This window comes from Paramormyrops kingsleyae, chromosome 25 (genome assembly GCF_048594095.1).
Source record: "Paramormyrops kingsleyae isolate MSU_618 chromosome 25, PKINGS_0.4, whole genome shotgun sequence".
NCBI classification, from domain to species: Eukaryota; Metazoa; Chordata; class Actinopteri; order Osteoglossiformes; family Mormyridae; genus Paramormyrops; species Paramormyrops kingsleyae.
Genome location: NC_132821.1, coordinates 7,866,807 through 7,938,895, shown reverse-complemented (window position 1 = coordinate 7,938,895; position 72,089 = coordinate 7,866,807). Strand labels below are relative to the sequence as shown.

Here is a 72,089-nt window from a genome sequence, read left to right as displayed (position 1 = left end):
ATCAAATTCTGGCTTCTAAAACAAGATTCTGCTGTGTCCGCCTCCGCCATTTTTAAACTTTTTTTTCAATTCTCCCAGAATTCATCACGTAAGCTTCTCAAGGCACGCCATTGGTTCTCGTCACCTTTTTCCTTTTATGGCGATCGGCATCCAGCTTAATGGTACTTTACTGCCACCGCGGCTTTGGTTAGCTTACTGCTCCCAAATTAGGAGGTAACCACTGTACTTGTGTGTGTAATAACGTAGACCCAACTAATCGATTATTAAATTGGTTGGCAACTATTTTAATAATCGATTTTAATCGATTAGTTGTTGCAGCCCTAGTTTTGTACAAACAGCATGATATCATCTGCACAGATTATTTTGTGTTGAGGTATCGGTATGAATTCCATTTATTTCACTTTTCTGTCGTATTGCTGCCGCATGTGGTTCTATGAAGATGCCAAACAATGAAGGAGAGAGTGGGCAGTGATCCCATCTGTGACCACTGTAGCTTTGGATGAGGTGTACGGTCAGTGATGGGCGGTAGCCATGTAGCGAAGCTATTTGTTTACTTACATTTTCTAGTAGCTTGCCTGTAGCGTCGCTGATTTCTGAATCAAATGATTTTCCAGTAGTTACGTTATTTTTTTGATAAAGTATAGCGACCTAGCATCCATAAAAGCTACAATTCCCAGGACATGTCTGAGAAAAGCATCTTTGGGATGTGGTGGAACGGGAGCTTAATGCCCTGGATGTGCATCCCACAAATCTCCATCAACTGCAAGATGCTATCCTATCAATATGGGCCAACATTTCTAAAGAATGCTTTGAGCACCTTGTTGAATCAATGCCACGTAGAATTAAGGCAGTTCTGAAGGCCAAAGGGGGTCAAACACCGTATTAGTATGGTGTTCCTAATAATCCTTTAGGTGAGTGTATATGATGTTATTTATCAAAGACATTGAGCACTAAACAATGGAGATGACAATTGGAAATTCAACTAAAAGTAAGTGATAAGCAGAAGAAAACAGGGAACAGGCCACACAGGCAAGTTAGCTGTAGTTGTGAGCAAATTACAATGATGCAAATATTTTTAATCCAACTATTTAGTTACAAATTCCTCAGCCTGGGAGTCATCAGCATTTGAATCAAGCAGGTCAGTTACTCAAGCTGTTAACATCAGTTTCTGAGATTAGGGGACAAATACCTGGATTGGGCTTGCCAGCCTACGGCTATTGTTTCCTTGATTGCTGTTTTGCACTTCTCTGCGATGCACATGCAGGGCTACCCATCCCCCAACAATCTGCCAATGTAACAATTAGGCTGAGATCACGTAAACATCAGGTCACGTAAACAAACAGGGTGACTCAAATAAATGTATTAAAAAACCAGTAATGCCGAGCAATATACCAAAATATTCGGAACATTATACATTGAGCCTATCCTGCTAATATTGGTAGACACTGTATGTCATGTCTGTGTCACAACAGTACGGATTAGAACAATATGTGATACCATCAATAATGCGATCTTTGAGCGAACGTATGCGAACGTATGGGCCAACATTTCTAAAGAATGCTTTGAGCACCTTGTTGAATCAATGCCACGTAGAATTAAGGCAGTTCTGAAGGCCAAAGGGGGTCAAACACCGTATTAGTATGGTGTTCCTAATAATCCTTTAGGTGAGTGTATATGATGTTATTTATCAAAGACATTGAGCACTAAACAATGGAGATGACAATTGGAAATTCAACTAAAAGTAAGTGATAAGCAGAAGAAAACAGGGAACAGGCCACACAGGCAAGTTAGCTGTAGTTGTGAGCAAATTACAATGATGCAAATATTTTTAATCCAACTATTTAGTTACAAATTCCTCAGCCTGGGAGTCATCAGCATTTGAATCAAGCAGGTCAGTTACTCAAGCTGTTAACATCAGTTTCTGAGATTAGGGGACAAATACCTGGATTGGGCTTGCCAGCCTACGGCTATTGTTTCCTTGATTGCTGTTTTGCACTTCTCTGCGATGCACATGCAGGGCTACCCATCCCCCAACAATCTGCCAATGTAACAATTAGGCTGAGATCACGTAAACATCAGGTCACGTAAACAAACAGGGTGACTCAAATAAATGTATTAAAAAACCAGTAATGCCGAGCAATATACCAAAATATTCGGAACATTATACATTGAGCCTATCCTGCTAATATTGGTAGACACTGTATGTCATGTCTGTGTCACAACAGTACGGATTAGAACAATATGTGATACCATCAATAATGCGATCTGGGCCCTTTAAGGCTGGCTCGCTCCAATTAGTGAGCGAGTGCTTTCAGGCAGAAATTTCAGGGTAAAAACGGCGAAATCGAAATTGGATCATACTGCCAATATTGCTCAGAATCGCTGTAGCTGTCCGATGGTATGCGGGGCGTTGCGGTTGCTTAGCGTGACCGACGCATAAGAAAGCAAACATTCTTTATCATCGTCCTATGTATGTTAAATTACGATCTTCCACATTAATCAAGATATTGTAAAACGGAAATTATTACAGCTCCAATAGCTTATATTAAAGTCAGCCAAGAGTCACAACAAGGTTTTGAAATGGCAAACGCAGACACAAATCAAATGTATATGAGCAAGCAACATAAGGGATCTGTTTGGGTAAATTATATTATAGTATACACTATATATTTGTGGTGTGGTGGCGAATTGGTGCAGAAGTTTTAGAACTGCACTATCGATTTATCACTTTATTTAGAAATATAAATTCAGTTCTTATCCTTTTTAAAAGTTACATTTTTTGAAATTGTCTTTCAAAGTGTCCCTCAGAATGACACTGGGGCTGGGGTGGGCGGGGCTACGAGGGGGGAGGGGACGCGGTCAGAATGGTATATTAAGAGACGACCTCCGCATGTACACTTACTCTACCTCTGCTTCCAGCGAGACAAGAGCTCCAGATTCTGCTCAAGATTTCATCTTTTGTCGAACAACTCGTCAAGAATGGCTTCCAAGGCGTAAGTTATGATCAATTTATGATTGGTCATAATCATCTTCTGCACCAATTCGCCACCACACCACAAATATATAGTGTATACTATAATATAATTTACCCAAACAACAGATCCCTTATGTTGCTTGCTCATATACATTTGATTTGTGTCTGTGTTTGCCATGACTGGTACAAAAAGACCAGACGGGAAAACACAGCAGGAGATAGAACATGGGGACCAAAAACCAACTGACTCGGGAACAGACGCGGGGATGGAGGAACAAATCCTGGGGCATGAGGCGGAAAACAAGATGTAGGGGAACCAGAAGGGAAAGGACCAGGGACATGGGACGGGGCCTGAAGCGGGGCCGAGGGACTGGAAGGAAAGGGCAGAAATAGAACTTGTTGGGGCAGCTGACCGGGAAACGGAGAAGGGAACTGTTGGGTAGGATGTGGGGTAGGTGGTTGGTAGGAGGGCGACAAGGAAGGGACTGCAGAGTGAGGATGGGAACTGGGACCGGAGGGTGACAAGGAAGGGACTGCGGGACGTGGACAAGGATGGGTACTGGAGGGCGATGAGGCAATGACGGCAGGATGGGAAAAGGGACCGGAGGGTGACAAGGAAGGGAGCGAAGGACCAGAGGATGAGGAAGGGACCCTAGGACAAGGGCGGGAACTAGGAACGGAGGGCAACAATGAGGAGGGGACTACAAGACTGGGGAACGACAAGGAGGGCACAAGACCGGAATGGGGACTGGAGGACGATAACGAAGGGACTGTAGGATGGGGACCAGAGGGTGACAATGAGGAAGGGACTGCAGGATTGGGACAGGAACTGGGACTGGAGGGCGATGAGAAGAGCACGGGACCGGAATGGGAACTGAAGGGCGAAAGAGAAGGGAATGATGAATGAGGGCCAAAGGGTGACACTGAGGAAGGGGCTAGGTCAGGGCGGTTGGACCACCTGGCATGTCCCCGTCTCCCCTTTCGGGAGACAGAGAACCGGGCTGGTCCTTTGCTGGGCCCCCACCAGTGCCAAGAAAGGTCCACTTGTGTGGGGGTAGAAGTCCGGGCCTTGGGGCATGGGGTCAGGACAGCCTTAGATGGAGAAGCAGAGGCGGCGGCCCCCTGTGGGCCGGGCACGGGCGGCTCGGGCAGAGCGGCGGAGGCGGCCGCGGCTGCCCCTGGGCAGGGCTCGGGCAGAGCGGCGGAGGCGGCCGCGGCTGCCCCTGGGCAGGGCTCGGGCAGAGCGGCGGAGGCGGCCGCGGCTGCCCCTGGGCAGGGCTCGGGCAGAGCGGCGGAGGCGGCCGCGGCTGCCCCTGGGCAGGGCTCGGGCAGAGCGGCGGAGGCGGCCGCGGCTGCCCCTGGGCAGGGCTCGGGCAGAGCGGCGGAGGCGGCCGCGGCTGCCCCTGGGCAGGGCTCGGGCAGAGCGGCGGAGGCGGCCGCGGCTGCCCCTGGGCAGGGCTCGGGCAGAGCGGCGGAGGCGGCCGCGGCTTCCCCTGGGCAGGGCTCGGGCAGAGCGGCGGAGGCGGCCGCGGCTTCCCCTGGGCAGGGCTCGGGCAGAGCGGCGGAGGCGGCCGTGGCTTCCCCTGGGCAGGGCTCGGGCAGAGCCGCGGAGGCGGCCGCGGCTTCCCCTGGGCAACCTGGTTAAGGTTCCTTAGGCGACCCGGTGAAGTCCACCAGGTGCCAGAAGGCCCTCTCCAGCCTTCGCACCTTCTCCGGAGATGCTGGAGAGAGCTGGAGCAGCTGGTTGCCGGCCTCGGTCAGGGCACGGCATAACCAGGATGACTGGAGGACAGCTGGAGTCAGGGATAGCCGTCTCCAGACAGCCTGAAGAGTGCAGAGCTCCTCAACACAAGCCTGGACATCATCCAGAACAGCAGGTGTCCCGGAGCCTGGGGATTGTCCTTTTGGCTGGTTCATACTGTCAAGGTTGCGGGCGGCTCGGGCACGGGAACGGGAACGGGGCATGGTGCACGAAAAAGGGCGGACGACCCACTTGCGGCTCAGGGAACAGAAAGGGTTTTTTTAAAATAAACCGAAGACACTACAAACACAATGAAACCAAAAGGACCACGAGGGGTCAAAACTAAAGGGGATTAATTAACAAAAACTAAATAACAAAAACTAGGATGGTAAACAGAATACAGATCTAATCAAGACAAGCAACAACCCTCACATAGACGATCATAGACACCAGAACACAGTATAGACACCAGAACACAGTATAGACACCAGAACACAGTATAGACACCAGAACACAGTATAGACACCAGAACACAGTATAGACACCAGAACACAGTATAGACACCAGAACACAGTATAGACACCAGAACACAGTATAGACACCAGAACACAGTATAGACACCAGAACACAGTATAGACACGAGACACACCGCGATGAACCAGCGGGGAACAGAACAAAGGCAGGAACTAATATACTACGGGGGTAATGACTAACACAGGGCAGGTGAGGCTGATTAACAAAGACTAGGGAAACAGGACACAGGTGAAACCAATTAACTCAAAGACACTAACAATCAGGGAAACTAAACACTAACCAAGGAAGCATATATCAACACACGGAAGGTACATAGGCAATAACATAAGCAGGGGAACAAGAAACAAAACCAAAACCAATTACAAAGCAAACACCAGGAATAATTAAGCATAAAGGAAAACACCAGGGAGCTAAATACAAAAACAGAGGAGGCGGGATTCGAACTCACAACAAGAGGGAACTCAGGACCGAGGGGCAACCAGACAGCACATACTTAATACATTGAGCCACGAGACCAGACAAGTGACCGGAGAGAAAAAAGGACTGATGTATGGATGGGATGACCAGCACCACCTGTTGGTCAAACGGGGAGGGGGCACGGAAGGACCACAGCGGGAGGCCGACCCTGACAATGAGCAGGTTGGTGGGAAAACTCTTCAGTCTTTTTTACACATCTCGCGTCGTTTCTTCAGTATGACATTTACTAAGAGTTTTTTATTTACTTATTTATCTGAAAGGATGATCCAGGAGCTGGAGCGTCGCCACATGGTGGTGCCTGACACCCCCTCCCCAGCAGTAGCGGCGCAGACCAGCAGTGTTCCTGTGATGGCTGGTACAACCGTGCAGCGACCGGAGAGCTCGGCGACTGAGCAGTCGGAGGACGCAGTCAGTGTCAGCAACGGCGAGATCTTTCAAGTGTGAGTATGAGTGTCTCGGATTTGCAGCTTCATTGATACCTTTTGCTTTTGCTTGTGAGCCAATTGAAGGTGCAATTTTAAGACGAAATATGTTTTCCACATGGCAGTACCCGGGAGGTGCAGTGGCCACAGACCTCCAGGCACATGATGCAGGAGAAGGGACTGCACCGGAAACATTCTCTGGACCATCCCCTCCTGAAGGGCTTCGCCGCATACTTGGAGAAGGATCTCCTGAATGAGAATTTCAAGCAGACGGTGAGGTCTCCCATAAAAGTTCACTCTATTATTTTTTGGAGCTTTATATCTACGCAATATATTCATTAAGTAATGCCGATTTTATTTTCCAGGTGGAAAACGTCAGCAGGTTCATGTTTTTTGTGAACCCTGAAGAGCCATCCCTTGAATTTCTGAGGGAGAGGGAGAAGACGAAGCTCTTCTTTCGGGAGCTGACTGAGGCTGGTCTCTCCAGGCAGACTCAGGTCAACTACATGAAGAGCCTGAAGAGGTTGGTAGCATGTAGATTTTTAACAGTATATTGTAGGTTTGTGTTGTATTGTCGTATCTGTTTTCTTCAAGGAAGTTCAGTCCTCCCACTATTGTCATGGTGGCATGTACAAGTTTATGTACATATGGATACTTACATACATGTCCTTCCTCTGACAGATTCCTCAAGTACCACACCGTGGCCACCGACCTCCGGCGTGACAACATTGCCTTGTGGAATGAGGCAATGTTCTTCGTGGAGTACCTGGGCTCACTCCAGCAGAGCTCTGCAAAGTTGGTGAGTAAGGAGATGACGCAAAGGAGGTAAGTTCAACTGTCAACACCCGTTAAATTCCATATTATGATTTGATTATACATCTCCTCTACTGTGTTTAACACACTCATGATGTTTTTTTTTTTATCTCCCTCACTGCTCCTGGAGTGCACTGCATGGAGAAGCAGAGCCATTTTACATTGTGAGCACATTTTATTAAAATGTGTACTGTATTGATTAGGATTGACAGTAATTGAATTTTCTTCTCCCACCCACATAGTCATGTCATTCTCACGGAGATGAGCCCAGAGAAGAGTCCAGAGGACTGCTGGGCCGTGCTGAGGGCTGCCAAGAACGACTTCTTGGCAGTCCTTGGCAAGGTGTATCCAGAGGAGATGCCCCTGGAGTGTGCAGAAGGAGGATGTTTTGCATAAGAAAAACACGAAAAGCAAAAAAAATACTGTTATTAAAGATATTAGCAAGGTTTTGCATACAATCTTATGATGTAACTAAAATTGTAATCATGAATATTTCCATAAGTAACTGTAATTTAATTACACTTGTTTCTCTAATAACTGTAATGGATTACAATTACATTTTTTTGTAATTAAATTACGTAACGCCGTTACATGTAACTCGTTACTCCCCAGCACTGATTATCAAAACTTTTTAGTCTTTTTCAGCTTTCACCAACTAAACTGGTTTTTGTAGGTATTTTTAAGGCACTTCTGCTGAGTGTGAAAGTTTTGTCTTTATTGACTGAAGGTCTGTCTGCTCTGAGATGTGACGAGACGTTACATGAGAGAAAGATTTGAAGTAATTCTGAGGTATGTCTACATCAAGTGAGGGGAAGTTGTCTTATCCAACCACAACCTTTCACCCTGATACTTCCCTTATTAACCTGGACTCTGCGGACTCTGGTGCTGGCTACAGCATCTCCTTGGACTCCTCAACATTTCCCTCACTGCTTCATTCGTCCCCTGACCTTTGTTTACTCTTAGTGACCCGTGCATCTTACTCTACATCAGCATCTGATTAGTTTCCTGCTGGTATTGCAGTGAATGATGGATTGGCTTTCTTGTACAATATGCTTGTAGGATACAGTTAGGGCCAAACATGCTGTTAGATGAATTAGGTGTCAGCGTTTGTGCCTTGTGATGGATTGGCATCCCAAACAGTACGTCTTCTGACTTGTGCTCTGTGCTTCCCCAAGATTTAAAACTTGAAAATCTGTACGGGATTTTTGATTATTGAGAATGCCTTAGTCCAAGCAACTAAGATGCTCATCTACAAAGTCAAATTCTGTTTTTTTTAAGGCAGTTATTAACACATATAAATGTATTGCTTGTTACATGATGTATTGCAGCATCTTTTCAGAGAGTCTGCTGCAATGGCACTCAACCAATGGCCGTCAACAGCAGGCCAAGGGCCCTTACTATGGCTCCTGAGGTTGTTAGTCTGCCCTCCCAGGGTGATCCCGATGCTCCCTGCCAGTTTCTCACTTTTCTGGATCTCCACTGTGGACTTTTCAGTCGCCACGCAAGTTCTTGACTCTTCTGTCTCATTGTGTTACTACTTCTTCTAATAACACCAGTAGTAACTAAGCATCATAGCTTCCTTCCTAATGAAAAGTTCCAGTTTAAAACTTGGACCAGAATGCTACTGCTAGCATGTTGTAGGACGGTAGCTCTGCATCTCTCCCTAATCTTCCCCTCATCAGGGATAAGCCTTCCTGGCAGCCAAAAGGGGGTAAGCTGTCCCTGGCAGTGAATATGCCCATCTATACCCCTTCCAGCTCCAGTGGTAAGATCCCCCAATGTGAAATGCTTCTAACAAATTTTATCATACTGAATTTTTTCATGGGATGAAACTGAATGCTTAATAGTGACTGAATGTTTTATCTACCCCAATCAAGGTAAATCCTCAGACTTATTTAGTCTTACAAAAAAATGCTTGCTTGTTCTGGTGTGTTTTCTGTACAGAAAGCCACTGTGTTGTCACTGTGTTCTCTTCCTGTGTGGTGTTTAGAAACGTTTCTCTATCTACTGTTTTAACGACACATTGATTTAAAAAGAAATGCACTATTCTGCCCCTTTAAGTTTTCTGGAAATTTTACTTTTTCTATAGCTTTTCTATAGCGCCCTAGACGGCCTTTCCAGTTTTATCAGCTTTGTATTGTTCAAGAGGATGTTTAAGGTGAAACAAGTACCTTTCCCAGTGGTGTGTGCACTGGATGGTGAAACCCAGCACTGCTTTTTCAGAATGGATCGGCGTAATGTTAGCCATCCTCTCATTCATCCTGTCGGGCCTGTCATTCACACTGGCAACCCAGGCCAGTCGCTTTTCCCATTGAAATACCGCGCCTTCGCCTTTCCCCAAAGTACTGTGCTTCGGCTCAGTTGCCCGTTCGGCCTGGAACCGTTTGACAAATGGGTTTCGACTATTACGCAGCTTGACAGCTTGCTGTTTCCCTAGCCTGACCTTTGTCATGAATGTCCAGCTTATTAGTGTGGGGGGGGCACATTTCACAATCCAAGCTGACACGTCGCCAGCAGCGATGTCTACCGTGTGTGAACCAGCCTTGCAAAGTGCTCTTTTTGTGTTGTCTCAATTCACGTTTCACTTTTAGCACTGCACAAGTCCTGAAGGAAACAGGACACAAAGAAGGTCTCACTGTTACCCCTCGCTGGAATTAAAAGGCACATACAGTAAACCCCCAAAGAGTCAGTCCTATAATATATAGTACATAGTATAGTACTATACTGCTTCATCTCGCACCATGGCACAAATAAGATCCAAATGAGATGTCAGACACTGAAACATATATTTTTTACAAAGGGACAACTCTGCTGTACCTTTGGTTAGTGGTTTAAAATGCCTTTGACATCGTTAATGCAGCCTTCAGTCTGCCACCCTACACAGGCCGGCACGGAGAACTGACTCAGTGGACTTTGGCTTTGACCTTGACCACAGCTTACACTGTGCTTTTAGCAAGCAAGCCACTCTTTCTTTCTTCAACAATGTTAGCCCGGGAGGGTGGGGTTGGGCATGGATCCCCAGAGGTTTCCCTTTACTTGGGTCTTTTTTTTTCCCTCTCCTCCATTGTAATCTGGCTTCCTTACTTTAATTTTGTTACATAAGAACATAAGAAATTTACAAACGAGAGGAGGCCATTCGGCCCATCAAGTTCGTTTGGGGAGAACTTAACTAATAGCTCAGAGTTGTTAAAATCTTATCTAGCTCTGATTTAAAGGAACCCATGGTTTTAGCTACCACTACACTAGCAGGAAGACTATTCCATACTCTAACTACACGCTGTGTAAAGAAGTGCTTCCTCAAATTTGTTTTAAAATGTTCTCCCACTAATTTCCACTTATGGCCACGAGTTCTAGTATTTAGACTAATATTGAAATAGTCATTTGGCTGAACAGCATCCAGACCCGTTAGAATCTTATAGACCTGAATCATATCCCCCCTTAGTCTCCTTTGCTCAAGGCTGAACAGATTCAGTTCCGCTAACCTCTCCTCGTAAGACATTCCTCTAAGACCAGGAATCATTCTCGTAGCTCTTCGTTGCACCTTTTCTAAGGCAGCAATGTCCTTCTTGAGGTATGGTGACCAAACCTGCACACAGTATTCTAGGTGGGGTCTTACCAAGGAATTATATAAGTGTAACATCACCTCCCTTGACTTAAACTCCACACATCTAGAGATATAACCCAACATTCTGTTCGCCTTTTTTATTGCTTCCCCACACTGGCGAGAGTGGGACATGGAAGCATCAACATACATCCCGAGATCTGTCTTGTAATCAGCTACCTTTATTTCAGTGGGACCCATAAAATATCTGTACTTTATATTTCTGCTCCCTGCATGGATTACCTAACATTTATCGGTGTTAAATTTCATCTGCCAAGTATCAGCCCATTCGCTAATTAAATACAGATCCCGTTGAAGCCTCTCTGCTGCTAGATTAGTATCTGCTACCCCGCCCACCTTGGTGTCGTCTGCAAATTTAACCAGTTTACTGTATGTATTTGTGTCAATATCATTAATGTAAATTAGGAACAATAGTGGTCCTAAAATTGAACCCTGCGGTACCCCACTATGAACGGAGGCCCACTGTGACATTGTGCCTATAATAACTACTCGCTGCTTTCTGTCAGTTAGCCAGTTTTTGATCCAAGCTGCCACAGTTCCTAAAATCCCTGCAGCTTTAAGCTTTAGCAAGAGCTGTTTGTGGGGGACAACATCAAAGGCCTTCTGGAAATCTAAGTAAATCACATCATAGGCCTTTTTGTGATCAATTTCACTTGTAGCTTCCTCAAAGAACTCAAGTAGATTCGTTAAGCAGGATCTACCTCTCCTAAATCCATGTTGGCTATCCTTTATAATGTTATTTGCATCTAGGTAATCTACCATTTTCACTTGAATTATAGCTTCCATTATTTTTCCAGTAATTCTAGTTAAACTGATTGGCCTATAGTTTGCTGGATTACTTCTGTCCCCTTTTTTGAATATGGGTGTTATATTAGCATGCTTCCATTCTGATGGTACCACACCTGCAGATAACGATTTCTGGAATATTAAAGTTAAAGGTTGGCTAATAATATCCCTCATCTCTTTTAAGACTATAGGTAAGATGCCATCAGGCCCCTGCGATTTATTTATTTTGAGTTTAGCTAGGCTTAGTATCACATCAACCTCAGTTATACATATATTGGTCATAGACGATGCTGTATTCGTATTAATTGGTGGTAAGTTACTTGTGTTCTCTATTGTGAACACCCTTGAAAAATAATCATTAAACTCATTTACTATATCAATTTCTTTTTCAATTATAAGTCCCTTACTATCCTGCAAATTAGTGATTTCAGCTTTTAGTGCTCTCTTGGAGTTAAAATATTGGAAGAAACCTTTACTGTCATGCTTAGCCTCCAATGCAATTTTTCTTTCTACATCCCTCTTGGATAGCCTAATGTCATTTTTTAACTCTGCCTGTAGACTTAGATACTCCTGCTTAATTTTGAAATCATTAGTTGTTTTCCAATTGTGGAACAGATCCCTTTTCCTCCTGACTTTATTCTTAATTTCCTTAGTAAACCACCTTGGTTGTCGTTTCCTAGATTTAGTTTTGCTTGAAACAGGTATGAAGTCCTCTTGCACTTGCAACAATGTGCTTTTGAAAAATTCCCATGCCTCTTCAACCGTTTTGCTATGTTCATCCAGTTTACAGTTTCTAATTTCCATCTCATACCATTAAAGTTAGCCTTCCTAACATTGTATACTTTTAATTTCGACTTTGCTCTTCGGACACTAAAATTAACCTCGAATTTAACCATGTTATGATCACTACCGTACAATGGGTCTAAAACCTCTAATTTTTCAATCCTATCCTGGTTATTACAGAAAACGAGATCAAGAAGGGCTTCTCCCCTGGTAGGAGTATTAACAAACTGAGTAAAAAAACAATCCTGTACTAGTTCCAGTTGTTGTCTTTTGCTTTTCTGGTTTTGCATTATTCTATATAAACGATGTAGTAATGTGCTACAACACACTCATGTGAAATGGCATGGGGTGACCCTGTTGTAAAAGGCGCTATATAAAGAGAAATTGAGTTGAACATAGCTGTGTCTGTGTTGTGAATTTTTTGTTTGTACTTTGTGCTTTTTTGCGACTTGGTACGTGGTACTTGGTACGTGTACCGGTAGTGCAGCCTTTGTGCCTCATGTTTGAGGCTAAACAGTTTAATCCGCATCCACATCTGCTCTTACGGCCAAACTGAACAGCCTCCAATGAGATTTATAAATACCAACAGGAAGACTGACCACCTGTTAAACTCCCACATGCCCAGACTATATTTTCTCATTTCTTTAATCCTGTTTTATAGAACAGCAGTTCAGGCGGTTATAAGCAAGACTGGAGATCTGAGACATATCTGGCAGGCATAAAGCAAGTAGAAGTAGATGGTTTCCCTGGGAGTTACTGTGCTGTTGGACCAGACTCCGCATTGTGGGAGCACGCTGACCAGCGTGGCGTGTTCCTGGTTCTGTGCCTCGCTTGAGCCCACTGCATGCCTGCGGACTTGGGCCATCTGGTCAGAATGATGATATGGGTGCTCAAGCTTTACAGGTACTTCACAAAAATCCCTCCATCTTTTACACACACTGGTTTCTATCTCTGTATTCTAGGAATAAACAAAAGCAGCTTGGAAGTCTGTTGTTTAATGTCCATTTTTTCAGTATCCCTTCATCCTTGACCAATTCAGTACATCTTGGAACTGATTTAAGATCAGTACTTAATGTTCACAGTTGATTCTGGCTGGCAATTTATCACAACACAGTTATTGCATGGCCATTATTCTGCTAATTAGCCATTCACATTGTTACATGTGGTAATATTTAATTTTAAACGGAAACAAAACAAACGTGTTGTTTTCACATAGATGGTGTTGCTGCTATGAAGTTTAAGTTTAAGTGTAAGATCACAGGTAAGCTTACACCCCTACCAGTAAATGCCAGTTTAAAATCCAACTTAAATTTTTTTTCTAATTCTCAAAAATAAGGCAATATAATACAATTTATACATGGACATTAAAGAACATTCTCAGGTTTAACTGGAAGTAAATAATAATAAATAAAAAAAAACGTTAGATACAAACCGTTATCCAAAAATAATATGTACAGTAATAAGTCCTACACTGATAATCCCAATCAGCCGCTTAAGTCCCCAAGTAGTTCTCTGTAGACATATTTTCCCTTACTCTGTCCATCCAGCATCTAATGACAGTCCAATAAAACAGTCTAGGACACCCCAAACACACTGTTCACAAACCTGTCCCTCTAAGCAGGGTCATTAAGGTGCCACAATGCACTAGTGAATCCTCCTCATTGCGTACAGCTGTTCACACTTCGGAATTATTAAGCAGGCACAGTGCTGGTTCGCTTTTTCTCTTATCACAGGTTGGGCTTCACAGTTCATCCAATGAGGAGAGAGACGGAGGAATATGGACCACAAAGAAAACCACAAGAACACTTAAAGAAAAATCCATTTCTGATCTGTACAGCATTATGTCATCGAAATGAAACATGCACAATATACATAAAACCATGTTCCCCACAACTCTTGTTACATCCATCCATCCATTGTCCAACCCGCTTATCCTACTGGGTTGCGGGGGCACGGGCAATGAGCACGAGGTAGGGAACAACCCTGGATGGTGGGCCAGCTCATCACAGGGCACACTCGCACACCATTCACTCACACATGCACACCTAAGGGCAATTTTAGCAATGCCAATTAGCCTCAGCATGTCTTTGGACTGTGGGGGGAAACCAGAGTACCCGGAGGAAACCCCACAACGACACGAGGAGAACATGCAAACTCCACACACATGTGACCCAGGCAGAAACTCGAACCCATGTCCCAGAGGTGCGAGGCTAACCACTGCACCACCATGCCGCCCCCACTCTTGTTACTTTCACATTATAATTAAATACATGATCTTCTCTTGCTGGATATCTGTGTTAATTCTGCTTGTGCTCTGTGGTTAAGTCTCTGTCTAATCTGTTTCAGCCTGGCCTGGGACGGTCATGAAGAAGCCGTTGTTGCCGTCTGCCTGCATGGTGCAGATTGATTCCCACTCGCTCACAGAGCATTCCCGGCTGGTCATCGTGTCACAGTAGTTTATTTTAGATTAGAAACATGGACGTATAATTCCTGAGTCCTAAGCTGATGTCTAATGCATCGTCCTTCATGATGGCTGTCAGAGGAGCTCAATCAGTGGCCAGGAAGTCTTATCCCTGATGAGGGGAAGATTAGCGAGAGATACAGAGCTATCATCCTACAACATGATAGCTATATAGCATCTCTCTGCTGTGTGTGAGCACAGTTTGTATGTTCTGTGAGTATTCTCCGGTTAACCTCACACTTAGGCTAGCTGGTGTCTCTAAATTTCCCAGAGTGTGTGCATGTACAGTATGTGCCCTGTGATGGTTTAAATCATTAATTTAAATAATTTCAACTAGGGTTGCAACTTGCAACTAACGATTACTTTGATAGTCAATTAATCTGTCGATTATTTTTCCGATTAATTGATTATTAATCGGGGGGGGGGGGGGGCAAAATCAATTTGATTTCCAGCATGTTTTAATAACCCAGACTGTCTTCATATAAAGGTTGTTTCCAGCAACTCACATAAAAAAAAATGTATGCTACATTAAGAGTACAAAAAAATTATTTTGTAGCAGCTGAATCAATGTCATGAAAAACACAATCCTTTTTTTATGAAGTGCAACCAGCATGGTGCTTTACAAAATGTATTCAGTACTCCAGTTTTTTAATGTTAAAGCACAGACTACCGCTGCTGCTACTAAGAATATTATTAAATAATTGTCTAATGTTATTTAATGTTGATACACATATGTGACGGGGGGAGAGAGTGAATGTGTCTGCATTTATTATGGACAAACAAAGTAAACATTAATTGCGGAGAAAAGCCTACAAATGCGCCGACTTGCGCTCTCGTGAAACGCCATAGACTTTAGTTACTGAACGGCGCAAATAAGACGATTGGTGAGGAAAAACCAGTGAACGGCAGGCGTCAAATTTCGTTTTAAAACGTGTCCGGTTGTGTGTGCAAACTACAGTGATGAACTGTAAATAAGATAAATAACATGAGGCTATTTAGTTTGTTTAATAAAAAGACAAGATATACACTCACCTAAAGGATTATTAGGAACACCATACTAATACGGTGTTTGACCCCCTTTCGCCTTCAGAACTGCCTTAATTCTACATGGCATTGATTCAACAAGGTGCTGAAAGCATTCTTTAGAAATGTTGGCCCATATTGATAGGACAGCATCTTGCAGTTGATGGAGATTTGTGGGATGCACATCCAGGGCACGAAGCTCCCGTTCCACCACATCCCAAAGATGCTCTATTGGGTTGAGATCTGGTGACTGTGGGGGCCATTTTAGTACAGTGAACTCATTGTCATGTTCAAGAAACCAATTTGAAATGATTCGGGCTTTGTGACATGGTGCATTATCCTGCTGGAAGTAGCCATCAGAGGATGGGTACATGGTGGTCATAAAGGGATGGACATGGTCAGAAACAATGCTCAGGTAGGCCGTGGCATCTAAACGATGCCCAATTGGCACTAAGGGGCCTAAAGTGTGCTAAGAAAACATCCCCCACACCATTACACCACCACCACCAGCCTGCACAGTGGTAACAAGGCATGATGGATCCATGTTCTCATTCTGTTTACGCCAAATTCTGACTCTACCATTTGAATGTCTCAACAGAAATCGAGACTCATCAGACCAGACAACATTTTTCCAGTCTTCAACTGTCCAATTTTGGTGAGCTCATGCAAATTGTAGCCTCTTTTTCCTATTTGTAGTGGAGATGAGTGGTACCCGGTGGGGTCTTCTGCTGTTGTAGCCCATCCGCCTCAAGGTTGTGCGTGTTGTGGCTTCACAAATGCTTTGCTGCATACCTCGGTTTTAACGAGTGGTTATTTCAGTCAAAGTTGCTCTTCTATCAGCTTGAATCAGTCGGCCCATTCTCCTCTGACCTCTAGCATCAACAAGATTTTCGCCCACAGGACTGCCGCATACTGGATGTTTTTCCCTTTGCACACCATTCTTTGTAAACCCTAGAAATGGTTGTGCGTGAAAATCCCAGTAACTGAGCAGATTGTGAAATACTCAGACCGGCCCGTCTGGCACCAACAACCATGCCACGCTCAAAATTGCTTAAATCACCTTTCTTTCCCATTCTGACATTCAGTTTGGAGTTCAGGAGATTGTCTTGACCAGGACCACACCCCTAAATGCATTGAAGCAACTGCCATGTGATTGGTTGATTAGATAATTGCATTAATGAGAAATTGAACAGGTGTTCCTAATAATCCTTTAGGTGAGTGTAGTCTTATAAGCAATACTATACCGTTTTCATCAAGAAATATCTCTATCCAGCGAATTAAATACTGTCATGTATTATCTATAAAAACAAAAAACACCGAAAAGGCATGTGATGTTTTAAAATATATGGCTTGTTTACCTCAAGAGCTTCGTAAAAAGACATGAAAACAACAGCGAAACCGTGTACAAATCAGCGGTAATATAGGAAAACTGAATTGCCCGGAACACCTGATCTTTTTTTCCATTACAAATTCTGTTTTATAATCTTTGATCGGTTTAGGACAAGTGATCAAATTCTAGGCGTGCAAAAATCAGCTTTAGGGTACTTTCATGGACTTCGAACAAACTGACATATTTGCATGAGTGAATGGGGCTTCAACAGTTGAAATGAAATAAACTTTTACAGAAACATGGCATTTGATTTCTCCCTTGTTTGTTATAAATTGGGGCCTAATTTGCACATGTGTACCAATTTTGGTATAGAAAAAAAAACATGAAACGTATGAACAGCCCTTATCAGGTGCTAAATGCTAATGAGGAGACCGCTGCGAGTGGGTTGATCTGTATAATAGAGCAATGGTGCCATCTGGTGATCCAAAAAAGTTTTGCAGGTACGTTAGCAATGGCGTTTAAAAATGAAACCAAGACCTACCTCATTTATTAATCTTGTGATTAATTTAATTACAAGAATTTTAAAAACACGGGTCGGAAACGTCACATTGATTTTTTTGGCAGATAAAACATGCCATTTTTCATTTTTAATTACAAACTTAGATCTCATCTGCACACCCGTGCACAATTTTGCTCATGAAAGAAGACAAATTAGGGTATGAACGGCTCTTTTCAAGTGTTAAAAATGCAGGTAAGCAGACGGCAATCTGTATAATGGAGCGATAGTGCCATCTGGTGACCAAAAAAACTTTGCAGGCATTCAAGCGATGGCATTTTAAAGTGAAACCAAGACCCAGATCGTCTATTCATGCGCGATTTTATAAAACTTATTTAAAACACGGGTAGAAAATCGCCCGCCCGTTTACAAACGTTTGGATGTAACCCAGCACAAGATGTATGTACACTAACTAATACAAAGTAAACAGAGGCTACATCCAAGAGGTACACGGGGGTATATACACGCGCTCGCGAGATATGCCGAGACATGCAGATACCGCCGGTGTTCTGAAATTTTTTCCTACCAGCATAAATATTTGCTCCCCTTTAATGGTGTGTCAGGGACCGAGATGGAAGGCACGAGGAACACAGGCGGATTAGGAAAAAAATCCTTTTTTTTTAATTCACAAAAAGAAAGCAATTTAACAAAGAATAAACTTGGGCCCACAAAAAAAAGTCAACTAATCAATAACTAAATAACCTAAACCAAACATACTGACCTCCTAGACAAGACACCATGAGGGCTATATATACACTGGTTGGCCAAACCACAAGACACAAAAGGGGTAAAACCAATAACAAATACCACAAATACACCCATACAAAAGTCAGATAATGTTTCAATCAAAACAAACAAAATCTAATCAAATTAAGTGAATCCGAAAAAATATACCTAAACAATAAAAAGAAACTAAATGCAAACTATTCCACCCCTACGGCAAACAGCCAGTTGGAGTTGTCCAATTTCCTGCATTTAGCCCAGCTTCCATGTTGGCCACCTCTTTTGCCTGGAGCAGCAAGGAATCCTCCCCTGCACTCCACACACGGTAAATCAAAAGAAACAAATTAAACTCAATAAATACTCAACACATTATTCCAGTTAACCAAATGTGTGCGCCTCATCTAGTAAACTGGTTAAATGTGCCAAATAAAGAAATACATAAATTAAATGTTAATTACTAATATATTGCAACTTAAACTAAACAAACTCAAACATAGAATAACAAATGACCATAAATGATACTTCCCTTAAAATGGGGGCAGCCATCACAGGGTGGTACAGTAGGATATTATTATAGACATAAACACTCCATAAATATCTGCTCCCCTCTCTGTTAAGGGTGGTAGGACATTATTATAGACGTAAACACTCTATAAATATCTGCTCTCCTCTCTGTTAAGGGTGGTAGGACATTATTATAGATGTAAACACTCCATAAATATCTGCTCCCCTCTTTGTTAAGGGTGGTAGGACATTATTATAGAAGTAAACACTCCATAAATATCTGCTCCCCTCTATGTTAAGGGTGGTAGGACATTATTAAAGATACAGAAATATAGATATAGTTATCTTTCATATTGTCATAGTTAATCTTTAAATGTCCACGTTCTTCCCTTTAGTGAATGTATCTCTGGGTATCCTAACCCATCCCAACCCATTTCATATTTAAAACATTTGGGAATATGAATATTTCATATAAGATGACCACAGTGTAGAGCCCTATTATTCAAATCACGGTCCTCGAGGTCCAAGCACTGCTGGTTCTCCAGCCTTCCTTTACCTGTGAGCCAGATGTGAAGCCTCTGACCAATCAGAATCAGTAATTATTAAACTACCTGGGAGAACTGAAAACAAGGCCTGGATTTGGAATCAAGGTCCAGATTTGAAGAGCCCTGGTGTAGAGTATAGAATACAATGCAATAAAAATATAAAAAATATCCTTAAAAAAGAACAGCAATAAATGGATCACACAGGTTTTACTAATTAAGTTATTTAATTAACTGGAATAATGATTTTTTTGTCCAATCACAATGTCCCCACTAGCTTCATTAGTTATACAGCACCTGAGAACAGAGGAAATTTTATAATGTTACACAAAGCTGACCCTGACACATACTTGTAAAAGAGAAAATATAAAACTCTTATAACCCATGACTCTTCAAAAAACTGATATTTTCAGAAATGGTAACAGAAAGGATAATATATTCATGCGTGTTCCAATATAATGTGTCTTGGGATAAAATGTAGTCTTTGCATAGAGAAGTCACGACATGACTTTCAGCACTAAAAAATTAAGTAAATTCTGTTTTTATTGATTCATACATTTTGTTTTCATTACGTTTCACAGTGCCCAAGTGCAGTATTAGATTGTTAATGCAAACATTATGCTCAGATCATTAGAAATACTGTTCACTTTTTCGTGAGTAAAAACGTGTACATGAAATCTTATTTATCTATTTTTAGTAACAGATAATAGGAATGCGATTTTATGTAACATGTTTCAGAATGAAAGATGAATAGTTACCACAGAGACTTAAATTGTTATGCAAACTATGGATACTGCAAGCCCTGAGTTAATTTCGCACACAGCCAAATTTTAAAGCAGCATGAAAATCACGCGGATGCTTTGCAGGCAAGAGTGTATTCAAACTGCACTCTGATACACATGCACATGGTAAGTCAAAAATGTATGACACTCAAACACACACACACATATATATATATTTCTAAAATTGCGATAAAACTAACCTTGTTTCTTCTTCGAAAAGCAGAGACTCGAAAGCAGCAGATATTTATGGGTGTGTGTTAAGTAGCGAACGAGCATGTGCAGTTAACTCGGGTAGGACATTTTCATGGGTAGGAAAGAATTTCAGAACACCGGCGCCATTTCTGTTACCCTTTTCGTGAATCTGCCATCTTGGAGGCTGTGTACGGCAATCTTTTGTTTATTTTTTTTTTCCTATGTGATTTGGGTGCAGTGGAAGGAAATGGGGTATTGAATTATTTGTATTTTTTTGTAATTGACAACTTTTGTACGGCACTATACTACTATACAGGTTGGGGTTTTTTTCCGTTGGAAACCTTCGGCCTCAGCGCTGCAGAGCCTAACTGCGATGGCGAGCTCTACTTTGGACATTGAGCTAAGTTTTTCCTTCATCAGGTCACCAACGGTGACTCTGAAATTAATCAGTGTACCTCTATTACTTTTTTTTTGTTTGTTTTTTTTGTTACTTGTCCAATTGACATTTGTACATCTGTCCCTGTATTTTTTTTGTTGTTGAAAATTGGTATCGTATGGAAGTCATTAGCTGTAATTATATGGTTTTGGGAATTTCTGTTTTATTTAAAGAAGAAATATAATTTAAAAGGGGAGTAAACTCATTGTGCCCGTTGGCAAAATACTGTTACTACAATTATTTTTTTTTTCTGTATATGCATTTAGGTGGGTATATACTGTATATGTTTTTTTTTTTCTCCCCTTTTCGCCTCAGTAAAAGTGAGGTGTAAATAATCTCTTAAATCTGTGGTCGGGTCTGCTCCTTTGTCACTGCTCCCACCGAACCTAGCACACTGGTCCCTGTACACCTACCACTCGCCATAGTGAGTGGAACTGGGGTTACATAGGGCAAGTTTTAGAAAAGACTAATTACCATACTGTATTAGCATCTTCCGCTTACCTGGTTTAATGTAACCCTAACCTTCCATCACCCTGCTGCGGCTAGAAATTCTGTCCATTAAGGTTGTGAACCCTGGCAAAGTCCAACCCTCACCGGGAACAGGTCCGATTACTGCAAAAGCCCAGTCACCAGGCGCTCACCTACGGGCCCATTCCCCTGGCTTGGCTCCAGGGCAGGGCCCCAGTGACCTCCTGAGGTCTTCTGGACCACTCTTCGTCTGGCCCTTCACCTAGGACCAATTTGCCTTGGTAGACCCCTGAAACATATGAGCACTCAAAGGTGGCAGCTCAAGAAGAAGAGTAGCTATAAATGTGAAACTCCTACCTGATGCCCTGAGAGAATTGAAGAGAAGCTCCAAGTGATCCTGAATGAAGCTGTATGTGCAGACATAACGCTGAACTTGGAGGAGGCCAGGAATCATCATCAAAAATGTCTCAGTGTTGATGACAAAGCCGATGATTGACAGGTACCTTAAAAAAAATGTTTTATTAATATGATAATGGAAAGACAAGACACCTTGAGAGCGTCTAGCATATTTTATTTATATGACTTTTCAACAAATATCCATGAGATGTGACAACACGTAATGACAGGGATGGTAACAGTAATACATCTTTTTCTCCAGTAATGTCCCTGACTGGCAAATGACTACAAAGCTACTGGTTGCAAAATTACTGGGTGCTTCTTCAGAATGTCAAGATTAAGGTCCTTGAAATCAATGATTTACCTCTAGGATGCTAAAGCAACTAGGAACAATATAGAAACTGAACTGGGAAAGTTTGACAAGAACATGCCATACAAACCAATTGACACCTGTATGAACGGAAGAACACAAGAAAATTCCAACAGAAACAAAACTGCAGACATCAAAAGGCTTTGCACACAAAAGCATCATATAAAGATACATACCATTTTTCACAGCATCATATGAAAATACCATTTTTCACAGCATCATATGCACATACATACAATTTTTGACACTTGTATGACCTGAAAAACATTGACAGAAGTCAACAGAAACAAAACTGCAGATAGCAAGAATATCAGAACAAGAGAACAGAGCATCTTATGAACTCGATGCACAACAAGATAATAGAGCATAATCTGAACTTATGATTTCATGAACTTTTCATGGAAACCATTCACTATTTTAAAAGACCTTTTTGTTTGACGAAGGGGTGTGCCATCTTTCATCACCAAACTGCCTCTCAAGAAGAACTCTACCCAGGGGAGCTTTGAAACCTGTGGCACAGGGATTGCAACTGTTCAGGATGTCAAAGAGCCTGTCAATCATCTAAGAAAACAAATGACTATTAACCAAAACCATCTTAAACATCACCATAACAGGGTGTCTGTAGGTATCAAAGAGATCAAATTAATATCTAATTTCAATATATACAACAAATAAACATTTAAGTCCTAAGCTTTGCTTGGATTTCCCCCTACAGGTAAGTATGAAAGGTAAGTATAAACAGAGTTGGGTTTCATGAAGAATATGCAATGTTATATAACAATGTTTTCATGTTGTATTACCTCAATGAATTCAACTGTTTCTTCACAGTGTTTATAGTGTGAATATCAAGGTCCCTCAATGTGTATAGAGCTACTGCTACAGAATCCATCTTTTGTTTGGACATTTTTGAGATCAACAATGTATGACCAGTTGATTTCTCCAGTAGTGCTGCTTATTGGACTGTAAGCCTGCAACATGTTGCATGTCAGCTTCAGCATGTGACAAGCATCCATCAACACAAAAACCCTGTCACCAGTCACTGGATGTTCAAAGAAGGTTTGTAATGGCTCATGAGGGTTTCCTTTTAACTTGCCCCTTTGTGCTTGCACATGTTCATGTTGCAGGCATGCCCATCCATTGTCATGCAGACCACTCTTATGCTACGTGCATGCAGGGACGGATTATGGGTTGTGTGGGCCCCTGGGCAAAACGTTTGCGAGGACCCCCGCCGCCCCCCCACCACCACCACCACCACCAGCACCACCACCACAACCACCACAATTCAAGGGCCCTTGGCAGCCAAACGCCCTCCCTCCATGTTTCCATCAGAGGCCCTGTAGGGTCAGGGGCCCTTGTAGGCAGAGGATTAAAGAATGTAGGCCCTCTAAAATAGACAAACGAAAATACATTGTTGATAAGCGTTGCAAATTGTTTTGGGCTAGGGGCCCCACGGGCCTCCTGCACCCCAAGGGCCCCTGGGCAGCGGCCCCGCTGGCCCGGTCCATAATCCGTCCCTGCGTGCATGCAGTTCCTCCAAAGCATGGACAACCAGGACCTTCTATGTGTCTGGTGACAGCGACTTTGTGAGGTAGTAGGCAATTGGAGCTTTCCAATGACCCTGTAAGCCAGGGGTGTCCAATCTTATCCGCAAAGGGCCGGGGTGTATGCAGGTTTTTTGGATAACCTGTAGGTCAGCTGTTCAAACCCAGGTGTGAGGACTCTTCAGTCAATCAGTCCTCTAATTAGTAATCTAATTAGGGAGTTGCAGCGAAAACCCGCATACACACCGGCCCTTTGCGGATAAGATTGGACACCCCTGCTGTAAGCCAACCGCCATGAAAACAAGCATGTTTGTGGCTACATCAGTCTCATCCCTGCCATCCCCCATACCAACAAATCCAGACATTTTTCGCCTATGGGGGTTGTACTGAATCTGTTTTATGATGGCCATGGCATCCAACATGAGTGCCACACAACCATATTTAGGTGGGTCTTGTGTAAGTCATCTCTGCAACATGTCCAACATCATCGTATTGAGTCCAGGCTTGGCATCCACTGATTACATCCACATTTGCAAAAAGAAAACAAATAGCATATTTCAGCATTTTAACCCTGGCATCCCTATTTCAGGCACTTTTTCTATCTCTCATTTTTTTCTGAAATTGTTCGCATTTTCTAAGACTTTCAAAAGTAGTGAAAATAGCAGATCAACAAGCTCACAGCGTATACATCAGTTCGCTGTTTGTCGTACAACATAGTATGTAGGGCTGAAGTGGTTTAGTAGTTGGACCAGTATGTTTAAAAAACGTTTAATCACATAACATGAACAATACCTTTGCAAGGTATGTGGATGTGGGAGGGGAAGATGCAGAGACTCCCTCAGGCAGCTGTATGCTTTTGGACCATGGAGGTCGAGTGTAAGGGCAGACACTCTCTGGTCCTTTGTGTATTCATGGCCCCCAAAGAGGTCTATCTGAAGATCTGAAATTCAATTAATTGAAACAATACCTACAGTATATGAATTTTTAAAAAGAGTGTTAACATAACATATACATGAAGTTCCAAGTTGTACTCATCAATTTATTTTACCCGGGTAGAAATCAAGCCTCTCTTTCTACTTGTTGTTTATGAGGTTCTTTTTATTCAGATCTTCGCAAAGACTCTTCACCGTTATCTTTGCCCTCTATTCTCGGGCCTTACCATTCCGCTTCTCCCCCTCCAGACTTTCCACTCTAGCCAAAGCGTCACCGAGTCCAGCCTTTAGACGAGTGGGAGAATCGGCCAATGCATAGGAGTGGTCCTAGTAGAAAGGAGGATGGAAAGGGTGTGTGTGTGCATCAGGGATTGTATTAGGATGAATTCGCGGACGATTACGTCACCCACGTGACATAGAAGTAACTTTACTATAATATTCTGGAAAGTTGTAATAGTTGATTAATTCCGATCGCCTGTGGACTGATCGTCCTGAAATTCAGATCAATCGTCCATGATTCACCCCAAATGTCACTACACTGCACGAACAAGTTATTTACCGATCCCCTGTAAAACCTAATTTTGCCGTAAATAACTTGGGCTCATAAAAGAAGCCAGGATGCTTATCTTGGTTTCGGGAGATAGGGTGGGGGGTCGGTATACAGCACCCTATATTGCCTTTAGGGGGGAACAGGGAGGTGTTGCGCAAAGACACCTGGCGCCAGGACGCCCATTGAAGTATGTTATCGCAAGCAGAATCACTCGGACAAAAGGGGGAATTGGAACACCATATATTGCCTGGGGGGAAGGGGTGAGCCTGGCCAGCTTACCCCCTGCCCACACGCAACTCTAAATTTAGTATAAAGGAAGGGGGAGATCCCAGTACTGACCGGAGTTCAGCCGTGGGATAGAGCGCGCATCGCCCGGCACTTTCTCGGAACTCACGTGTTGGTCTCCTGCCAGGACTGAAAGGGCTCCCCAGTCCATGTGTGAAGGTGGGTGATGATAGCACGTCCGAGTGTAAATAGCTTTGCAACTGCTTCTGCTTTCCATTGATTGTTGCGAGTAAATTATCGCCGCTTGTGATATTTCGTAACTTTCTATGTTTCCTTGCTTCTTTTATGTATTATTGCTTCTTTTCTATATATATTCAAACCTTTGCACCTAATGTTATTAGCTATAAGATATATATATTTTGATATCCGTTGTAGTACGAGTTATTTTGCATTGCCTTCAATATGATAGCTCAGTATTGGTGTTAATGTGAGATCATTTTGTATTACTTATTAAAGTGTATTTGAGTGAACCTAAGCGTGCCTGTTTGTTCCTTCGAGAGCCCTATATCCCTCTCTCATCCATTTTAAGACAGGGATGAATTGTCAATAATGGGACGTTTCAAAGTGTGCACATCTGTAGATGTGAGTATGTTTAAAAAAGGGTCACGATGCTCACAGCTGTATGGAACATACCAAATACAAATACTTACAACACTGGGCTAAGGTTCACTTTCAGGGAAACGCTGAGAAAGGTCCACTGTTAAGCTCTCTTCAGCTTTCCTTGAAGCTTTAATGGTCCTGCTTGCTACTGGCTAAAATGGCAGAAACCTAATACTTAAAAACAACTTAAATAAAAACAACCTGGCTGTCGACTTTGGTCCAACATTTCTGACATTGTGGTGACAACGACTGAAGAGTTTACTATGTTATTTAATATTAAATTATAACATAGCTAGTTACTTAATTTTAAGGATAATTTCGGAAACTGAATGACCCATGATTGGATACACGTTGTAGCTGTATAAACTAAATAACTTTCAAATTTAGAATAAACTAGAACATTTCCTAAAGTTCATTTGATCTTCAAGCTGGCCTGTGTGAATCGATTGGCTTGAAAAATGTCACAAAGCTGATATCGGGCTCAAACAAAGCTGATTTACACAGATAAAGTATATGACACTGGAGTGTTTCCACAGTGTATTTGTCATGGTTGTGGGCATCTTGGGCATGGGAACGGGAACGAGGCATGGTGCACAAAGAAGGGGCGGACGACCCGCTTGCGGCTCCAGCAAACAAAACAGGGTTTATTAAATCAAACAGATAACTCAAGAAAACCAAAAGACCACGAGGGGTCAAAACTAAACAGGGAGGAATAAACTAGACTAAGTAACACACATGGAAAAACTAACTAGAAAAGCAAGACACTAAAGTAAAATCCAACCATGGGGGAAACCAGAGACAAGGGCATACCACAGACAAACGTAGACATCAGAGACACGAGCTTAGACAATAGTTTAGACACAATGAACCAGCGGGGAACAGAACAAGGGCAGGAACTAATATACTACAAGGGGTAATGACTAACACAGGGCAGGTGAGACTGATTAACAAGGACTAGGGAAACAAGACACAGGTGAAACCAATTAACTCAAAGAAACTAACAATCAGGGAAACTAAGAACTAACCAAGAATGCATATATCAACACTAGGGAAGTACATAGGAATAACACAGGCAGGGGAATAAGAAACAAAACCAAAACCGATTACTAAATCAGACACCAGGGTATATCAAGCACAAAGGAAAAAACCAGGGAGCTAAATACAAAAACAGAGGAGGTGGGATTCGAACACAAGACAAGAGGGAACTCAGGACCGAGGGGCAAACAGACTGCACATGCTTAAAACATTGAGCCACGAGACCAGACAGGAAACAGGGGAGAACAAGGACTGACGTGAAGGACGGAATGACCAGCACCACCTGCTGGTCAAACGGGGAAGGGGCACGGAAGGACCACAGTGGGGGGCTGACCCTGACAGTATTAGTATGTTTTACTTAAGTGTAATAATCTGAATAATGCTTTGATCATTTAAAATAACCCAAATTTTACCGTAATACTATAAAGATGTTTTTGTTATTCTCCATCTTTTCCCTAACCAGATCAGACCCTTGTTCTGCAGGATTAAACTTAGCGTCCCAGTCCTGGACCGCTTCTTTAACCAGCAGGACTCCAGGCCTGATTTTCGGCTAATAAGGGAGTCTCTGGCAGTGCTGCTCAGAGTACCTCACTGGTTTGCACCAGAATACCTTAGTGATCTGCTGACCACATACAATCCCCCACGCTTGCTTTGTTCTCAAGGTGCGGGATATCTGTTAGTACCCAGGGTAGAAAGAGCTACGGCAGGCTGCAGAGCTTTCTCCTATAGAGCTCCTCAGCTGTGGAACGGTCTTCCACCAGATGTGCGGGTTTCAGACTCACTCTCAATATTCAAGTCTAGAATAAAAACACACCTATTTAGTTTAGCTTATAGGGACACTAGTTCTAGCTCTAGCTAGCTTCTCACTCCTAGTTAAACCTATAGTGTGAGGTGTAGAGCTGGGTGGGGATCGGTGCCATTGGCTTTGGATAAACTGAATTGACAGTGCTGTCACTCTAGCTACACAATTGCTTGTGGGATTGGAGTGCTGACATTTCAGGGACTCCCCATGCCTGCATTCCCACATGCCTCTCCCTCCTACTTATGCTGCCATAGCCATATCTGCCGATCTACCTTTTAGCACTGCCTATAGTCTCCCCTACTTTGACTAATTGCATTTATTTCCCCTACTTCTCCTGGGGGGAGCTGCCTGGAGACCTCAATCTATCAAGATGTCCAGCACACCCTGCTACATGTGACGTTGCCTCTAACAATGACGTCCATGCATCCAGCTCGCCGTTCTGCCTGTGTCATCTTCCTTGTATGACCCGCTCCCTGCCTTCTGGCTGCCTGGCGATTGGAGGGAGCGGTGGCACCGGCTTGCCATCTCCCCCCTGCTCGTGTCTCAGATTTAACTGTATTTGACTCTCCCTGCCGGCCCCTGGAGGATGGGCTCCACCTTTGAGTCTGGTCCCTCCCAAGGTTTTTTCCTTCTAGGGAGTTTTTCCTTGCCTCTGTCGCCTATGGCTTACTCACTGGGGGCTTTGGGTGGGGATGCTGTAAAGCGCTTTGAGACAATGTAATGTTGTGATAATGCGCTATACAAAAATAAATTATTTGTTGTTGGGGATTCAAACCTGCAATCGTTCAATTACAAGGGTGCTTCCCTAACCATTAAGCCACCACTGCCCACAATATTGCCCGCTATATTGCCTGTCTTGATGTCATGGGTTCCATACAGGATGAGGGTTAAACTGCATTCATAAGCATAAGATGTTTAAACTGACAGATTATTGTTTTTATACCTCCAAGCCATGGTAGCCGAATTCTTGGCCCCGGTGAAGAGGTGGTCATTCTCACCTCTCATTTTAATGAACTGAGCTGACTGCTCTTTGGTCCCTAAAACAAAATTACTTAATACCACCAAACAAAAGCAGCTTTAGCAACAAAATTAGCAGCTTAATTAGCAGTGGTGGTGGGGCCCTCATACCCGAACTGCACCCCCTAATTTTTTATTTTTTTATTTATTTTAGCAAGACAAAACCATACACACACTGGCTGGAATAGGAAAGCAAAAAATATACATATAATGACAAACAGAGTATTATATCACAGATCAAAATCAACAATAACCGGGGAGAATACATCAATTATCTATACACCACTAGTAACACATTCCAAACCACAAGATGTCACAGGTAGAAGCATTTATGAAATTAAGGTATGGAGTCCATATGCGAATGAAAGCATCAGTTGTCAAATGAATAATACAGGTCAAGAGTTCCAGAGGGATAATCTCCCTAATAATTGAATGCCAGCCTTTGATGGAGGGAGGCTTATCACTGATCCATGACATCAGCAAATTCTTCCTGGCAGCAAAAGTCAACAAACTAAAAAGTCGTCTTTCAAATTTATTTAGAATGAGCTTACAAGGAAAGCCCAAGAGAAGTAACAAAGGATCCAAATCCAGGCCAAAGATGTTGTTCAATTGAGCCACAACTTTGGACCAATATGCCTGGATCCTATAACAGTTCCAAATGCAATGAATATAATCTCCTACATTAGACTTACACTTAGGACGGAGTGGCGAGTGACTTGCATTATATTTATGTCTTAATTGTGGCATGATATGTAGTCTATGTAAAATTCTAAGCTGAATGGCTCTTGCCCTATTACAAACCGAGAGCCTGTTAGCTTGAGACCAAACTGTCTCCCATTCCTCTACTGGAATATCCACCCCCAGGTCTCTTTCCCAAATCAGTCTTAGATATGAAGTGCTATCTGCACCATAGGAGCATAGAGCTTTATAGAAAAGGGAGATCAACCTGTGTGATGGGGAGTTCCAGAGGATTTCCTCAATAACAGAAAAAGAGTATTTAGAGATAAGTGTGGTATTTTTGAATATATAGTTTCTAATTTGCAAAAATCTAAAAAAGTGCTGTCTAGGTAGATTATATTTAGAAACTAAATTATCAAAAGACATTAGAGATCCATCCTCAAACAAGTCACCCATCCTACAAATACCAAGAATAGGCCAAAGATTAAAACCTGAATCTGTGACACTTGGCAGGAACTCTGGATCATTCAAAATAGGCAGAAGAGGTGAGGTTATATCGCTCTTGCCTTCCATCCTTTGAATAGCACGCCATGCCTTGAGGGTATTGGGTACTAAAGGACTATTATACAGAGTTCTGCATAAATTTGAATTAGAAACAAATAATAAGTTTTGTAAGGGGCAGCTGCACTGTAAAGATTCTAGATCAAGCCACACTGATTTAGGGTCTTTAATAAGCCATTCATTAATAAATCTAAGATGGCAAGCCAACTGATATAATCTAATATTTGGGAGGTCCAAGCCACCCTTTGCATTAGAGAGCTGAAGTTTAGATAGTTTTAATCTGGGTTTCCTTTTGCTCCAAATAAATGAACTGAGCCACCCAGTTAACTCTTTTATAGCCTTATTAGACAATAAAATAGGAATCATTTGCAATGGATACAGTAAGCGGGGTAAGGCATTCATTTTTATCAGAGCCACCCTCCCCAGCCATGACAGAGGGAGAGCCATCCACCTATTCAAATCATCATGGATATTTCCTAACAATGGTGTGAAATTGACTTTATATAATTGCTTCAAAAGTAGGGGTCACATGAATACCCAAGTATACAAAACCATCCTCAGAGCATTTAAAGGGTAAAGACGGAGCTTGATTGGTGGGCTTCTTATTACCTAAGAATAGGGCGACTGATTTCGAAAAAGATTATTCATTCATCAAATTTAAAGCTCTTAATTTCTAATCTATTGGCCCAAGTACATCCTGATTGCACTGTACTATTTTCTTGTAAATGTGAAATAACTCTTTAAATGTGAAATAAAGTGACACTTTTCTAGTAACATCCAGGTATAATTGTTTTGTTTTTGTTTTTTGACAATGTATAAAGTTTAAGACCTTGTCGTTGCCCCAAGTATTACAGTATTTTAAGTGCGACCCACAGGTCACTTAATCAAGCGGTTAACATCAACATCTGACATGAGGGGTAACAGACTTCGGAAGGGCCTTACAGTCTGTACGGATGCCTGGAATGAGGTCTGTTTGAGCTCCTACCTCAGGCTATAAAGCCAAATTAAGCATCAAATTAAAGCACAACATTTGTGGTCCACACAGAGACCAGACACATGTCTATAGCCCCAGGGGGGTATTTCACGAAGCAGGTTTTGCAAACTCTGGGTTTAAACTTGAACTCTGAGTTGATTAACTCTGAGATGTCAACCTCTGAGTTTTTGGTTTCAGAACAGGTGATAACGATTAGTTTACAAAACTCTGAGTTCAATTAACCCTGATTGTCACGCGTGCACGAGCACATAAAAAGGCTCTATCAATGGCATCCAGAGAAAATGATTCACCATGACAACACAGGGAAACAAATCTCGCGCTTCCAATTTCACCCCAGTGGAGCTTGAATTATTAATGATGGCGTATACTGAATATGAGCATGCCATATCAAAAAAAGGAAACACGATTGCTGCTGCAAAAGAACGGGAACAAGCGTGGCAGAAAATAGCTGACCGAGTGAATGCGTAAGTATTGATAAGAACGATGTTGATTGATGTATATTTAAGAAATAATACTAGTTTTTCTATATTCTCTCTAATTTAATTTCGTTATTACAGTTGTAACCCAGCAGGCATAAAGCGCACTTGGCAGCAAATAAAGATGAAGTATAAAAATATAGTACAAACAGGTAGGCACTGGACGATTGGGAGGTTTTGCTTGTCTATAAGACACAAAAGCTACAGTTTCATCTTAAATCTGGCAGCATGTAATATTGTTTAAATCTTTTTACAAGGTTCTAAATGTGGGCTTGGGTGCATATGTTCACATCTTACCTACATATTAGCCAATAGGAAAAAGGCAGAGGCCCGAAAAACTGGTGGGGGTCCACCACCAACACCTCTCTCAGAGGCTGAAGAGATGGCTCTCAGCCAAAACACTGGCCGGCCCATGGCTGATGGCATCCTTGGAGGAAGCTCCTCCGATACAGCCATGCCCCAGGACAGAAGTTCTTACATAAGAAGTAATTAATTCATATGAATGATGTATATGCATTTGTCCAGTGTTGGCTCAGTGATGGCTATCCATTAAACTCATCATCAAACCCATCATAATCGAACCGATTGTAATTTATTTAAAAGTTATAGATGAGTATAATTTGATAGATGTCATTACTTCATGTACATACTGTTGAAAGACTGTGATATTTGAAAGACTGCCCACTGTTGTAAAAGTTATATTCAAAATGTGCAGGTCTCAGTTGATGAATTGCCTGTAATCCACATTGTCTTGCAGTTACTGATGGAGTAATCTCTGTTGTGGAACCGCCAGACACCCATGAAATGGTACATACTCTTCTCGAGATTTTTCATACTATGTCTTTCATTATTGGTGTATGCAAGTAAGAGATAGTCTTCACTACAGGATGAAGACACCTTGTCAGCTGTCACAGGGAGGGAAGATGTAGAGCAGCCTATGGTATGCACTTTCTAACAAATACGTCATGTAAGTGATGCACCATTTTAAAACATTTATCCTTTCTTCACAGAGCAATGCAGAGAATCTCCAGGGTGAACCGACTGCATCCACAGCCACAGCGCAGCTTACCTCTGTAAGATGCTTCAGTATTTGCCTGCCAGTTATTGAAAAATTGGATTAAGAATCATTCTTCTCATTAAATGAAAATGTCGTTAGCTACAAGTGTCTGTTTTCTAAGTTATATTCATAGTGGTACAATTTTCACAGTGCAATACTGCCAAGATGTAACATTTTTGTGTATTCTAATAGCTCCCTGTAAAGCAGTTGTACAAAATATACCTTGAGAAACAAATTGAAAAATCGGATCTGGAAATGGAACACATTAAACAAAAAATGCAGAAAACCCTAATAGAAATACAAATATTGGAACATCAGTTAAAGGTGGGTAGTGGCACAAGTTGATGGATCGTTAACTGTCTTTCAAAACAAAATATTAAAATACTGTTTTGCATAATCAATTACAGGAAATAAAGAAGAGTTCATAAAATGATTGTCATTTGTTTTTATTTGCAACTTACAGTATTTACTGGAAATGATTAGAACATATTGCGTTTCGAACAGCTTGTCCATCTGTTGCATCAACAGGAATGTCAGGGTTGTTATCAGGGTCAACCTCTGGGGCAGCAACCCAGGTTTCTCTTCTCATCATTGCAATATTGTGCAGGACTACGCATGCAACAATGATATCACAGGCCCTTTCTGGGGTGGCACGGAGGCCACGAAGGCACTGGAAACGGGCCTTCAGTATGCCCAGGGTCATCTCTATTCTGGCCCGGGTCCTGCTGTGAGCCAAGTTATATCTTTGCTGTGGGCCAGGCTCAGGATCAGGGTATGGGGTCAGCAGATAGGGCTGGCATGGGTACCCCCTGTCACCGAGTAGGTAACCACTGAACTCCCCTACAATGATGAGTAGACAGTTTACATGTTAAGGTGCAATATGAGGGAACAAGATATTGCTTAAAGATTATAATATACTGTAGCTACATTGTATACTCACCACGAGCAAGTCTAGCACTCAGTGTGCATTCACGGAACATTCTGGCATCATGCACAGACCCAGGCCACTTTGCCTCCACGTTGCTGATGACATAGGCTGCATCACATATAATCTTCACAATGCAGAACAGTGATTAGTTACTGTAGATGTACTGTAAAGTAGGCCAATAATTCAATGCAGTAAACTACTAAAAGCTAGAAACACCTACCTGCACATTAATACTGTGGAATGACTTTCTGTTCACATAGTCTCCTTCATTTACTGAAGGAGCCTTAATGGGAATATGTGTGCCATCTATGCAGCCAATCACACCTGGAAATCCTAACAAAGAGGGCATAAGTCTACTTAATTTTAACAGGTACTGCAGTCAGTTTCTAGTTTTGTATGGTGTTACAATGCAAAAAGTGTAACTGTATTTTATCTAGTCTTAACCTACAATTGTTTATTGCTTCAAATCTTAAAGCATATTACTAAATATATGAGGCTATTACTTCATATCTGCAATTCTGTGGAATTCTTCCTTGATTATTCTACTACATCTGTGACCAGGAAATGCCACAAACGTGTAGAGAAAATGTTTAAGCGCAAGAGTAACCTGTCTGATACACCGGCAGACGGTTGCCTTAGAAACATATTGAGCGTCACCAATATTGTACAGAAAGCTGCCATTAGCAAAAAAGCAAAGTGCTGTACAAAGAATTTGCTCGGAACTGAGAGGATGTCCACGGTGTGTTTGACGAGCAAAATGAGGTCTAAGAATATTGTTGAGATAAATGATTGTCTGTGATGAAAAACGGTAACGCTCTAACAGAAAATCATTTGTAAACGATAAAATATCTAAACGGGGTCTGACCACCCTCTCCTGACGTAGATTCCTGCGGATAATTTGTGCTTCGATGTCGACCGGTCTTTCGAGAAAAGGACACGCCATGTCTGAGAAAGTACTTGCTTCAATCTGACTGTTCATTTAAAGAGGAGGAACTCAGAGTTACAGGGATTAAACCTGCTAGCGAGCAGGTTAGCTTCACGGGGTATGTTACCGCGGTAAATGACTCAGAGTTGGGCTCAACTGGCTTTTTGAAACCGAAAACTTTGAGTTTCCCTTAACTCACACACAACTAACTCCGAGTTTTCACTAAACCCGCTTCGTGAAACGGCCCCCAGCAGTTTTAGAGTAACCCTTCAAAATATTTGGAGCATTATAGACTGGGCCACTACCTATCTGATGCATGGCACACTGACCTGTTATACACCGCAAATACACCAAAGCACGTGACGAACTGAAACACACAGCCCGTCTACTCAAATAATCACGCTTTTATTTTACAGTTTGCAAGGGAATTAGCAGGATAAACTTAGCAAAATCACAGAGGTCAAAGCAATGACAGACAATATAAAATGTACACAGGCAAATAAAGCTGACAACCTACAGTATTTGTGGAGCATAAAAACATGATGAATAATGGGACCATTTAAGGAAAAAAAAACCTCAACTATTTTACCAGTGCGACCCACAGGTTACTTACTGAAGCGGTTAACATCAACATCTGAGATGACGGGTAACAGACTTCAGAAGGGCTAATTATGATATATATAGTTGATATACAATTAGTATTAAGCTTGTCCTAACTTATATTAAATTATAAAGTTATTAAACTTATATTAGACATATTATATATGATGTTATTGATCAAAGGCATTGAGCACTAAACAATGGAGATGACAATTGTAAATTCAACTAAAAGTAAGTGATAAGCAGAAGAAAACAGGGAACAGGCCACACAGGCAAGTTAGCTGTAGTTGTGAGCAAATTACAATGATGCAAATATTTTTAATCCAACTATTTAGTTACAAATTCCTCAGCCTGGGAGTCATCAGCATTTGACTCAAGCAGGTCAGTTACTCAAGCCGTTAACATCAGCTTCTGAGATGAGGGGACAAATACCTGGATTGGGCTTGCCAACCTAGGGCTATTGTTTCCTTGATTGCTGTTTTGCACTTCTCTGCGATGCACATGCAGGGCTACCCATCCCCCAACAATCTGCCAAAGTAACAATTAGGCTGAGATCTCACGTAAACATCAGGTCACGTAAACAAACAGAGTGACTCAAATAAATGTATTAAAGAACCAGTAATGCCGAGCAATATACCAAAATATTCGTAACATTATACATTGAGCCTATCCTGCTAATATTAGTAGTCACTGTATGTCAAATGTCTGTGTCACAACAGTACGGATTAGAACAATATGTGGTACCATCAGTAATGCGATCTGGGCCCTTTAAGGTTGGCTCGCTCCAATTAGTGAGCGAGTGCTTTCAGGCAGAAATTTCAGGAATCGAAATTGGATCATACTGCCAATATTGCTCAGAATCGCTGTAGCTGTCCGATGGTATGCGGGCCGTTGCGGTTGCTTACCGTGACCGACAAATAAGAAAGCAAACATTCTTTATTATATATTGGAGCTGCAATATTGTCCGTTTTACACTCTCTTGATTAATGTGGAAGATCGTAATTTAAAATACATAGGATATGTATTTTAAATTACGATCTTCCACATTAATCAAGAGAGTGTAAAACGGACAATATTGCAGCTCCAATAGCTTATATTAAAGTCAGCCAAGAGTCACAACATGGTTTTGAAATGGCAAAGACAGACAGAAATTAAATGTATATGAGCAAGCAACAGAATTAATTAAGGGATCTGTTGTTTGGGTAAATTATATTATAGTATACTATATAAATGTGGTGTGGTGTGGTGTGGTGGCGAATTCGTGCAGAAATTTCAGGGTAAATACGGCGAAATCGAAATTGGATCATACTGCCAATATTGTGTAGCGGATTTAAAGATCCGTAGTTTTTATTTTAGTTTTCCTGTTAGTCTCTGGGCTCGGTGGATCATGCAGTCATGCCTTAGCCTATCTAATGAGTAGCGTTGCTGGGCGAGTCTCTGGTAGTGAGGGGAGCGGTAAAAAAAAAAGGTCGGTTGGGCGAAGTGGAAGCAGAGTCGCGTTTAGTTTTTTTTTTTACAAGGAATCGCGGCTAGTATAGTTGGAGCCCGGCTTCGTTTTGGCAGGGCGAAAGTCTGTTGTTTTTTTTTCTTTGTGTTGGAGTTGGGGATTATTGGGGCTGCGCCATCCCAAACGGAGAGCGTGGCGGGCAGCCTGGTGTGCATACGCCGGACGCCATCTCGGTCTGCAGCGGAAGACAGAGACGCGGAGGGGCTGTTTGAGTGGTGTCGACGACAGCGGGTATGACGAGTGGCATCTTCGGGAGTCTAAGTCGTGTCCTGGCATCCGGTGGAACTGAAGGAGCTGGGGAATATCGTGGAGGAGGGCACCCGGATTAGCGGTGCTGAAGTGGAGGCAGCGCGCGCCGGTTTTGAGATCCAGGGCCCCGGAGCTGTGTTACACGGGCGTATACTCGGGCGATTTCGACCTCGGATGCAGCGCGAGTGAGTGACCCTGCCATACAGAGGCCTCCCCCTACAACTCATCTCGACCCATTCCGTCGTTGACTGGTAAACCTGCTCCTTTTCTTCACTCCTCAATCGGGTGAAGGTCTCGGCAAAGTTGCAGATCTGGACAATTGTATGCATAAGTGTGTGTTGGATGTAATTAAGCGCAGTCGAAGTGTTTGTTTAATGTCATTTACGCGCTGTATTTTGAATAGGTGAATGACGATTGGTATTGTGCTATGCTTTGCTGTGTAACCCTGAGAAGTTTTCTTTCTTTTTTTCCCGTTTTGAGTTAAATCTGTCTTTTTCTGTTATTGATGACAACGGGACAAATTGGTGAATTGCTAAAAAGGGGGATGTTTGAATTATTAAATTTCCTCTGCGTCATCGGGGCATAATTCATCTCTGTGGCCTGAAGTATTTTCTTTCATGCCGTCCGTTTTATAGCTTGCTGTTTAAGGTTGGAGGACAGCGGAAAGAAAAGCGACCTTTCCATTTACAATAAATCACTCGTTTGTGTTTAGGGTGGTTTATGCGTTCAAACATTGTGTAACTACCCGGGGGTAGGGGCGTCGCACCCGACGTGCTAGGTTTTGGGAGTGCAGGGTTGTCGGCAGATTATATCTGTACCCGGCCGAAAACGTATATATTTCAGGGTGCCACCGTGTCCATTTTTGTCCCCTGAACCTGCCTTCCAACACCCTCCCGCAGCAGAACGGGTAAAACATATTTGCATACGCAAATACTGGGACTAAAAGAACTCGGGTTGAGGGACTCAGATCCTCTCATTACTTAGTCTCCCTGGGTAGAATAACCACCAGTTTTCCCCTAACAAGGCGGGGCGAAATTTCTCCGCTACAATTGCTCAGAATCGCTGTAGCTTTCCGATGGTATGCGGGGCGTTGCGGTTGCTTAGCGTGACCGACGCATAAGAAAGCAAACATTCTTTATTATCATCCTATGTATGTTAAATTACGATCTTCCACATTAATCAAGGTATTGTAAAACGGAAATTATTACAGCTCCAATAGCTTATATTAAAGTCAGCCAAGAGTCACAACATGGTTTTGAAATGGCAAAGACAGACACAAATCAAATGTATATGAGCAAGCAACATAAGGAATCTGTTGTTTGGGTAAATTATATTATACTGTAGAGCCTACTATATATTTGTGGTGTGGTGGCGAATTGGTGCAGAAGTTTTAGAACTGCACTATCGATTTATCACTTTATTTAGAAATATAATTTCAGTTCTTATCCTTTTAAAAAGTTACATTTTTTGAAATTGTCTTTCAAAGTGTCCCTCAGAATGACACTGGGGCTGGGGTGGGCGGGGCTACGAGGGGGGGAGGGGATGCGGTCAGAATGGTATATTAAGAGGAGACCTCCGCATGTACAGTTACTCTACCTCTGCTTCCAGCGAGACAAAGAGCTCCAGATTCTGCTCAAGATTTCATCTTTTGTCGAACAACTCGTCAAGAATGGCTTCCAAGGCGTAAGTTATGATCAATTTAGGATTGCATTTGAATGTGTAGTAACTGTGGATAAACTTGTTCATCCTTGTATGTAGTTTACTGACACTGCTTAAGTCTCTTAAACTGACTACTATTGTTAAAACTTAAATTGCATCCACTACAGAACGAAAACAACATTTCGAAGAACTTTTTTTAATTACTAAAAACTCATCTTTTTAGAAAGACATTTTAAGGTACTTTATAAATTCTCCTGTTTTATCTCTTTATTTTTTTTTCTATAGCACTTTTGAGATTGCTAAAATATAAAGTGCAATGCAAATAAAATGTATTTTATACTAATTATCTTTAAATTAGTAGTAAAGATGGTATTAAACTGTAGAATACCATTTTTTTTATTTGCAGTGATCACAAAGGGCCTATAGTGAGGGAAAGTGCCCCAAAAAACGAAAATATAAAACGTATTTCACTTCAGACTACACAAAAGTGAAAATCCTTGTTTAATAAGGATGAAAATAATGACAATGTTGCGTGCTGTACTGTTTGCAACAGTGATTTCAGCATTGCTCATGACGGTTTAGACGACTGTAAAATGCATGTTGAGGTGAGTTTAACGGGTGTCATTTCATATGTTGTATTATTCAGGTCTACACTAGTTAGACACTTGGTTAGTTGCCAATGCTGTCATGAAAGACTCCTTGAAGACTTTTGTAAAGTAGCAATGGAATATAATTAAGGAATTTGCATAAATGGTAAAATAATCTACTTATATTATTGTCAAAATAATACATAATATTGACCTTCGTAATTTAGTGTGCTGACTAGAGGAAATTAATGAACAAATTAAACTGTGAAATTAAGTTTGTTGAAGTTACATTTCCCTCCTTGTTGGGGGGTTTGGGGCACTTCCCTGAATTGAGTTTTTGCAGGTTGGGATGTCTGAATTATCCCCCCTTAGGGAAGGGAGGGGGTGCTGGCTGTGAAAGTTGGGGGGCGGCGGCAGACGATCCGTAGCCACGCCCAGCATACAATCCATAGCCACGTGGCCACTTCCCTGCATTTGATTGCTCTTATTTCTGTGTGGACAGATTTCCGGGATGCTGCACATCATTCGGGAGTGTGAGGGAGCTGTGGTCCATTTACGGGAGACTCACGGAAGTTCCGGGAGAGGTGTGATGTCTACATAAGATTGTGTCTTAAAATGCGATCCAGTTGTTTAAATGTACTGCCACTACACATTTCTATGCAGGACATAATTCATGGACTCAAACAGAGCACTAGCGCAAAATTACCGCGCATAAGATACAGTAAAACGAGGTCAGTAAGAACTTTTTTAACGTTAGTACTGTTAAATCTCACTATGGCGGCGCGTGTCAGTCAGACATAAACACGAGAGTAGGAGCCCCTCCCAAACTGCTGCTCTGTGCTGGGGGAGCAGGACAGGCCCAATGACATCACTGGCTGCCTCCACCCTCCTCCGGAACCGGTCTCTGTCTCTGGCCATCTGCAACCAGCAGGATCCATCACGGGCAACACGGCTGGCAAACGCCCAGGCCACAAGAGGGCGCACTTCCACCTTCTCACTGAAGGTCACCTGCAATAACAAAGGGGAGGCGTTAAACGAAACCTGGAGTGTTACACAAAGAGCGCAACACATAACCAACCACATACATTAGCTGTTCACTGCATTTGTATTAACGCATTACTGAAGATGTTGTGAAACCCAAAAAGAATGTGTCTCCCTGTGGGACTGGAACACAGAGGCACAGTGATATCATCCAAATTATACCTTTTTGTGACCTGTAGTGGGCATCTCCTCCTGCAGAGGGCGCCGCTGTTCCTCATCACAGAGACGTTCCACCTGCGTCCCTCCAGCCTTTGGAGTGCAGCCCTCTGGTGGGCAAGTGGCCTGAGACGTCACCACAGAGGAGAAACTGAGCGGATTGAATGGGTCATCAGTGCGGAAGAAGGATTCCCAGAGCTGAGCATTCTCAGAGTTTTCATTGTCATCACCGTCGTCATCAGACCAGCTTGAATCACTGTCACAGCCTGGCCCCTCCGAGGACACACTGGATTTCCCAGGAACAGCTTCATGGGCCTCATCAGAAGAGACTTCACAGGAGTCCCATTCCAGCCACTCCGACAGGTCAACATCCTGCTCATCTGGGGAACTCGCACGCTCATCTTTCCCCAGAGTAACGATCGGCAGGGGGCACACCTCAGGCCGCAGAGCCTTCACGGCTGCTATACAGCGACTCTTGATTTTTGACAGCGCCGCCCTCAGGCGTCGGAAGGCCTTCTTAACTCTTTCACTGTCGCCGCCTAGTGGTTCGGACGCATACGTCCGGATTTTCAATAACAAAAAAAAATGACGTTCAATAAAACAAACAAATGTATCAAATCAACCAAAAACGGCTTGTTACACTACAAAAAACCTTTCAGATAATATCTGTAGAAAGTTGCGCAATTTTTGTGCCATGGTTTTTTTGTAACAAGTAAAAATAAAATGACCATGGTAGCCATCTTTAAACGGGTCGAGTGTCAGGAAGTAAAATATAAGTGTTAATAAAATGAAAACTAAGCACTTCAAACTATTTCTTTCACGGCCAATACTTCATAAACCGTCACAGTATTAAGACAAAACACGCATTTTTCCATAAATATGACTGTAATGCTCTCAAATAGCTTGCTCACTCATCGCGGAAAAATGTCAGTCGGCATTCTGTACATTCGTGCAATGTTTTTCATCTTCGGAGTTTTAGAAGAAAACCAATGAATAAAATGACAAAGTTACCCTCGTTTGAAAGCTTGATCTCTTATGTACATAAATCAATCACTGTAATCCTTCATTGTCAAGTATTTTTTCAGATATATGCTCTGCTTCCCTGCTAGCACATTATTTTTTACGCACTGAACCTTTGCCCATGGTTATGTTTCACCATAATAAACTTTTTACATGAACATCAAATTACAGTGTCATTTGCTTCATCCAATAGAGGTGTGTCTAAGGTTTGCAAAATGGTATGGGATGTGCTGATTGGGCCTTGTTTTTCGCGCTGGGGACATGAATGCGCAACTTATTCTCTGCAGGTGCAGTATTTGTGGGAGTGTCTCGATTACGCATTGCGCACGTAGTCTCTGTGAGTTTACCCAGTTATTTTCCGACAACAACTTTTTTGACTGAAGAAAAATGGCTCGGATGACTTTCACTGTTGAGAAAGCACAGAAGATGATTTTGAAGAGTGGTTCGGGGGAAGAAAGTGTCGCTTTTATCCATTGATTCGATGGAGGAGGACGCTTTTTTGCGCGGAGAGGATGCAACGCTCGACATAAGTACATTTATTTATAGTTTACATTTTACTCTTTTATTCTATAGATTTTTATAATTCCGTGATTCAGCAAATTACAATTAACATTTGCTTTGGTAACACTTGTATTGTGGTACATTGGGAAAAGTTCCGCATCGCCTTTGTCAAGCTTTGAAGTGTGCAAAGTAATGCAGCGCTTTTGGCTTTCACTTGGGCAAAGTTACGCGGGGCTTTGTTTGGGCAAAGTTATGCGGGGCACTTGTCGGCCTTGTTTGAGCAAAGTTATGTACAGTACTTGTCGGCTTTGTTTGGGCAACATTATGTACGGTACTTGTCGGCTTTGTTTGGGCAAAGTTATGCGGGGCACTTGTCGGCTTTGTTTGGGCAAAGTTATGCGGGGCACTTGTCGGGCTTTGTTTGGGCACAGTTATGCGGGGCACTTGTCGGGCTTTGTTTGGGCACAGTTATGCGGGGCACTTGTCGGGCTTTGTTTGGGCACAGTCATGCAGGGTTATGGTTAGAAACAAAATGTTTCTTATGACCCATAAGTGGTAATGCATTTAGAAAGAAAGACGCTATCCCAAAACACTGCTAGTTACACTGCGGCCATTTTGGATAGGTTTTGGATAGGTTTTGCACAAGTCGTGTGAATAAAATATAGATTTTCCTACAAATGTGTGGTGATTTTGTGTGGCAAAATGTTACTTATGACCCATAAGTGGTAATGCATTTAGAAAGAAAGACGCTACCCCAAAAAACACTGCTAGTTACACTGTGGCCAGTTTGGATAGGTTTTGGATAGGTTTTGGATAAGTTTGGCACAAGTCGTGTGAATAAAATATAGATTTTCCTACAAATGTGTGGTGATGATGTGTGACAAATTGTTACTTATGACCTATAAGTGGTAATGCATTTAGAAAGAAAGTTGCTACCCCAAAAAACACTGCTAGTTACACTATTGCCATTTTGGATAAGTTTCAGATTAGTTTAGGTTAGGTTTTGGATAGGAAAGGCTCCCAGTTGCACCATTTGCTCTTTCCTCCGTAAAACCTGTTGGGCTGCATCAAATGATATGAAATTGGGCAAACATGTAGAAAACAAGTTTGGGAACTAGATTTTTAAAATTGGACCTATTCCATCATGTAGTTTTTAAAATATTTACAAAAATCCAAGACACAAAGACAGATTTTGTATTTTTCCAGCTGTTTTTGTTATATTCGCATGTCCATAAATTATACACAGGTTATTAATTTCGTTATTGAACTTCCTACAATCAATTGTAAAGGGGTCAACTTTGATTTTAGGTATCAGGCATGTGTCTGTGACTTTTATATCTGAAGTTATAAGGTAATTATTCCAAAGAGGGAAGAAATGCCCCCCCATGCAAGGGGCCCCTGGTGCACTTCATAGGGTTAATCGCCTGGAACAACTGCGTCGGCCACTCACTGATATTGACGATATCCACAGACATTCTGGGGAAGAAAAAAACCACGGTAACCAATAAACCAAACAAAAATCGTCCGAAACAGGATAATAGTACTCCACCACTAGACCAAGCTGCAGTAATTAAATTTTAACCAAACTGAGCATAAGAACATTTGGTACAAAAAAAAATTCGCATATATAGGAACCTACGGATTGGTTAAAAACCGTCGCAAATCGAACATGTCGCAATATTACGATCTTCCATAGTATTACGCCGCCCATAAAGTGCATCATATATGACTGGCAAACGAAAAACCAATACATTACAATACTGACATTTAAAGAAAAACAGCCTCCTTTATTTAACAGACAGCATTTTTGTTGACTGGCTTATGTCGGACTATCCTATAATACTCACATATCTATTAGACAATAAATCGTAAGTACAATTATCTAATTAAATTACCGTGTTAAAATAAAGCTCACCTTTTTGATTCCGTATCTCAGCCAGTCGCCTGAAAATCACACCAGCGAAGATTAGGTGACCTTCGGTTGAAAAAAACGTCTGCACTTGGTTTTGTAAAAGAATAACCCTGTTTCTTGGCGGAAAACAGAGAAATAAACAAGTGCGACTCTACTCTTTATCAGAGGATCTACACTGTGCACGCTGCGCTTTCCTTTATATAGCCGGCGGGGGTGCGAGGATTTCGGCCAATCATACAGCGAGGCGTTTGACGTCCCATAGAACGTATGCGCATTACGTGTCTGGGACAGCTGAGTGATTCGAGAAGGTGTTCGCTGCAGCCTGCGGGATGGGGCGGGGCGAGATGTCACGCAGTAGCCTTATATGGGTACATGGATGGGCAGGACCAATTCGAAACTCCGCTCCGTGATTATGGCAGCCTTGCGAAGACTTAATGGTTTGACTACAACTAATGTGTAAACTTCACCGATTTATGAGATTTTAGCGCTTCTTTCACATGTCATACGTTTGTATATATACCCTAATTATCGTATGCAATCCAGATGTGAGAAATATTTTATATATATTAAAATATTAATTTTATGAAAAAAAAATGAAATGATCAATGAAAGCTCTAGTGCAGCGGTTCCCAAACTAGGGTACGCGTACCCTCTGGGGTACGCAAGAGGCTGTAGGGGGTACGCGAGGGAGCGGGGGGAATCACGAATTCGAACGAGACAGTCAGTAATTCTCAAAACAGCGGAGTCGGTGACCTCCAAAAAAGCCGTAAAACACAAAATACAATCGTGTTTATGTCATATGTTTTTGTGCTTATTAAATTTAAGTGTTTCCAAAGATTAATCCCACAACAGTAATAAAATAAATGTCTTGCTTTAACATAAATACTAAAAGAATAGATCGCTTTAATTGCTATTACAGTTGGGTATGGGCACGCGGTCTTATTTAGAAAACATACAAAAAGAGACGCATATAATGTTTAATCATTCGTTAATTTGTATTTGTCCGGTCCAGGAGGTTAATTTTGGGGATCGTTAAAGTGATAGATCACCTATCTTGATTAAGCTTGATTCGGTTCGTTATAAATATTATTAAAAAGTAAATATTAAGTAAGAATGAGAATATGAACAACCATGGGAATTATTTTTACAGTGAAAACAAAAGTGGTATTAATTATGTTGGGTTGAGATTGTGTATATATTATCACTCATGTGTATTCTTATGAATGTATAGCTTGTTTTATATGGCAACTGTGTAAGTGCTTAACAGTAATTTTCTATCACGTGCAGCAGATGAGCCCACCTCTGCTGTACGTTCTGTTGTTCCTATTTCCACTCCCACTTCCACATCCCATTCTATCCCACTTGAAATGTTGTTCACACCCACAATGTAACCTGATCACCTTAAAGTATAAATAAACCCTCTCGTGGTGCCACACCCTTGTAGCTACACTGTGGTGTGCACCCTTGCAAGTAAAACAGCGCGTGTATCATACTCTGTGAGCCAGCAGCCGGGGGGGGCTGATCACTCTCTCCGACATAAAACTTGGTCCTTCGAGCCGGATCCATAAACCAGTGATCCGTGAGGATCGGGAATCCTGAGGACATCACCAGGGCGCCAAGAGGAGCGACACCGAAGTCTGACGACAGCCGCTCGTCTAAGACGGGTCGAGAAAGTCCTGGAACGTGAGAATTCGTGACCAGGCTGGTGGTTAGAACTGCGCTCGACACCTGCTGATGCCTGACGGACCCCGACCGTCGTGACTGACCCCAGAGGTGAGACGTTTGGTTATATTTCGCTGAAAGGAAATAGTCTAAATTGGTTATATTTCGCCGTAAGGAAATAGTTGAATTAGAATTTAATTGACCTGTTAATTGACAAAGGCTAGAGTTGGCCGTAATCAACCGGGTATGAATGTTTGTGTGAATGTGGAGGACTAAGTGATTTATAGAATCCTAGGCTGATTCTACTAGTCCTTTGTTTCTTTGCCTGGGAAGAAAGACGTACTGGCGATTGGGAGATCAAGGACGGGTTTCATCCCTGAAAACTGACACCGCTGCACAGATAGTGTGCAGTAGAAGGCCGTGTTAGTGTCCTCTCCCTAATCTCATGCCAGAGAATTTCTGCTCAGGACCCTTGTAGTAATAACAATCGACAAGTAAAAGGATGGGGAAGGGGCAAAGTAAACAGCCATCCTTAGAGGGAGATGAAAAGTTTATGGAAGGATATGTGGAAGGAGCAGGGACTATAAGTAACAAAAGGTGGAAAAGAAAACATGGGTTTGGAGGAAGCCTCCATACGCCAGACATTCTTAAGCTACAGAGTGATTTAAAACTAGAAATGTTGCACACTAAGAATAGCGGAAAGTTGGACAGACGGAAGAAGGAGTATAGAATGTCAGGAAAATGGTTGGAACAAAGTAGGTTAAGAGACGCAACTAGACAGGAAAAGAAAGGTAAAAGGAAAGAAAAGCTTGCTGCCGCAGTACTAGTTACTCCTGATGAGGAAAATGTAGCAAAGGCCCCACATAGACAAGAAACATCTGCCGCTCCCCCGCTGTCGCAGCAGACACCGGGAGTAGCACTAAAAGATAAGCAGATAGCAGCGCCTAAAACACTGATAACACATTCTGCTCCATTAGCGTCATTGGCACCAGAATCTCCTTTCCATCCAATGGTGACCCGGAGCAAGGATTCTTCACTGTAACCAGTGAAAGACTGAGTCATATAAAACTAAATTTCACCCCAGTAGTGAAGACGGGGCATCAACCCCAGAGTTTCAATGCCCCATGGTGGAAGTTGCGAATCCTGATAGGGGGCAGGACGGAACAGGTCCCGAAACAATGTTAGTGTACAGACCCTGGACAGCTGAGGATAGGACAGCTGCTTTAAAAGGGATACCCCCTGTAGAAGAAGGTGTAGGAGAATTTTGGGAAGCGGTGTTAGAACTTCAAAGCAGCTTCCGCTTAAATGGGAGAGAAATGTTCCAGTGCCTGAGGCGACTGTTTACTCACAAATGGGGCAGAGTTGCAGGAGATTTCACAGGGCATGCGTACGACGGAACACCCCTCCCGCATGATTCAACTGCCCTGAGACATAGCCTAAGGCAGCTAGAAGAAAGAGTCAGAGAAAGATTTACGAGGAGAGCAGATTATGGTAAAATCTCACAATGCAGTCAGAAAGAAGGGGAAGAGCCAGAAGACTTCCTAGACAGATTGAGACCAGTTTTCAGAAGTAATTCAGGCATTTCCCCAGATAATGATGAGGCCGGAGTATACCAACAACAATTAAAAAGGGCATTTCTTGCCGGTCTAAGGCCTGAACTTAAACGGTATATAGATAAATATTGGGTCCATCAGAATACAGGCTCAGTGCAGCAAGCTATAGAGTACGCCCAGCATGCACAAAAGGCACAGAAACAAAAAGGAGAAGCGACCTTCGCAGCCTCTGGCGATACAATCGCAGTAGTTTATTCAAACCCCCAGGGCAGGGGTGGTTAAAGAGGTAGAGGTCGAGGAAGAGGTGGTAGGTCAGGAAACTCGCCTCAGTATGATAACAACTGCTGGAGGTGTGGGAGACCAGGACATATAGCCAGGCATTGTAAAACTAAGCGCATAGATAATCCAAATTCCACAGAGAATGATCAGTGACGCCAAGCTGAGAAGTTGCAGGCACCACTTTCTCCAGCTCCGCTAGGGCCCTCACTAGATAGGGAGGAGGAGGAGGTTGACCTTCAAGCGGTGTGTCAGCTGATAGCGCTTAAACAGCCTGCAGAACTGCCTAGGCGGCGGTTTATTATAAATGGAAAGACATATGATTGTTTATGTGACACGGGAGCCTGTAGAACAGTATTAACTACAACTCCGCCAAAAGCAACATTCTCTACTTCAACAGTATATGTGAGAATGGCCGGAGGGCAATCTGAGACCCATCAATTAACTAATCCCATAACGGTAAAAGATGAAGAGACAGGGACAGAGTGTGAGGTCCAAGTTCTGGTGAGCCCGTCATGCCCAGTAAACCTATTAGGAAGAGACCTTATGGTCCAGATGGGCATAAGCGTTGTTGCCACACCCATAGGCATGAAAGCAATAATAGACAGGCAAGCTTTAGTGGTCCATGGATCGTCAGTTCCACAGTATTACTGGTCTCTAGACCTAGGCCAAACACCACAAGCTCGGGAATTACTAAGGAAAACTAGAGTAAAGCAGGAAGCAGATAAGGTTCAATTTATGCCCGACGATGGCCTCCATGTGACCATGTGGTACAAACCCAGACCTGGCCCTGACTACCGATATGATCGGCAGTTTCACGCTATGGGACCACCCCAGGTCACATTGCAGTATCTGTATGTTAATCCCACAACTGGCTACGCTGCAGCCTCAGTGTTATTGGGTCCCAAACAACAAAATTTATTCAGGGAAAAGGTGCCTCATGTGTCACTATCAAAGCCACTCCAGGGTAGATGGCAAGATCTTGGGTATTTTGTGGAAGATGCCTCTTATAGATCTACATATTACCAGCCTGACCCAAATTCAGATTGGAAACATGATAAAAGCACAGGGGTTTGGAGGTTCCCCCTCGGATGGAGAATTAAAGTCACATCTGTAACACATTTAGACGAACCTGAATGACAAGATTTATTATCAGCCGAGGCAACGGAGGACCCAGAACTGAGCTACATCCCTGAGGGACTGTGGTCCAACTCCCCTACGGATGTAGGATTGATTAAAGGGTTCTCTCCTTACAAAGTGACCCTGAGGTCAGATCACCGCCCAGTGGTACGCCAGTACCCATTAAAGCCTGAAGCTGAACAAGGCATAGCCCCAGTAGTGCAAGATATGCTGGCATCGGGGATACTGAGGGGGGCGCCAGAGTCCACGTGTAATACCCCTATTTTCCCAGTGCAAAAAGCGAATACGGGTAAATGGAGAATGGTACAGGATCTGAGACCAATCAATGACATCGTGCAACATGCAGCACCAGATGTCCCAAATCCCCATCTCCTACTCAATTCATTGACACCAGACAAAAAATTTATACAAAACAGCGGCATTGGTGAGCCACGGGAATACCCATGTCTCAACAGGAGGGATGGTACATATAATACATCAACAATTCTATACTATACATTTTTCTGATTATGCAAAGAACTTTTGTAGATCATGCCTTATCTGTTGTAAGCATAATTACAGGACAACCTCAAACCTGGAGATTGGGTTCTCGTCAAGGTCCTCCTTCGGAAGGACTGGAGCTCTCCCAGGTGGGACGGCCCATATCAAGTGCTCCTCACGACCCCAACAGCCGTGAAGATAGCGGAGCGACCATTGTGGATTCACAGGAGTCACTGCAAGCTCATTAAACCCTTACATGAGCCAGTACAACCGACGGAGTAGCAGTGGAAGTCCGCTACAAAGGCGCGGTAACCAATAGGGTGCCGACGTCTCAACCCGGTGAAGAAACCGACTGATCTGCACTCACTTTTAGAATGGCTGACTGTAAGCGGTTTCTTATACAATGGCTTCTGATCCTCTTGACTGTAGTCGGCGGGTTGCTTTTGTGGACAAGGTCCGCATCGGATAACACTCGCCGCGTCCCCAGGTGGACGCACGATGGCTCCCACCTGAGACCTCTTACAACTGACCATTCTCCCTATATGCAAAATTACTGGTATCGCTACGTACCCGACACAGTTATGAATTCCAATGTTTCTAACTGTTACATATGCTCACATATGCCCACACATGCGGAAGGTCCCGCAATATTTGCTAAGCCCATGAATGAATCCCAGGCTAAATGTGCTTCTTCGTTTGGAGGGGTTGGATATCAGCATTTTGGTATCACCATTAACCCCCTGGGGCCTGAGGCCTTTTTTCCACTTTCGAGGTAGTCTGACATGCCTTGACATTTTAAAATATTTCACCTATCTAAAAAACATTTATCCCAAAGTGATACATTTGCTTTTATTCAGCACAAACTCAGCACCAATAATCTGAGACCTCTTAGAATGTTATTATTCTATTTTTTGTTAAAATCAACTTTAAACATATACTTTTCAAAAACCTATTTTCAGACATGCTGAGAAATTGTAAAAAATCACATTATAGACATTTCTAGGTAAGACTTTTGAGCTCTGAAGCTTATAGACACAGGGGTTGGCTACACATAGGTGAAAGTGACATTCTGAAATTTTATGTAGTTTGATTACTAAAGTGTTAGAACTTTGGAGTGACACACTTTTTCTCAAAGTCAGTGGTCTTCACAATGAATATTGATGAGATAGGTGTCCTCACACCTGTAGTAGTTTGCATACTGTCAATGGCCCATCAGTCTGGAATGTCACTGCACCCCACACCCATCACTTTGGAAAGGCAGTTTGAAACGCAAGAGAAGTAGCAACAATAAAAAGTAGCAACAGTTTATTGATAGATGGAATGAAAAATGAAAAACTGTGACTATATAAATATAGAAAGCGATAAATATGATGCAGTGACTATTATTGACGCTCTGGGGACGAGGGCATCATCGACCACGTATCTTTCTCGTGTATTTCAGTTTATATCTCGCTGAAATCATTATGTAGAATCATGAAAAAAACACTGACTAAATCCGTTATCTGTCTTCTTTTCAAAACTTCCATTGTCAGAAGTATTAACGTTTTTAAAATTAGGTTAAATAGGCAAAAAAGCAAATCGTGTCATCTTTCTTTGTTTTACTTGCGTCGGGAGCGTGTAGGACCGCTCTCAGCGGAAGATCGCTATTCACGTTCTAAATACGCTGAGTTTGAATCGGCGACCACGTGATTGCAGGCACACAGGCTTAGCTCACTGAGCTATGAACACAGGTATGAGCTTCGCTGCTGAAAGTGGCAACACTGGCGCAAAGCTTCAGCGGCAGAGACGTATCCGTGTGCTATATTGTAGCCGATCAGTGTAAACACTACCCAGACATGTGCTCTTGTTTATTTCGGTCACAATGGGCGTATTCACATATTTCTTTACCCAATACTAACTGTCGGATTATCATGTTATTATCATGCGAATAGCGCGATTTGCAAGTGGGTGGGCGATCAGAGCCGCTTCGAGACGCAGACGCTTAAGTCAGTCACTCTTGTTCTTTCAATTCGTATCACGAAGCTGTAAAAATATATTTAGTTTCTACCTATATATATTTGAAAAGTAGACCGTCCAAGGTTTCTGAGAGTATTTTTAAAATGTGTATATGACAAAAACTCGCGGAGTTATTTAAACGGTTTTGCAAAATTTCTGTCAGATCCCGCCGGCGGGATCGCCGGTCCCAAGGGGTTAAGACGAAATATGTTTTCCACATGGCAGTACCCGGGAGGTGCAGTGGCCACAGACCTCCAGGCACATGATGCAGGAGAAGGGACTGTACCGGAAACATTCTCTGGACCATCCCCTCCTGAAGGGCTTCGCCGCATACTTGGAGAAGGATCTCCTGAATGAGAATTTCAAGCAGACGATGAGGTCTCCCATAAAAGTTCACTCTGTTATTTTTTGGAGCTTTATATCTACGCAGTATATTCATTAAGTAATGCCGATTTTATTTTCCAGATGGAAAACGTCAGCAGGTTCATGTTTTTTGTGAACCCTGAAGAGCTATCCCTTGAATTTCTGAGTGAGAGGGAGAAGACGAAGCTCTTCTTTCGGGAGCTGACTGAGGCTGGTCTCTCCAGGCAGACTCAGGTCAACTACATGAAGAGCCTAAAGAGGTTGGTAGCATGTAGATTTTTAAGAGTATTGTAGGTTTGTGTTGTATTGTCGTATCTGTTTTCTTCAAGGAAGTTCAGTCCTCCCGCTATTGTCATGGTGGCATGTACAAGTTTATGTACATATGGATACTTACATACATGTCCTTCCTCTGACAGATTCCTCAAGTACCACACCATGGCCACTGACCTCCGGCGTGACAACATTGCCTTGTGGAACGGCTGTTTTTGTGGAGTACCTGGGCTCACTCCAGCAGAGCTCTGCAAAGTTGGTGAGTAAGGAGATGACGCAAAGGAGGTAAGTTCAACTGTCAACACCCGTTAAATTCCATATTATGATTTGATGATACATCTCCTCTACTGTGTTTAACACACTCATAATGTTTTTTTTTTTATCTCCCTCACTGCTCCTGGAGTGCACTGCATGGAGAAGCAGAGCCATTTTACATTGTGAGTGTAGCACATGAATAAAGGGGAAATATAAATGAACACTCAAACACGATGCTTCTTCTGTGGTAGCATTACTGAGAATTTATGTGTATCATTTTCAAAACATCTGCAGAGATACATTGTTTTGTCCAAAATAAAATATTCCAACAATTATATATGCATTTATGAGGTTATGCTCAAAACAGAATATTGCACCAATTATATGTGCTTTCAGCTCATCCAGTTGTCAGCACTGAACGTGATTCCATTCTGCTGTACAGGTAAGTAAACTTTAATATTGCTCACTTTTCTTAAAACAGGTAAACCCCAGTGTAGCAGGTACAGTGAGGTCAATAAGTATTTGATCACCCTGTGATTTTGCAGGTTCTCTTACTTAGAAATCATGGAGGGGTCTACAATTTTCAGCATAGGTGCATTTCCACTGTGAGGGACAGAATCTAAAAAGAAAAATCCGGAAATCACATTGTATGATTTTTTAACAATTTATTTGTGAATTACTGTGTCAAATAAGTATTTGATCACTTGCTTATCAGCCAGATTTCTGACCCTCAAAGACCTGTTATTTTGCTTTTAAATAGTCCAGCTACACTCTGCTCATGATTCTAAATTAGTAGCGCCTGTTTGAGGTCGTTAGCTGTCATAAAGACACCTGTGCACCCCACAATCAGCCAAAGTCTAAGTAGCAACATGGGCAAAACCAAAGAGCTGTCAAAAGAGACAAAATTGTAGACCTTTACAAAGCTGGAAAGGGCTACGGGGCAATTGTCAAGCAGCTTGGTGAAAAAAGAACAACTGTTGGAGCAATTGTCAGAAAATGGAAGAGGCTAATGATGACTGTCAATGTCCCTCGGACTGGGGCCCCACGGAAGATCTCTCCTCGTGGGGTTTCAATGATGCTAAAAATGGTGAAGAATCAGCCCGGAGCGGAGCGTGAGTGAGGAGCGGAGTGGGCGGAATTGGTCAGAGCGCGGTGCGGGTTTTCTAATTAAGGCTGGAGCGGTCACTTTGTCTCGCTCCAATTTCGCTCCGATACCGCTCACACTACAATTCTGAGGCGTGCCCAAATCTACCCAGAATTAATCTGTACAATTATCAAGACTGTTACACAAATTGGCCGAGATGGAATTCGCAAAGTATTTCACAAAGGAAACTGATAAATCATACAAGTGTACTATTCTTATCAAACGTATAGATGACAAGAATGTACAGCAAGAACAACAATGTGGTGAAACTGTTTCAGTGAGTAAAGATTCACTTTGGAATCACTTTTCTCAGAAACATGAGTGTGCTACGCGAACAAGCGAAGCCAGAGCAAAACGCGTGCAAGTTGTATATGGTTGTAGCATATCAAGTCTATAAAGTAAATTAAAGTATAAAAGCCTATAAAGTAAATATTGGTAATCAAATAAATTCGTTTTGTCATTCAAAGTAGGTCTAATAAGATTTTTTTTTAATTTCACGTAACGTAAAATTTTATTTTAGAGACGTGCTGCATCAACAGAAAAAAATTGAGGAATTTAAAACGTGTCTGTATATTCTGTAGGCAATTAAGCCCACTGATTCCTTTATTTTTAAGCCTATTTTTGTGTGGAATGCCATTTCCAAACCTGTCCGTTGTTGCCGATAGGTTGCTTATAAATAAATATTTTCTGTTCTGACTGGCAATGTTGCCATTGCTCATATTTCTTTATGACATAAGGCTTCGGTTTAAGGTGACATTTGTTAGGCATGCAGATTATTTGTTCCTCTTTTAAATTGGAGTGAGCGTGGAGCGATTTGACTGGAGCGGGAGGATATTTTACTGGAGCGAGGAGTGGTGTTGAGCGGAGCGGCTTAGTGCGAATTAGAGCGGAGGAGCGGGCGGAGCCAACAGCCTCATGAGCAAGGAGCGGAAATTCTCACCGCTCCGCTCCGCTCACATGCTCTGGCCCAGAGCTACACGGGAGGAGCTGGTCAATGCCGTGAAGAGAGCTGGGACCATCGTTTCCAAGGCTACTATCAGTAATACACTAAGACGTCATGGTTTAAAATCTTGCATCGCACGGAAGGTTCCCCTGCTTAAGTCAGCCCATGTCCAGGCCCGTCTGAAGTTTGCCAGGGACCATCTGGATGATCCAGAGGAGTCATGGGAGAAAGTCTTGTGGTCAGATGAGACCAAAGTAGAACTTTGGAGGAAGAAGAATGATGAGTATCATCCCAATAATACCATACTTAGAGTGAAGCATGGGGCTGGAAGCATCATGCTCTGGGGGTGTTTTTCTGCACAGGGGACAGGACGACTGCACTGTATTAAGGAGAGGATGAACAGGGCCATGTATTGTGACATATTGGGCAAAAACCTCCTTTCCTCAGTCAGAGCATTAAAGATGGGTCGTGGCTGGGTCTTCCAACATGACAATGACCCAAAGCACACAGCCAGGAAAACCAAGGAGTGGCTCCGTAAGAAACATATCAAGGTTCTGGAGTGGCCTAGCCAGTCTCCAGACCTAAATCCAATAGAAAATCTTTGGAGGGAAATGAAACTCCGTGTTGCTCAGCAACAGCCCCGAAACCTGACAGATCTAGAGAAGATCTGTATGGAGGAGTGGGCCAAAATCCCTCCTGCAGTGTGTGCAAACCTGGTGAAGAACTACAGGAACCGTTTGACCTCTGTAATTGTTAACAAAGGCTTCTGTACCAAATATATATATTTTTTGACTCAAGTGATCAAATACTTATTTGACACAGTAATTCACAAATAAATTGTTAAAAAATCATACAATGTGATTTCTAGTGTTGTAGTTCTCGAGACCGGTCTCGAGACCAATTTTTTGTGGTCTCGGTCTTGTCTTGGTCTCGGTCTTTTCTTGATCTTGACTCTATTTGGTCTCGGTCTTGTCTTGGTCTCGGACATAGCGGTCTCAATGGGATGGGGGAAAAAAAGAGAAAACTGCACATCCTCACAGAACAGTATCATTATTCATTACGCGCCTCAATTCAAATGCAACCAGTCAAATGCATCCATTTCAAAAACGTTACATTTTATACATTTTCTCCACGGACACTGCCAGTGCTTCACAGTCCACAAACATCATACACATCGTATCATACATCGGCAAAAAAATGTCCGAAAATGTCCGCAAAGTCTGTAGCATAGTTATAATTCAAATAAATTAGGTATTTTACATTGATTAGAAAGCACGGTCTTGGAGGTGCAAGTCAATCTGGAGGCTCATTCTCTTCAATTCAAAGCAAAGGATCATTACATAGCTGTATTCATAGCTTACCCGAGGCCTCTGTCCCTGGTATAAGAGACTTAATATGAACATCTTTCTGGTACATCCCATCTCTTTCCCTTGACGAGGTCTGATAAAATGGTTATAGGAGAGGATTGCTGAGAATATTATTTTCCATCAGGTCTCGTAACTATGTCAAATCTGGGAGATTTTAAATCAGAGACATATGGACATACGGACAATATAATTGAAAAGATATCATGAATTTGATTTAACGAGTAATGACACTTTACAGCAATGCCTTTTTTCTCTACAGTCGATCTGGGTAATGTGATGTCGATTCTAGCCCTAGTCTGTTATCGGTCTTGGTCTTGGTCTCGACCAGTCTTGGTCTTGGTCTCGCCTTAGTGTGTCTTGGTCTTGGACTTGGTCTTGGTACCCTCAAGTCTCGGCAGTGTCTTGGTCTTGACACCCTCCGGTCTCGGCAATGTCTTGGTCTCGGTTTAGGCGGTCTTAACTACAACACTAGTGATTTCCGGATTTTTCTTTTTAGATTCTGTCTCTCATGTGGAAATGCACCTATGCTGAAAATTGTAGACCCCTCCATGATTTCTAATTAAGAGAACTTGCAAAATCAGAGGGTGATCAAATACTTATTGACCTCACTGTAAGTATTACAAGAGTCTATTAATCAATAAACATGACCTTAAATTTACAAATGAGAATTTACAGAAAGTGACCATACAAACAAAAAAATAATGCATATAGCACTTGTCCTTTAGTTTTATCCGCTCCTTATCATGGAGACTCACTTACGAATAAATGCGTAACAAAGTACACCCACAAATATACCAAAACCCAAATGCTTTGTGTGCGTCTTACTGAGCTTGACCCGGGCAGAGTGCACACTGTACAACAAGCTGGCCGTAGATCGTTCGATTTCCGCCACCAGGGGAAAAGTTTTAGCTAGCCGCTTAGCCATATACTAAATAACAATTTACAACTGAGAATACCGCTTCAAAACACACTCAATATACATTCAGGATGTTAATAAAACACAAATAAAACAGCGCAGCAAACAGATTAACAATTCAGGAGATAATATGCTCATACCGTACCTGAATAAAGGGGAAATATAAATGAACACTTAAACACGATGCTTCTTCTGTGGTAGCATTACTGAGAATGAGGCATCACGCTGAAAGTTTCCCCTTTCCACCTTCCGCAGACCTAATCAATCAATCCGTTATGAGCGGAAAGGCTCAACAGGTAGATCACAAATTAAATATAGATGAAATCGTTTTCTTCTTGTAAGCTTTTTACAGAGCTTTGGCATATTAACCTTTTTTAAGTAAACCTTTGTTTTTATCAGACATTATATGAGTTACTTGATGCACCTGATCATCATATAAATTTATTATTTATTAAAATAACTTTTTTCCAAAACTACTGTGTCACAGTTTCCTAATAAAATTAACCTATCACACACTCCCCGACAAAATCAGATGTCGTCCCGACATCTCAAAATGTATGACTTCAAAGATTCCCAACCTGATATGTTGTAGTTCTCTTAACTACGTCTTTGGGAGACTACCAATGTAGCGACTAATCACAGTATAACAATAAAGATAGATGCACTGGCTATATATGACCACATCAAACCGAGTGATCTTTCCTTTTCAGCATCCATTGTACGTCTAATATGTTTTTATGAATAAGGGTTGGTAAACTTGGAATTGATTTGTCCACATAGTCACTGGCTGAACTCCTCTATGCAGCATGGGTTGATACTGGTAAGGCATTTCATTTGCATGTGCTACATCATAGCATGTTGGGGTCTCCTAGGTAAGTCACGTACTTGCGCTGTGTCACCTTCACCTAAATCTGGATGCGGGGATACTGGGATCTCATCAGTCTCATTCTGTGCTTCTTCAACTAGCTGAGCATCCTCACTCTGATCATCTTCCTGCAACACATTCTCTTGCTGTATCTCAGACTCATTCAGGGTTGTCATGGATGTTTCTTCAACCACTGGTCTGTTATCACTCAGCACTGGTGTCCCTTGATCACTATCCTCTGGTATGCTGGTATGCTCAATAATCCTTCCTTCAGTGGTTGCTTGAGGCTGTACTACTGGCTTGTAGTAGTACACACATCCATCTCCGTTGGTTTCCTCTTCTCGGTCTGCATTCTCGGCATCTGTCTCAGTCTTTCTTTTCCTTTGTTTTGATACTGCTTTTGGCTCGGTCTCCAGGGGTAAGTGATCACATGGCAGCAACAGGTTGCGATGTATGGTTCTTGATCTTCCTCTCCCCTGTTCAGGCTTGATTTCATAAACTGGAGTGTCCTTTCCGACTTGGCGGATTACAACATGGATATTCTGTTCCCAGTGATTGCGAAGCTTTCCAGTGCCTCCTCTAGGTGTCAAATTTCTAACAAGGACACGATCACCAGGATACAATACTGAGCTTTTCATTTTCTCATCGTAATATCTTTTATTTCTCTCTGTTGACTTCTTTGCATTCTCTTGTACTATGTCATATGCTTCCTGCATTTCTCGTTTCCATCTTTCCATATATGTTCGATGGTCTGTTTTTCCTGACTCAGAGGTGAAACCAAACAAAAGATCAATAGGTAACCTTGGAGACCTTCCAAAGAGGAGGTAAAAAGGGGAAAAACCCGTTACCTCACATCGCGTACAGTTATATGCATAGATTAACTTATTCAGACTCCTTCCAATTTGTCTTCTGTCTTTCAGTAAGTGTCTTTAGCATTTGTAGCAACGTTCGATTAAAACGTTTGACTTGCCCGTTTCCTTGTGGATGATAGGGTGTCGTTCGCGATCCTAGTATACCACAGTTCTTTTTCAGCTGGTGAAAGAGCTGGTTCTCAAATTCGCCACCTTGATCGTGGTGTATCCGCATCGGTAGTCCAAACTTCAGGACATAATCATTGAATATTCGATCAGCGACCGTCTTGGCAGACTTGGAGGTGGTGGCATAAGCCTGTGCAAAACAAGTGAAATGATCAACGATTACCAATATATATTCATATCCGCCACTACATTTGTCCAAGTGGAGAAAATCTATTGATACCAGTTCGGATCGTAAAATGGAAGTCTGCAAGCTCTGCTACCCACACCGGTTGCGTTGAGCTTGGCACTTGACAGGACATATGTGAGCGGATTATTATCGCTGAATACCGTAAATGTAGGCGCATAATACAGGTAATCTGTATTTTCTGTGATCGCCCACTTCAAGGCAAGCAATTCCAATTTTCCCGAGTGAAGATGGTAATTACGTTCAGCGGCAGTCAATGTCCGGGAGCCATAAGCTATCACACGGAGTTTCCCATCTTGTCATTGATATAAAACTGCCCCAAGACCTTGATTAGAGGCATCTGTATGGAGGATGAATGGTTGTGAGAAGTCTGGGACCCCGAGGACTGGTGGCTCAACCAGACAGTCTATTAGCCGTTCCAGAATGCATTGATGTTTTTCAGTCCACTCAATCGGTTTGTGTGACGGTACTCCTTTTCTCTTCCCTGTAAATCGTCTTGTATTTATCCTATTTTGGGGTACATTATCTTCTGTGGTCCCTTTCAGCAAGTCATAAAGTGGCCCCGCGATACGGGAGAAGTCCTGTATACTGTATACTGCTGGTAATAACTTAACAAGCCCAGGATTGCCCGTAGTTCTCCCACATTTCTTGGTTTCTTCTCCTTCAAAGCTCTCACTGCAAGGGTGTCAGCTGGATCGATTTTGCTACCTTCAGGTGAAACAATCCTTCCCAGATAGCGGACCTCACGTTTAAATAATTCACACTTACTGGGTTTTAGTTTGATTCCATGCTTTCTCAACAGCTGAAGCACCTTCCTGACATGGTCCATATGGTCTTCAAATGACTGACTGTACACTAGAGTATCATCCAGGTAGGGGACACAGATGTTGTCTCGCACACCTTCCAATCACTCTTCCATACAGCGTTGGAAGGTTGCCGGTGCGTTCATTAGCCCGAATGGAATCCTAATCCATTCATACAGGCCCCATGGTGTCACAAATGCAGTCAAAGGCCTGCTGCCTTTCTCCATAAAACCCTGGTGGTAGGCCTTCCCCTGGTCTAGTAATGAAAACCATGAGTGGCCACCAAGACTGTCAAGGATGTCCTGCACCCGAGGAATCAGTTGGCGATCAGGATGGGTCTTCTTGTTTAGCTCTCGGTAGTCTGCGCAGAGACGTAAGCTACCATCTTTTTTTCTTACGCAGACAACCGGTGAGGCATAAAATGAGTTGGACTTTTTAACCCATCCCTGTGCAATAAGGTTGTGCAGATAATCTTTCATTTCTTTATATAGAGGCTTGGGCACAGATAGGTACTGTAAGTATGCGCTACAGGATCCATATCCTTCAACGAGATTCTCAACTTCAGTTTCTCTATACACCCAATGTCATCATCTGATTTGGAGAAGGTGGAGCATTCCTTGCGAAGCATGTTCTGCACTACTTCTTTTTCAGATTCATTCAGATGGCTCAGGTCAATTGGTGGATCCCATGAAGGGTCAGTAACCTGCTCACTCTCTGCATTCACTTGAGCTAGATAAGATTTTAACAACTCTGAGCTATTAGTTAAGTTCTCCCCAAGCGAGCTCGATGGGCCAAATGGCCTCCTCTCGTTTGTATAGTTCTTATGTTCTTATGACTCACTGAGGCGGGAAAGCGATGGTTGGGTTTCTCTAAAATGGTAGCTGGGTACACGGCCTGAACTTGCTGCATGGTATCCACCATAGTTTTCCCCAACAACTCAATATCGTGATCAGTGGGGTTTTGTACATCGAGGGCAATATAAGATGGAACACCACTCCTGAGTTTTACTAAGGTCTCACAAAACTCAAGGCCCTCGACCCACTGGGGATTTACATCAGGCTCAAAGAGAAGTGTAGTGTCCTTCTTTAGTGGTTGTGTTTGCACTCTACAATCGATCTGCACAGAGGTGTGTTTTGGTACAATGACTTTCCCTTTTGTTGTTTTCACGATATAGTCACATGGCTGTTCAGCAGACACTAGATCAATGAAGGCAGCAACATTTTCTTCCTCAAGACTTGGGAAAGCCGCTCTTAAGGTCTCATATAACTCCCGTGCTTCCGTAGCATCCAGCTGTGCTGTAGTGATGGTCTTCACTATTCGCTCAATGACATTAAAGCCTAGGATGGGCTGTGAGAGTCTTCCACCCTTCATCACCAGCATGGGGACAACAAGTTCTTTGGGGTCAGCGTCATCTGCAGCCAATCCAAAAGTGACCTCAATGAAGCCAGTATAAGGCATGCTCTGCCCCTTAGCAGCCGTGATTTTCAAATCATCAGGTGCATCAAGTAACTCAGAGATATCCCTTAACTTCTCATTTGGCAGATGTCTCCCTTTCCATCTTTCATCAACAATACACACTTGAGAACCTGTGTCCCATAAAGCTCGAGTTCTACAGCCTTGTATGTAGCACTCAACCATACACCTTTTCCCTACCAAAGCAACAAGACGAGACCGGCTGTCCTGTTTCTTGGGGCTGGTGGCATTCACCCTTACGTCAAAACTCTGGTTTACCTGTGAGTGAAGATGCCTGTTGCACCGATTTCTATGTATAAGCCAATGTTCAGCTTGACAGATTTTAGAACAGTAGGCGTCTTTTTTACAGGAGGCACACCTCCTGAGTGTCTGGTCCCACCCAGTGACGCCACAGTGGGAGCAATGCTGCCGGGACATTCCACCATTGCTGGTTACTCCCTGTCCCGTGGGGGTAACCCTCTTCCATTTAAAGAATCCTCTTTATCTAGTCTGGATCCTCTTACCCTGCATCCTGCGAAGAAGTGCTCACTACTACCACATCTGTAGCAATGTGTGCAATATTCACTTCCACTCCGCTGGCAGCCGATGCATTTTCTTAGGCGTGCACGGTTCAGGGCAGGATACTGACCCTGTGGTGCAAACCTTTGCTGATATTGGGCTGTGTCTCCTCTCCATCCTGGTCCTTGGGGAGGCCAGCAGTTTTGTGATGGATACTGGAACTGTGGAGGGGGAATGCACTCTTGCGCTACTGCTGGAGCCAAATATTGCGTCTGTGCTGGGTTAGGCTGTTGGATTGATTCTCTGATTTGTGCAACTTCAGCACCTAAATTTTTCAATAATGCCATATCAGAACGCATTTCTTTCAGTTCATTTAATACAGCAGACTGGGCTTTACGGGTATATTCCCAATGTGTGATTTTACCTCTTTCAGCTACTGGTGTGTCATCAGATTGAACTGACTGCACAGTGGTTGGCTGCTGTTGGGTAAGTAGTTTATTTTTATTTTGCCCCTCTGCTTCATTTGCGCAGGCAATGTTAAGTTTCTCGAGGAGCAGCTCATCACTTGTTGTTGTTTGTTGCAGGAATGGTTGGAGGTCGCTTCTAATGTTATCATTCTGCAGGCCTGTCAATACGGTATGGAGAAACATACTCTGTACAAGCACCGGATCATACTTTAAACCCGATTCTGCTTCTTGTGAGGCAAACAGGATTTTTTGTCTCAAATCTAGGGCGCGGATCAAAAAGTTTTGTGGTGTTTCCTTACTGCCTTGCACCTCTGAGGTGAGCTGCTTATACAGTTCTGTTGCGCCTTTTTCTTGATAATGAAACCTGAGAATCCTCCTCAAAGTAGGTAATGTGAGGTAGGTAGCTGCGTAGTTGTTAGCCTGGTGCTATTGCCCGAATCACTGCATCAATAATTTCCAATTCAGGAACTCCCTTGCTAATGCCCTGCTCAATTTGGTGAGCTAGACTGGAAAAGTTGAGCTTGTCCTTTTGGCCTGGGTCACCGATCTGGCCCGATATTTTGAATTCTCTGCCCCACTGTAAGGGGAGACAATGTTGGGGGGTCTGCTGAGCAGAGACACGGCCTGGGCTTGCACTATTATTTTCCCCACTCACTGACAAGTTTGCTTGTTTCAGCTATACTGCCCCTTCACATGTGGTGGTAGACAACATGTGTGTAATAGTTGCTTTTTTCCCCTTTTTGTATTTTTCTATAGATAACAGGATAATGTGTTTTGCCACACAGGACCTCGTTGACAGAGATGGTCACCTTTGCCTAACGCAGGAACAAGATTGCTCTCTCAGATCTACATGCAATCTTTGAAACAACCACTGGGTGGTGCTCGAGACTGTTCATGGCTCACCAGGTATTAACTACACACAGGGAGGGAGGCTGAGACTAAGCGCTTCACACTTCCTGCAGGTCACATACGCATCTTCCTTTAATTGAATGAAACAGTGAATAGTTTGAGGCGCGCACACACACATATATATCTTTAAAAAAATAGTACTCACTCTGACTAAGTCAGATTAGAATAATATAGAATAATATCCACAAAGAACTCAAATACATGTGTATATAAGCCCAGTGATTTGAGAGCAACACGTCAAAGTATTGGAGAACTATAGATTGGCCTCCTGCTGTGGCTAATGCATTTGTTATATACCTTTTGGTGTATACCTGTTTTAACAGGGGGGAACCAAATATCCTGGATGTCAGGAAATAATGTTTCTCCTAATATTTAGGCAAATATGTATGTGAGATGTCTGAAAATCACTCAGATACATTATTACATGTGAATACAGTAGATCATCATGCATAATATAGTCATGTAAGCAATAAATATCATCAAGAAATATCTCTATCCAGCGAATTAAATACTTTCATTTGTCATCTGTAAAAACAAAAAAACATCGAAAAGGCATGTGATGTTTTAAAATATATGGCTTGTTTACCTCAAGAGCTTCGTAAAAAGACATGAAAACATGAGGAGATGTGTCTGTGCTTGAGTGGGCGTGTGTATATGTGAGTGTGAGTGTATGAATGTATACATGTATGATTTTAATGAGGGAATGTGTGTGTGTGTGTTTGAGTGGCCGTCTGTGTATGCGAGTGTGAGTGTGTGATTGCCTACGTGTATGTGTGGGTGTATAGTATGTGGTAGGCTACTTCCAGATAAAACTTTTTTGAGCGTCAATACCGATATGATACACTTACCATAACAATGATGGTAATAACAACAACAACTACAACAACAAGTGCGACTGTGGCCAAACGTTAAACAAGGGGGTTGAAGAGCAGTAAGGGATAGATAGACTTGTAGTCAAGACCGCCTAAACCAAGACTAAGACACTACCAAGACCAGAGGGTATCGAGACCAAGACAAAGTCGAGACGAGACCAAGACCGAGACCGAAAAAAAAGACTCCCTTAACTTTTGTGTGCTGTTGAGGACTGACATGACGGGTACTGACTGGTCCCAAAGTCATCTGACAAAACAGCTAACACCTCCAACAACTATCTAAAGGATGGGAAATATGTAACTGATTTCAATTATACTTAACTTGTAGATGAAATTGTAACATCAAATTGAAGATACACAATTATAAACTTGAAATTGCATCATGTCCCATTGTAGTAGTACTAGCCAAATCACACTGTATGATATCAACTTCCCTGAAATGGATTAGGCCTGTTAAGTCAACACAACGTGATATGCAGATGTTATTAAAAAGTCAATGGTCACATTTATTTAGTCAGATATGGAAGACTATAAGCACAAAAATTCAAATGGCAATTCATTTTGCAATTGGCAATTCAATATTCAATCAGAGCATGCATTTGTCATTTCAATATTTAATCTGAGCATTTAATTTGAAAATACATTTTGCAATTCAATGTGCAAAGTGCTTATGCAATCCTTAATTCATTTAAAAATATTTTGAATAATGAATAGAATAACAAGGCACTGAATTGCATTACGTATTGCCATGGGTTTTTTGCCACTTTATTCAAATGGCAATGGCGTCCCCGGCAATTGCATTGCATGTTGGTGGGGAAACTCAATTTGCAATTCCCAACTGTCAGACCGCTCATCAAGGCAGACCTTCATTAACGACGTCACTTCCTTGTTTAATCGTCACGCTCACTGGAATTCGCGCGAAAGAGGCAAATGCAATGGAGAAGTCCGTTGTCCAACTTCTCCAAGAGGCCGCCGCGGCACTTGAAGAGAGGAGTCCAAGCCAAACTCCAGATCGGCCGGTGACTGTGTCAGGTGCTGGCACACCGGCTCGTCATGGAGAGAGTGGAACGCGAGGTAATCTTGTTTCACATGTAACGTTAAGCAGCCGAAAAATGCTACCCGTCGACATTATCTGACAGAGACGTTAGCCCAACAAAATATGCAACCCATACAAAATTTTAAATAAAACAATAAGAGAAAATGGTAGCCTCATTTGAAGCATACTGCCAACTAATCAATTGGTTGAAGACTAACATTTTCTGGTAACAGTACAGCACATAGAACCAAAATTGCATACACACCTGTAAAAAAGTTATAGTAGCTAAATTTGCACGGACATCAAGGAATGATTATTGACAAAGGCCAATGTGTACACTGTAAAAAGGTTTTGTTATTTTATCACTCAATAATAAGGACTGTGTTTTTCACTTACAGATAAATTCTGCACTGCCACTGAATTTACCAATATGTTACTGTCTCATTACCCTGCTTTGCATGACTGTGGGGGCTACCAGCTCCTTCGGATAAGAGGTTCCTCACGGTCTCGAACACTAGCAGTAATTGATTGCCCCAGTAATGGGTACACTCCCCATTATTTATGCACGTCAGCCAACATTGGCCAAGCTATTCTATATGTGAGGCCACTACAGAAGGATATCAGTTTACAGGTAAACAATTTACTTTGATGTTAACAGATTGGGTGAATGTGAATTAGCCTGTGTTATGTGAAAGTTGGCATGGTGAAGGGACACTTAAAGCTTGCATGAATAAAGCATAGGTATAACCACCATATTTGGATACTTTCTACATCTATGGTGGCTGCCGCAATGTTTTACAGTAATTATACACAGTCTTGGTTATTATGTATGATTACTTGCATGTCAGTCATAGACACTGTAGGAGGTTCTAAGTACAACATTTGTCTTGCGTATATCTAAAAGTAATCTGTGTAGTGTCCTGTATTTATTGGTCTAGTTCAAAAGCAAATTAAAAAGGACAGGACTTTTTTCATTACAGAATCTCACACAGACACAGGAGGATGAGTCACTAACACACTGCATGATGACTTGTATGTAATGTGGCCAGAATTTCATGATGCACCACATTCAAGACCATGTTGATGTCTGTGAAACATAAGTAACCATTCTACAGAGGCTGTGGAGAATCATCAGGGTAGTATGGCGAAGAGGCAGGGTAGCCAAGCAGTGGAGGCATGCCGAAGGTGTGTGGATACCAAAGGAGGAAAACGCAAGTGACATCTCGCAGTTTCGTACCATCTCACTGCTTAGCGTAGAGGGCAAGATCTTCTTCAAGATCCTCGCCAATCGCATGACCGATTTCCTCCTGAGGAATTCCTACATTGACACGAGCGTGCAGAAGGGAGGAGTTCCAGGCTTCCCAGGCTGCATTGAACACACTGGAGTGGTCACCCAGTTGTTCCGAGAGGCCAGAGAGAACCGAGGAGATTTGTCAGTCATCTGGCTGGATCTGGCAAATGCCTACGGATCAATTCCCCACAAGCTGGTGACAAAAGCCTTGACGATGCACCATGTTCCGCAGAAGATCACAGATCTCATAAAGGACTATTACAGTAGTTTTAGTATGAGATTCACATCCGGATCTATAAAATCAGCATGGCACCGTCTAGAAAAAGGCATCATCACTGGGTGCACTATATCAGTGACGCTGTTTGCCCTAGCGATGACCATGCTTGTCAAGGCAGCAGAAGTGGAATGCAGAGGGCCTCTCTCCAGATCTGGTACTCGCCAACCGCCAATCAGAGCCTTTATGGATGACCTAACAGTCACAGCAACATCAGTGCCAGGGTGTCGCTGGCTCCTTAAAGGTCTGGAAAGGCTAACATCTTGGGCGAGAATGACATTTAAGCCATGTGTGTTGAGGAAGGGGAGAGTTGAGGACAAATTCCGCTTCCATATGAACGGTCTCCAAATACCATCATTGACGGAGAAGCCGGTGAAGAGCTTGGGGAAACTCTTTGACGTGACTTTGAGAGACACAGTAGAAATCCAGGCCATGCACGCAGAGCTGGAAACCTGGCTTGCAGCAGTGGACAGGGCAGGCCTCCCCGGGAAATTTAAAGCCTGGATATATCAGCATGGCATTCTGCCAAGGCTTTTGTGGCCACTGTTGATGTACCAGGTCCCAATAACAATGGTGGAGAGGAACCGTTTTACCTGGAGAGGAAAATCAGCCAGTTCCTGCGCAGGTGGCTGGGTCTGCCGAAGAGCCTGAGCTGCATTGCCCTGTATGGGCACACCAACAAGCTCCAGCTCCCGTTCTCAGGCCTCACAGAGGAATTCAAAGTAACAAGAGCCAGGGAGGTGTTACTGTACAGAGACTCATCCGACACCAGAGTCTTCTCTGCAGGCATAGAGGTCAGGACTGGAAGGAAGTGGAGGGCGCAGGAGGCAGTCCAGCTGGCAGAGGCAAGGTTGCGGCATGGTGTGCTAGTAGGGTCTGTGGCAGTTGGGCGAGCAGGACTCGGCTGCCATAAAACGCCGCGCTATGACAAAGCGCAGACGGCAGATGATTCAGGACGAGGTTCGAGCAGAGGTGGAAGAGGAGCGGCGCAGTAAAACGGAGGCTATGCGTCAGCAGGGAGCTTGGATAAATTGGGAACATGCACTGACTCGGAAAATCACCTGGTCAGAACTTTGGAGGTCAGAGCCAGCAAGACTCAAGTTTCTGATCCAGTCAGTGTATGATGTCCTACCGAGCCCAGCCAATCTGCATTGCTGGGGGCTAGCAGAAGCACCATCTTGTCCTCTGTGCCCTGCAAGAGGGTCGCTGGAGCACATCTTGAGCTGCTGCCCGAAAGCACTGGGAGAGGGGAGGTACCGATGGCGCCATGACCAGGTGCTGAAGGCAGTAGCTGACACCGTCTGTGCCGGAATCCAGCAAAGCAAGCGCCAGCCCATAGCAAGGCCAAACATTGTTTTCGTCAGGGCCGGGGAGAAGCCTCAGTCACAGTCAAAGGCCCCAGCTGGTCTGCTATCCTCAGCAGGTGACTGGCAGCTGAAGGTGGACCTGGGGAGGCAACTGAAGTTTCCAGACCACATCATCAGCACAACACTCAGGCCAGACATGGTCCTAACATCAGAGAGTACAAAGCAAGTGGTGCTACTGGAACTCACAGTCCCCTGGGAAGACAGGATTGAGGAAGCTTTTGAGCGGAAAAAGGCGAAGTATCTGGAACTGGTGGAGGACTGCAGGCGGAAGGGGTGGAGGGCCCGCTGTGAGCCAATCGAGGTTGGCTGCAGAGGATTCCCAGGACAGAGCCTGCACCGATCACTCAGGTTGCTTGGAATCAGAGGTGCTCAAGAAAGGAAAGCCACCAGAAACATCTGTGAGGCAGCGGAGAAAGCCTCTAGGTGGCTGTGGATCAAAAGGCGCGACGTATGGCTTAGTGCGCTGCTTGGACACAAGTCAGGGTCTGATCATCCCCGGCTGGGTCGCTCAGGTGAGGGTGTCTGATGATCTAAGACCCGAAACACCCTGTGACCCTGGGTTCATCACTGAGGATGTGTCCAAGCTGCACCACTAAGGTGTTTCTTATAACAATTTATCATATACATACAATTTTACTGCAGTGGTGATCTGGCTGCTTGATTCATCTCCATATTTATACTTACAGTGCCCATCCAGCATCTCAGGCCACTGCATCATACTCACCCTCCACCCATCCAGAATCTCAGGCCACTGCATCATACTCACCCTCCACCCATCCAGAATCTCAGGCCACTGCATCATACTCACCCTCCACCCATCCAGAATCTCAGGCCACTGCTTCATCCTCAGCCTCCACCCATCCAGCATCTCAGGCCACTGCTTCATCCTCAGCCTCCACCCATCCAGCATCTCAGGCCACTGCGTCATCCTCAACCTCCACCCATCCAGCATCTCAGGCCACTGCTTCATCTTCACCCTCCACCCATCCAGCATCTCAGGCCACTGCGTCATCCTCAACCTCCACCCATCCAGCATCTCAGGCCACTGCTTAATCCTCAGCCTCCACCCATCCAGCATCTCAGGCCACTGCTTCATCTTCACCCTCCACCCATCCAGCATCTCAGGCCACTGCTTCATCCTCAGCCTCCACCCATCCAGAATCTCAGGCTACTGCTTCTTCCACACCTTCTGACACAGCCAGCTGGTCAATGGATCTTTTGTTTGAAGGTGCTGTTCTACGAGCAGTTTATTTTTTTTATATTATTTGTATATTTTATATTGGTTAGTATTTTTATATAATGACAGCTACAATTGCATAAAGAACATTCAGCTTTTTTTAAAATTTTTTTATAAACAGAGTGGAGGCTGGAGCCTGATTTACAATCTGCTACAAAAATGTACTGGCACTTAATGTTGCAGAATGCAGAAGACAAGCCTAATCTGCTGATAACTTTAGATATGCACAGCACTGATACAGACAGAGAAAGAGCGATGCTCCTCTTCTATAAGCAGACCAATGTTGATTGGACTCGTCCATTTGAAGTGCGCTTGAAGGGTATGTATAAAATGTATATAAAACTGCATCTTTGTGTCAACTGTGCTTAGTGTTTTTAGTGTCCATTGTCATTTGTGGAAGATGCTTCTAGGCCAAGGCCATTCGGTACTGTGCAAAATATCAAGGGAGACACTCCTGTGTAAGAACACATTTCAAATAAAAAATAAAGTAATACACATCGGATTTACTTCACAGCGGATAGTGCAATCGGGGATGGGGTTGAACGTCACTTCTTTTCTTTGCTGTTGGATAAGATCCACACTGGACTACACCTGGACCTTGGTAAGTCACATTCTTACTCAGACTGAAGACTGTAAAGGAATGTTATATTAATCCAATATGTTGCCATGGTGTTGAACACTCATTGTGATTTTGTTTTATACCTCCACATGTGGTGGAAAAACCTTATTTTTCATTGGCGAAGCAGACCATCTGGTTCCCTCTACATCCAGAACATTGCTAGATGGTGACCTTTTCAGGGTGGTGGGGAGAGTTATTGGCCATTCTTTCATCAATGGGGGGGCAATGCTGACTGGTCTCAGTCAGTCTCTCTTCCCACTTCTGTGTGGATCCAAAGATGTCACCCCAGTCCTGGAGTTGAAAGACTGTCCTGACCTTGATGTTATAGACATTGTTACTCTTGTAAGTGCAAACGTAGAATAAATGTATAGATATTTCTTACTCACTCAACAGAATTCAACACAGTTTGTATAGTTATATCAGCATTTGCTTAGATAGCTTGTCTATAAATGCATATGTATTTAAATCAATTTAATGCAACCTTGTTTAATGTCTTTTAGGCATGATCAGTTTTTTATATATTTACTTTGCTTTCACAGCTTGAAAACAACAAAAACTTAACAATTGCTGAGCAACACCAAGTTAACTTAGCTGTCAGTTGGGACCTGCCCATGATGACTGTGGCCAACAGACGGTGGTTGGCTGAAAAAATCCTCCATCATGGTGTATGTTATTGACAAGTATGTGTGCTCGTTCAGTTGCTGGGAATGTGCAGCTAAATAATATCCATGTCTGGTGCCATCTTTTTTCTACTAGGTGATTGGCCGGCGTGAAAGGCAGGTGGCACAGATAAGAATTGGGTTGAAAGACACTGGAGTCCTAAGGATGTTAAAGGAACGGCCCGATTTGGTAACAATACTGTTCCCCAGATGTGCAGCAGCTATACTAGAACCAGAGGTATTGTTCGCTCACGCACAATGATTGTTTTACGTTTGTTAATGATATTAATAGTTCATGAAATAACCATTTGTATAACTAAACACTTAGAATTACAATGTGGTACCAAAAATTAACAAGACCTATTTTGGCCTATTTTACAAATATGTGGTAATGTTAGATCATCTTGTCTGTTAGCTGATCCTTCAAAGGATAATTTGGCCAGAACCAGAAAGTGATGAGGAAGACAGCATTGACGAAATATGCAAAGCCACTGCATTCTTACGGGAATACATTGACACAGGTGATAAATGCAAAATAGCAGTTGTAAAGGACTTTTCAGTGTTAGATTTTTGAAAAAGAAAAATTTTACACATTTTTAAGTTAAAGAAATGGCCATTACAAGAAATGACAGGGTGAAAAGAATACATTACATAGTCCTAACATATGAACTAATGTTCCTTTCTTTCTAGCCTCTTCTTCACAGCTTAATGAGCTGGTTGAGTTCTGGACAGGGTGGACAGTCCTGCCTGATCATATGTATGTTGAAGTAATGTCGGAACTGACTTTTCCAGTGGCCTCCACCTGCTTCACCACTTTAAAGATTCCAAGCAGATGTGGGACCTTCTCTGATTTTTCAGAAAGAATTAGAGCAGCTGTGAAGTCCACAAAGTTTGGGTTTGGACGGGTGTAAGTTGTTCACCCTCAATGTCCTTGTTCTTAAAAGTCAAATATGGAAATGTTCAGTAATGGTACTGCTATAACCGGTTTTAAATATTTTTGCATTTCACTGTTCCTGACCCACAGTTGAGATTTCTAAGGGTGAGACCCTTGTTAGAAGTATGCTTGTACAACGTTGTAAATAAAACTTAAAGATTTGTAAATGTTACTTCTGTTTTTGATGTTTTAGATTCAGTATATTCATTGGTGTGATGTGTATTCAGTCTGGTTATTCATAACTTGATTTCTCAAAGGTTTTATGTGTTAATCACACTGACTTTGACTCGGATCCTTAGTTGACAAGAGCTCAAACATTTAACAGTGGTTCATGACAATATGCATTAGTGAATGAATGACAAACCTGCCATTTTTCTGTAAAAAAATATCTAGATTCTACATTCTATTTGTAGTGTAGGCAGCTAAACGAATATTAGCCTGGGAATATGTAGTCCAGTTGTTCTACTGTTGAGCTGTAAACTTCAAGTGCTTCACTAATAGGAACATCACGATTGGGCAGTCTGGCTAGCTCCTCTGCCGTAAGCTGACGGGGGTTCTTGCAGGTTTCAGTAAGTTAAATAGAAGACCTTTTTAAGACCTTTTAAGACCATTATGAGTAAAATTTAACTGAACTTCTGGGACTTCAATTCCATCCACATCTATGAAGTCAGGGCCATCCATGCTTGCCCCATAAAGCTCATCAACATAGAAAATATAATTTTTTTCCTACGTCAGCACAGAGGTGTTTAACAGGAAACATAATAACAATGTTGCACATATGAGATATGATCACATTACTAGCACTATCATTCTAAAGCCAAAAGGACTTGGGGGTGGGGGGAGAGTATGTGGTTTTCTACTTTTAGGATGTTTCAGGTCATATTTATACAGACATATTGAAAGTTCTAAGGGGTTCTGACATTTCCAAGCCCCACTATATGACTCTGCAGTATGACTTTGCAGTGTAGGCTTCCCTACACTACATCTTTTGGTGCAATGCAAGCTACCGTAAACCTACTTCATGGGGATCAGCAGCAATGTCTCTGTTCCGTAGCCATAGCTGGTAGGGTGACTGGCTATTTTCGCTTCTCAGGCTATGGAAGTTCCATGCTTCTTGGAACCTGCTGAGATGAGTCTGAAGCAATGGTAAGAAAACCCAGAGCATACACATGGATTTCATTGTCTGGAGCCAACATACCAAATGCTTCCATTTCATGGAAGAGAATATAGAAAAGGTCAAGGACTTGTGTATACACGTCTCACCACAGACACTCAATTCTGGGGGGAAATCACAAAGCACACTTTTCAACATTTAGCATCTTTGTAATATTATGGTTTATGCTTTGCATTGTGTTTTCATGTTAAATATGTGTATTATTTAGTGATGACAATTACCCAAAAGGGATAACTCAAGTGAGTTGATATGTATACAAATGAATTAGACAGTTAAGCTTACCTCTGGTTATGAATGCTCCTCCCAGCAATATGAGAATTGCGATTTTCTCCCTGGGTTTGCACCATGAAACGTGCCACCTCAATGTTTTCACCTCCCTTATCAGACCTCACGCGAGATGGCAAACCATACTGCCTGACGGCATCAAGGAAGGCAGGAAGTACTGTATCAGCACGGTTGTTAGTGGCTGCAGTCAAGT

At 42.7% G+C, this 72,089-nt stretch overlaps 1 protein-coding gene, 2 long non-coding RNA genes and 1 pseudogene across 4 annotated transcripts; 2 read left to right on the top strand and 2 right to left on the bottom strand.

Annotated features, from left to right (window-relative positions):
• Positions 1 to 31,018: 31,018 nt before the first annotated feature.
• LOC140582878 (uncharacterized) lies at positions 31,019 to 32,864 on the top strand. 2 transcript variants are annotated; one of them, XR_011985673.1, is made up of 6 exons: positions 31,019 to 31,394; positions 31,488 to 31,558; positions 31,715 to 31,891; positions 32,164 to 32,213; positions 32,293 to 32,346; positions 32,417 to 32,864. It is a non-coding gene; the product is annotated as an uncharacterized lncRNA (long non-coding RNA). The 2 variants fall into 2 exon arrangements; XR_011985672.1 differs by having other exon boundaries at positions 32,293 to 32,864.
• A 72-nt stretch (positions 32,865 to 32,936) lies between these two features.
• LOC140582894 (uncharacterized) lies at positions 32,937 to 33,888 on the bottom strand. The gene is made up of 3 exons (XR_011985701.1): positions 33,612 to 33,888; positions 33,404 to 33,515; positions 32,937 to 33,303 (listed from the first exon to the last, which is right to left on the bottom strand). It is a non-coding gene; the product is annotated as an uncharacterized lncRNA (long non-coding RNA).
• Positions 33,889 to 38,941: 5,053 nt separating this feature from the next.
• On the bottom strand, positions 38,942 to 59,722 carry LOC140583153 (uncharacterized). The gene is made up of 4 exons (XM_072707788.1): positions 59,642 to 59,722; positions 57,794 to 57,944; positions 40,122 to 40,654; positions 38,942 to 39,926 (listed from the first exon to the last, which is right to left on the bottom strand). Exons 1-4 carry the CDS (start codon positions 59,720 to 59,722, stop codon positions 39,681 to 39,683), a joined length of 1,011 nt encoding a protein of 336 aa, XP_072563889.1. The 3' UTR covers positions 38,942 to 39,680.
• Positions 59,723 to 65,165: 5,443 nt separating this feature from the next.
• On the top strand, positions 65,166 to 67,514 carry LOC140583152 (uncharacterized; annotated as a pseudogene).
• Positions 67,515 to 72,089: the final 4,575 nt, after the last annotated feature.

Bases quoted from the DNA above. Each gene is read 5' to 3' on its own strand.
- LOC140583153 (XM_072707788.1), bottom strand. From the start codon at position 59,722: ATGGTGGATACCATGCAGCAAGTTCAGGCCGTGTACCCAGCTACCATT. The intron at 40,655-57,793 runs GTATACTAGGAT...CCGAACCACTAG, and splicing joins CCAGCTGAAAAAGAACTGTG to GCGGCGACAGTGAAAGAGTT. The intron at 39,927-40,121 runs GTATAATTTGGA...TTGTTATTGCAG, and splicing joins CCACTACAGGTCACAAAAAG to GTGACCTTCAGTGAGAAGGT.